At 41.4% G+C, this 72,089-nt stretch overlaps 1 protein-coding gene and 1 pseudogene across 1 annotated transcript; both read right to left on the reverse strand.

Moving 5' to 3' along the window:
• Positions 1 to 1,738: 1,738 nt before the first annotated feature.
• On the reverse strand, positions 1,739 to 4,237 carry LOC128933482 (ragulator complex protein LAMTOR1-like; annotated as a pseudogene).
• A 1,610-nt stretch (positions 4,238 to 5,847) lies between these two features.
• Positions 5,848 to 25,396, reverse strand: CUNH21orf91 (chromosome unknown C21orf91 homolog). Its single transcript, XM_054270354.1, has 5 exons — positions 25,336 to 25,396; positions 24,805 to 24,934; positions 11,980 to 12,495; positions 8,675 to 8,737; positions 5,848 to 6,869 (listed from the first exon to the last, which is right to left on the reverse strand). The coding sequence occupies exons 2-5, from the start codon at positions 24,926 to 24,928 to the stop codon at positions 6,709 to 6,711; spliced, it is 864 nt and encodes a 287-aa protein (XP_054126329.1). The 5' UTR covers positions 24,929 to 24,934; positions 25,336 to 25,396; the 3' UTR covers positions 5,848 to 6,708.
• Positions 25,397 to 72,089: the final 46,693 nt, after the last annotated feature.

The raw sequence follows: 72,089 nt of genomic DNA on the forward strand, positions 1-72,089 counted from the left end.
GTGACAGGGTGCCGGTGGGGCCGGCACAGACCCGCTCTCGGCCCCAGCGCAGCTCTGGGAAGCCGGGGCTCGGCAGAGAATGGCCCCCGATGCTCCATCTCCTTCTAAACCTGAGTGGAGTCGCATGCAGCTGATCCCTAAAAATCTACCCCCGATACGCACACACTCCGCGGCCACAGATTGAACGGGAACCGGACCCTACGGCTCACCGGCTAGAGCAGGGAGGAGTCGGGCGAGGAAGGGACGCTCACCCCTCGCTGATGTTCCGGAGACCCTCGGAAGGCATCTCCGCAGCGCCCGGGCTGCCTGAGGAGGCTCAGGGCCGCAGGACGGGCTAGCCCGAGCACGGCACAGGAAGGGCACAAGGAGAAGGTTCTTTCGAACCTGCGCTGGGGATAGCAAAGGAACCCGGGAGGAACGCGGCCGCCGAGTGCCTCTGGCGAAGCCTCCCGAGAAAAGAAGAACCACATGCCCGCCCTTAGGGAAGGGGACCCGCCGAGGGAACCACCGCGCGTCAGCTTTACCCGTACCGTGGCAGGGGAATCGTGTCCGTCTTCATCTCCTGCATCGCTGCCGAGGCTCCAGCTCTAGCCGGGTCCCGATCCCGAGCCGCTGATATTCGAAGGATCGCGCCGGCCCGGCTCCCCTGCGGCCCATTGGGCACCGCCGGACCGGGGGCGGGTCAGGGGCGGGTCGGGGCGGGTCGGGGGCGGTCCGGGGGCGGGTCGGGGGCGGACCGGGCCGGGCCCGGCACACACGGCGGACTGCAGGGGGCGCGCTCTGCCCGACGCCGGGACACGCTGAGCATCCCGTTCCCACAGCACCGAGAGATAAACTGTGTATCTCAAACACAGATAATCCTGGCTGTTTAGTCTAGCCAGGGCTGCTGGTAATAAACAATTGTAGGGAGGCAATTGTAGGGAGGAAAAACATCCTTGTTGTAGTTCCTGCACTGTAGGATGTGAGCATAGAATGAGATTAAGACCAAGTGTGTAATTTACTAATAAAACTTTCCGATTATTTGCAAAGCCTCTGAGTTTTGACATTCCTTTCGACTATGAGCATTTATGAATCTTAGCTGCTTCCTTCCCCTCAGCTGGCTCATCATACCTTCTCTGTCCCCTTGTCCTCATGGGACATGATCGAAGAGGTGACAAGGGACAGACAGATGTGTGTACCCCACACCAGGGCATGGCTCCCCCATCACGTCCATGCTGTGTCTGACAGAGAGGAGTGGAGACACGCTCTGGATGAACGTGGCATTATCTACTGTGGCAAAAAAATAATAGTAATTTAAAAAAACAAACAAACAAAAACAAACAACCAAAATAAAGGTCTAAATGTGTAAAAAGGAGAAGGGACGGTGTTGGAGCCACCAGGCCCCATGCAGAGCATCACATCTGCCTGGCTCCAGCCCACCCATCCTGGTGACCTGGCATATGGTGCTGACCCACACCAGGGCCTCCTTGCACCGGCTGTTCCCTTTGTGCTTGTCCCTGTGCAAGGCAGCATCCAGCTGACACAGCCTGCTCCCCACCACACACATCCAACCATGAGGAGGAGAAAGCCTTAAGCAATGCAGGTGGGCTCAACGTGCCAATGATGGGCGCCTTGGCATTTAGTAGGAAACAGGGTATCTGTCCAAGTTCTGTGGCAGCAGCATGGGGAGGGAAGGGATATAAAGAGAAAAAAAAAAGAGGAAAAAAGCAAAAGCAACCCAAAGCACTGAAGCAGCAGTTCAGGGGATGCCAAACTGTACAACCAGTTCTTCTTTGGCATCGACACGGATCTGTGAGAGTGCACTGAAGGCATAGGCAGCTATCCGGGACACCTGCAGACACAAAGACATGGCTGTGTCACTGGTGGCTACTGAAACCCCCAGTTATCCCAAAGAAAAACCTCCAGTTATCCCAAAGACACTGCTGCAGGTTAGCCTCCAGCCCAAATGAGTCCCTAAGCCTGTCCTGGGCTTTGCCCCCACCTGTAACAAGGCCTTAAACCTGACCTAGGCTTTGCCCTCAGCTCTAACAAGTCATGTGTGGTATTCACATGCCCTCTGAACAGAGAGAAGCAGCGAGAGAAGCAGAGAAAAGAATGATCAAAACAATTCTTATCTCTTTTGCTGCTCCTGTGTTTTTGAACATGTGGAAGGTGCTGGAAGATTATTTACCTGAAGGGATTTCTTGATTGGATTCTGGTGATGGTTTTTTGATTAATTGACCAATTGGATCCACGTGTGGGTGTTGGGACTGCCAGCAGACAGGCATGAATTTTCAGTAGTTAGTGAGAAGTATGATGTAGTATAGTATGTATCTCTTTAATATAGTTACAGTATGATATGGTATAATAAAGTAATTAATTAGCCTTCTGATATCATGGAGTTCTGTGCATCATTCTTCCCTCTTTCCTGTGTTGGGGGATCCTCATAAATCCAAGTCATGCTAGGGCTCTGGGCAAGCCAGGAGGGCATTACTGCTCTCCCAGGATGAGGATGAGTCCCTGGGGAGCATCCCAAGGGCTCAGGTGAGCCCAGCCCTGCTCACCTGTTGCAGGTCTGCAAAGGGGACAGGGTGGCTGGCGAGCACTTGGTGCGGCTGGTTAGTCAGGGATGGCAGCAGTGGGAGCTTCTCCAGTGCCTCAGGTTGGTGCTGAGCATGGCCAGGCGTGTGCTGTGAGGGGAGAGCAGCCAACATGAGTGCCATGCCAGGACATGGGTACATCCAGAAGATGGGTGCTGCACCCCAGGGGCAGAAAGGGAGAGCAGTGGTGCTGCACTCCCAGCACCCAGCCCTCTTCACTCCCTGCAGCAGGAGGGTGAGGGAGCTTCCAGCTCTCTCACACCGACACCTGCCAAGCAGAAGCAGTCACATCCAGCCCCCCACCATCTGCCCCAAGGGCTGGGTGAACACAGGAGCCCTTTGTCATGGGCTCTGCTGCCTGCACTGCCATCAGCCTTCCTCTCGGGGCCCTTCTGGGTCGCTGTGACCCCGAGATTGTTAAAAGTCTCTTTTCCCAGCCCGGGCGCTTGAAGAATGGATCGGAGTTCTTCAGTTCTCAGTCTCAAGGTTGTTTATTGCATCTTATCTATAAAAAATTTTCCCCTACCCTGCTGAGGTCTGTCCAGCAGGACAGTTCCAGGCACTCTGCCTGTCCCTGGGTGGTGTTATCTTTTTATACTAAAAACTACATGTACAATGTTTACAATTACTTTCCAATGCCTATCACCTATGTTAGACAGTGACCTTCTACTCTAAACCAATCTAAAAGTGCCAACATCACAGCAGAAGATGGAGGCCAAGAAGAAGAAGGAGAAAGGCTGGACACACCCTGTTCCCTCCATCTTGCCTCCTGAACCTGCATACCAAAACCCCTAAAATCTACTTTTCCACCCCGTGATAACTTCACTATTATTCTACCTAAACTGTTGTGGCTTCCTGATCTTCATATAAGGTTGGTAACTTGCTCCACGGGTCATAATCAAAACCACAGGTGCTTTGGGCTCTGTGGCAGGACTTCTGAGCCCCCTAGCAGGGGTCTTGGCCATCCTGGACAGCCAGAGGGATATTCTGGGTTCCCACACCTTCCCTGAGCAGGCTACACCCTGCTCTCTGAGATGAGGCAGCCCTTCTCCGTGCTGAATTCACTGCCCCAGGCCAAAACCCCTGGGACCTGCCCAGGGACACACACAGCAGTGAAGGACTGCAGGCACCCCAGGGGAGAAATGCAGCTCTCACCTGTACTGCCTGGCTCTGTCCAGGTACTCATGCTGCTCCATGCCCTGGGAATCCACTGCTGAGATGTAGGGGGATGGAATATAAGAAAATAAAGATAGCGTAGAAAGTAACCTTACCCCTAAGGAATTGCAGCTGGGCCAATTAGCAAAGATGAGGAACAGGCCTGACTTTAACAGGCCACAGCTGTAAGCAATGAGAAGCAGAGTGCTATAAAAGAGTGGGGTGGCTGAGTGAGCAGGGAACTGGAGTCAGTGGCTGCTTTGTGGAGAGGAAAGAGTTAGTGCTCTGAGGAAATGCCCATGAGAAACACTAAGAAGGTATGGAACTTTTGTGATAAGGAGACAACAGTATGGAACCCCTGCAATAAGATGACAACACCAACACATTGATGATGTTGCTGCAGAGACCCAAGACAGTGGCTCCCACTGGAGCCTCATTGCTCCCCCTGAGTTCCCTCCCTCCTCTGACCAGGCAGACAAAGTCCAGCACCCCAAAACAAACATCTCAATGCCCAACTCGCCCAGTGAATGCTGCCAGCTGGCCACAAGTGTGCCAGGCTGGGCTGGCTGTTTGCTATGAAGGAATTGCCAGGGACTGGGGCGGGGGGAGGCAGGCAGAGGCTGCAGGAAGCTGGGGGCTGGTCTGGGCTCTGGGGAGCTTGGCATGCAGCCACCTGGAGAAAAAAGGAACCACTGGGAGCACAATGTCCTTGGCAGATATCCTGAGAGCCCCTGTACCAGGCCCTGGGCTCACAGAGGAGCTGGGCACTTGCCCAGGGCCCTGCTGAGCCCCATTGTGTGCACCCCAGAGCAGAGCAGTGCTCAGAGCTGCTGTGGCCCTGCATGCTGGACACACACAGTGGCCACTAGCTCTGCAGTGCCAGGCAGGGGAGCAGAGGGGCCTAGGAGTATCCCAAAGCCCTCCCAGCCAGGCTGGACACAGCCCTCTCCCCACAGTGCCCCTGTGCATTTGAGGAAAAGCCTCCTCAGAAGGGGATGCAGTGCTGCTGCCCCTCCAGCCACCCTGTCCACATCCCCATGGACTCAACTTTCCTACCCAAACCCTGCCCTCAGGTTGTGCCAGGAAGGTTTAAGATGGCTCCAGCTCCCTCAGCCTTTCCTCATAAGAGAGAAGCTCCATCCCTTCCTCATCTCTGTAACCTCCACTGGAGCTGCTCCAGGAGCTCCCTGTCTCTCTTGTCCTAAGGAGCCCAGGACTGGACACAGCACTCCAGATGTGCCTCACCACGGCTGAGCAGAGGGGCAGGATCACTCCCTGAACTGCTGGCAGTGCTCTTCCTAATCATCCCAGGATCCCCACTGGCCTCCTTGGCCACAAGGAAGCTCAGGGATAGATTGTTCTCCACCAGGACTCTCAGGTTCTTCTCAGAGAGGCTTCTCTTACCTGACCCTTACCTTGGTACCAAATCAACAAGGTTTACCAACACACTTGTACCTGGAGATGAATCCATCTTCTGACTAGAATCAGGGATTTTCTACTGCCCACTTACACAAGCAATGATGCTGCTGCTTTTTCCCCTCCTGAACCACAAAATACTCAGATAAGCTCAAGTCCCTTCTCATGCATTTGTAGAGGAGCTTTGGAACAGCTGGAGGATATGGAACAATAATAAATAATAAAAACACAAATAAACCCAACCTGTCCTATGACACCCAGTTATCACTACAAATAGGCCAATCAATAAACATGCTCTGAACTTTGGCTTATTTCTCAGCTTGAGTTTAAAATCAAACCTAAACCTTTCTTCATGCTGGTCATGCCTTCAGCTCAGCTATAGAAGTTACTCCATTGTCACTTCAAAGCTAAAACCACATAAAGACTTTTAACTTTTTTGTGTGTGTGTCTGTATCTTCCACTCATCCCATCCTCCCTCAGATTTTTTCAGTGCAATTCAGCAACTTTCAGCTACTCAAATGCAGCCCTGCAGTATTTTTGGCAGAGACTAAGATTTCTTGTCATGGTAGACTGACATAAGTTTAAAAAATACAAAAGGCTGTTCTGATTTATTATGTATCATTACTATTTGCATTTCAGAATTAAAACACTTTATCAGTCTGATCCAACTTCATAAATAAATCATAACAAGGCAGTGTAGTATTACAAATTTATTGAGTTTTGTCAAAGTAATTTTTCAGCATTGAAAATTTCACACATATAAAACAACTTCTATGCATTAAAACCAAAGTATGGATTCTTTTTTTAATTTAAAGCAAATGCTGTGCTTTTTTAAACATCTCATGAACCAAATTCTTCAGTTATAAAGCTGATAAAAATAATTGATACACCACTAGAGTTTTTTCTTCAACATGTGAAATTCATCTCTTTGGGAAACAATACTTTTTAAAATTGTATCATGAAAGATACAGACCTGAAAAAGGATAAACAATCATACACAAGGCATAAACGTTACACAGAGTAACTCAGACATTTTATAAAGAGATCTGGAAAAGTACCTAAAATAGTGATATTTATTTAGTATAAAATTTCAATAATAAAATATTGCTCATAATAAATAAGAAAACATGAGTTTCATTAATACTGTTCTCCCCTTAAAGCTCTCTTGGATGTAACAGGATCAGACCTGATCAAATTAAAATTTTCATCTTGTCCTCTGTATGAAGGAGGCAGGTTTACAGGCTTCAGGTCATTCTTTGCTAGAAACAATTTTATTATAAATAAAACACAGAATTCATTTCAAGGCTCATGCGTAGTTATGGGAAAAAATAATAATCCCCAAATGTGAATAAACCTTATTACAGCAGATTTTAATACCCAAAATATTTGCCCTTTTTGTTAAACCCAAAGTGGAATAAGACTTCCCACGGATTATGAATACAAAGAGAAAGCTGCCCAAGTTTTCTCAAAAGCTTCTAAATATGGGTGCAGCTGTACTTAAAGGTTATCAATGCTGTTAGGGACAGTTTGCTCTAGGGGGGATGGAAGTTGTTTCCCTTTATATGGGGACGTTGGATTTGGTCCCTGCTCTCCCCATCTGCAGGCAGGGCAGCTTGGAGCAGTTCTTGAGCAGCTGCTCGATGGCGATGTGGCGCACGTTGAGCTCCGAGGCCAGCGAGTCCTTCTCCTGCACCTGCTGGGCCAGCTCCTCAAACACATCTGCAACAACAGCACGGGGTCAGTGCACTGGGCCCTGCACTCACACAGCCTCAGGAGGCAGTGACAAACACCACTGGGGAAATGTGACCGTGTTCACAGGGGTTTTCAGACTGGGGAAGAGACAAGGATCTCACTCCATGTTTCAGAAGGCTTGATTTATTATTTTATGATATATATTACATTAAAACTATACTAAAAGAATAGAAGAAAAGGTTTCATCAGAAGGCTAGCTAAGAATAGAATAGCAAAGAATGATAACAAAAGCTTCTGTCTTGGACAGAGAGTCCGAGCCAGCTGACTGTGATTGGCCATTAATTAGAAACAACTCCATGAGACCAATCACAGATGCACCTGTTGCATTGCACAGCAGCAGATAATCAATGTTTACATTTTGTTGCTGAGGCCTCTCAGCTTCTCAGGAGGAAAAATCCTAAGGAAAGGATTTTCCATAAAAGATGTCTGTGACAGGGAAGAGGCACAGACATTTATTTAAGTGGGATCATGCACAGGAGCTCTGCTTTTCCTGGTTCCAGCACAGCTTTGAATACATTGCAAACTGAACAGCATCACTTTGTCTCTAGTTATGGACAACCGGAGCCAAGGTGGATTGTCACAGACATCTTTTATGAAAAATCCTTTCCTTAGGATTTTTCCTCCTGAGAAGCTGAGAGGCCTCAGCAACAAAATGTAAACATTGATTATCTGCTGCTGTGGAATGCAACAGGTGCATCTGTGATTGGCCCATGTTGGATGTTTGTAATTAATGGCCAATCACAGTCAGTTGGCTCGGATGGAGAGCCGAGCCACAAACCTTTGTTATCATTCCTTCTTATTTTATTCTTAGCTAGCCTTCTAAAGAAGTCCTTTCTTCTATCCTTTTAGTATAGTTTTAATGTAATATATATCATAAAATAATAAATCAAGCCTTCTGAAACATGGAGTCAGATCCTCGTCTCTTCCCTCAACCTGAGACCCCTGTGAACACCGTCACAGTGGATCAGTATAGAATTGAAAACAAAGCTGACTCTGGCCTGGATCAGCAGTGGTGTGGCAGCAGGACCAGGGCAGGGATCATCCCCCTGTGCTGGGCACTGCTGAGGCCACACCTCAGTCCTGTGTTCAGTTTTGGGCTCCTCACAGGAAGGACACTGAGGTGCTGGAGTGTGTCCAACAGAGCTGGGGAAGGGTCTGGAGCACAAGCGTGATGAGAAGCAGCTGAGGGGGCTCAGCCTGGGGAAAAGGAGGCTCAGAGGGGACATCATCATTCTCTACAACTGCCTGACAGGAGGGTGAAGCCAGGTGGGATCAGGCTCTTATCCCAGGTAACAAGTGACAGGATGAGAGGAAATGGCCTTAATTTGCACCAGGCAAAGTTAGATTGGATATCAGGAAACATTTCTTCATGCACTGAAACAGGCTGCCCAGGAAGTGGTGGAGTCACCATCCCTGGAGGGATTTAACAGACATGGAGATGTGGAATTTAGGAACCACTTGGTTCTGGGGAAGACTTAGGTGTGCTGGGTTAATGGTTGCACTTGATGATCTTAAGGGTCATTTTCAACCTTAACAATTCTATGGTTCTAGTCAAATTCTTAAAGAGAATACCGTGCCAATTTGCAGCACCAAAGCAGATTACATAATGAAATCTCTCTTTATCACACGTTTCCATGCAAAACAAGAGACATCCATTAAAATTGTAACTGACAAAAAGGCAATCAAAAATTTTTTTTAAAACCAGACCTTTTTTTATGACAAAGCACCACAAGCAGCACAACCCAAACCAAAGAGTATTGAAAAATTCTCACCCTGGATTTGCTTGAGCAGTTTTTCATTAAGTTGCTTTAACTCTCCTAGAGTCATTGTAGTCACTGCAACAATAAAATCTGTTATTACTACTACCAAAGTCACACAAGCATCCCTAAGCAGACTCCTATTTTCTCAAGATTTCTCCTAGTTGCATCCTAATAATCAACAGATGCATGGCAGTAAATCAGGCACAACAGTACTTATCAGTGGTTTGGGGAAAATTTGAAAAATCTCTCTTTTAATGTTGACACAGACAAGGATTTACTTACTCCATTAGAAAACCCTCTCTTCAATGTTAAAAAGGTGGAAAATCAAGCCCTGAAAAGAGTAGCATCCAGAGTCAGAACTGCTTGGCACATTTAAATATTATACTTGGCACATTTAAATACTACACTCTCCTCTGACTGCAAAACACGATTTCCCCAGTGCAACCCATGAAAGCACATCTGTTAAATTGTGGACAATGAAAAGGGGACAATTCTGAGCCAAGTCCTGCTATGTTTCCCAGCCTGCAAGAAGCAGCTTCCTGACAGAATTTTCAGCATGTGGCTCCCTGTTTTGGTCATCAAGGTTTGTGCTTTATGCACACAGGAATAACTTGCAAAGTTTCCCCTGAGTATCTCCGTGACAAATGATGAAGGACAATCCTGGCTTGATATGATGACCAGCATATAAAAATAGGTTTTCTTCTGTGCTCCTGGTGAGAACTATAAGATCCTCTGCATCATTCAAAAGCCCTTTTGTATCTCAGGTTGTGTGCACTGATCACCCTCACAGAAAACACACATTAAGCCTCAGAGGAGGGAACTGTGGAAGTGTTCTTCAGTGCCCTTGATCAGCAGCAGGGAAGCACTGGTCTGCTTCCTAGGGTTCTCTGAACCCTGCAGTGGGCACACATGGTGCCATGGCTGCTGCTGAGGTGCCCTTGTCACCGCGGTGAAAAGTGACAATCTGAGCACCACAGGGGGTTACTGGCCACTGGCACAAGCTTTAAGACCTTGCAATTCTAAAATACTGCTTTTAAACTTCAGCAAAGCTCTTTCTGCTGCAGCTTAGCAAAGCTCTCATTGCATACTTGAGAGAAAAAATGATGCTGCAGCTTTTTTTCCAGAGGTTTCTCTGTGCAAAAGGTTTCTGCATGGCAAATTTAAAGTCCTGAATTCTGAAAAAGATGGGTTTTAGCTGCCCACTGGATTATTTGATTATCCTAAGCCTTCCCTTTCAAACTTTCTCAGAGCTGGCAGTTGTGGGATGTTAAACTGCTGACAGTACTGCCAAGCCAAAGAAGCTGGCAATAGCTAAGACTTGGTACTGGAGACATAATCCCAGCTAAGAATAAAACAGATTCACCTTTCTCCTCCATCAGGCAGGTAAAATGGTGCTCCTGCCTACCTTCAGCTACCAATAAACCTGAAAAGTCCCTTCTCACACTTTACCACTCTTCAAGCACCATAAAAACCATAAATTTAATATAGTAATTAAGAGCTAAAAATGTCAAGATTTCCCCCCTTTTATACCCAGTGGTAGGATGCTAATTCTCCATTCCTCAGTATTTTCATTAACATTTTGTCATCTGGCAGAGAGACTGGTTCACGTTTCATGTGAGTGTTTTGGGACAGGACTGTTTCATGGCACATTATTCTGATACAGAAGGGAAAGGGAGAAGGAACAGAGCACTGAATTTAAATGGTAAAATATTATTCTATCCATAGCTGAGGCAAACTCTGAAAAAATACTGGCCAAGCTATTTACATTTCCATTAATACTGTTTTTCAGTAGACAGCTATGTTGTTAAGACTGAAAGTATTGCAGTAAGAAAGTACCTAATTCTGGCAGTCCAAGTTTACACCTAACATACAAAATTAATCACAGAGCCTGCAAATGAATGTCTTTCAAAGGTAAATACTGCAAAATACAAGCAAAAATGCCTCAAAGCTGCATTTTGTAGTCAGAAGAAAAAACCTGTTATTGTGCTCAATGCAGATTTAGATTCCCATCCTGAAATCAAAGACTGGAGATAAATTCCAAGTCACTAACTTCATTTAGGCAACCCCATAAACCAGGTCAAGCTTCCATAATTCCCCTGTTATATGCTGTCCTGATTTATGTAATCCCAATTTATGACTCCAGTGGACAGGTGGTCAAACAGCCCGGTATATCTGTTTTGATTTATGGCTTTAAGGCTACTAATTCACTACAAATGCAACATGACACATCATGCAGCAGTTAAGTAAAATCCTTTCATAAAGAATGAGAAATGACTCAGCTTTGCAAGGACAGAGTCGTTAGTTTGTCAAAAAGAAAAGGGAGGCTAAATAAGCCGATTCCAACTTTTAACAGTACCTCTTTCTCTGACTCTTCTGACATTCTGATTCCATTATCAGCTTATTTTTCATCACCTGTTTTTCCCTGGCATATTTTATCAGTGCTTTTGTTTTCTTTCTCAGGTCTTTTGAAATTCAGAAACCCTCTCCAATCACTTTCCTCATCTACAAATCTAAGAGTGGACATTCACCAGTTCAGGACCAAGTACTGCCTAAAAAGCAGGATGGTAACAGCACATACCTCTAGGAATCTATTCCCAACACATTTCATGCAGCCTGATTCCAGAGACACTAAAATATCCTAGCTTTTTCTAAAGACTTCTTCTAGGAAAGAATTAGGGAAAGTAATTTTCTGTTATTTTCACCATCACCACAGTCATCAAAATATAGTTCAGGTCTTCTGCTACAGCCTTTAAGAGGACATGGTGGCAGGAGGGCTTTCCCTGTTTCTTATGTTCAACAAACACAAGGGAAAAAAATCCAGTAAAATGCACTGGAAAGTCTGCTGTTATTTCACAAGTTTGTTCTGCTACATGACCTCTAATTTCCCCTGCTGTTTAGGGCAGGTCTCTGTGAAATGGAATTCAGGGCAGTGTGCAAGTTCAATAAGAGAGAGATTTGCAGGAGCTGAGGAACCTCCACCTCCACAGGCAGGGCAGTGCAACTCCCAGGAATGACGTACGGAATTGAAATCTAATAAATTAGACATGTCCTGTATCACACTGGGTTACAGCTAAGAGTAAAAAAAAAAAAAAAAGATAACATAAAATAAGTAAATAAATAATTAAAATAAAATAAAACCAAAAACCACCAGCCAAACGACCCTATATGCTCAGCCAGGTAGCTCTTTTTTCCCCCACAGATTTTACATGCTGGACTTCAGGCTGAGAACTAATGCCCTGTAGAGACATGAAGTGGTCAATAGGTATTGAAAGAAAGCCCTTGCTTGCTAGGCTGTGTGTAAATGGATGCATACTCACGTTCCTCCCTGCTGTGCTGAGGATGTCTCCTATGAACACTGGCAAGTGAATCCCCTTCAGCTTTTTCAGCTTTCTGGACCTGGCTGCGGTTGGGCCACAAAACACTGCTGCAGCAGAAGGTAGCACCGAGTCTGAAATCCGTGGATTCTCTTGATTCCAGCAGAGTCTGTGAGCAGCTTGAGATGCCTCCACATTTCCCATCTATCCATTTTGCAGAGTATCTAGGTACTGGGGAGTCAAACTGTGGGAGTAACTTTCTATCAGTCTGATGTCTGAAGCTAAAAAGCTGGTGTTGGGATGGTTTTGAGCTTTCAGAATCAGAGTCTAAATCCTTGTTTTGTGCATATTGTATGATCCAGTTAATTTTTTTGCTCAAGATATTTTTTACTTCTGCATAGGGACTTTTAGAGAGCTTTGATCGTGGACAGTCCTGATTTGCTATTAAGTGGAATTTTTCAAAGCAGTCTCTGTGCCCCCTTAAAGATCTTGTATGTAGAAGGTCTGACTTTGGTACTCCTGTAAAGACACAACAGAAAGAAGTTCACTTACTGCTGATTTTTTAATATCTTTACTCACAAGCAACCAAGAAAACAAAAACTTTAGTGATCAGTCTTATCACTGAAGCAAACAAGGGTACATCACAGTCCAAAATTTGTGAAGTTTCCCTCAGGCTTGAGTCCTTGTCACACAAAGTGTTTTGCACACCACAATCTCTGGAGCAGGACTTCAGCGTGTGCCTCTTGCACAGTGACAGAGATGAAGCAAACTGACAACTCCACCCATGCTGCATCCCCCCTACACACAAATGTATAAGCTGCAGAGGTAAAATAAACCCAACTGTGTTCCAGCAAGTTCTATAGAATGATCCTGAAGAGCAGTCTGACAGCACTCATACAAAGCTCCCATCTTTATGCATAATGTTATGAGCCATCTGCTCAAATACTGCAGGGTGCAGGCTTGTCTCATTCAAGTGGTCAAACATAAGTCAGATTTCAGTAATAGTTTATTATTTTGCACTGGTATAAGCCTGGAGTCCAGCTAGGGAAGCAAGCTCTAATACTGTCAATGCTTGCCAACATTAAACTGCCCTGAAATTCACTGGAGGTGTGCTGGTTTTGGCTGGGATAGAGTTAATTTTTACCTCAGTGTAATATGGGGCTGTGTTTTGGGTTTGCACTGCAGTGTTTTCATTATCACTGAGCAGGGCTTACACAGTCAAGGCCCTTTCTGCCTCTCTCACCATCCTGACAGAGAGTGGGCTGGGGGCATGCAAGGAGCTGGGGAAGGACACAGGTGGAACAGCTGATCCCAGCTGCCCCAAGGGATATCCCACACCAGATGGCATCATGCTCAGTGTATAAAGCTGGGGGAACAAGATGGAAGGGAGGAATGTTTGGAGTGATGGCGTTTGTCATCCCAAGTCACCGTTGTGCATGACAGAGCCCGGCTCTCCTGGGGATGGCTGAACACCTGCACAACCATGGGAAGCAGTGAATGAATTCCTTATTTTGCTTTGCTTGTACAGGCAGCTTTTGCTCTCCCTTTGAAGCTGTCTTTGTCTCAGCCCACAAGCTGAAATTCTCTCCCCATCCCACTGGGGTTAAACCATGACATCACACAAGATGGATGTTTATTCTCCTCTCTGCTCATCCTCCCTCAAAGACTGTTCAAATAGCTACAGCAGGTAACTCAAACCTCTAAGTAACAGCTAGTGATTGACAGGTTAAAAAGGAACACAATCTGTGAGGATCTGCACTTGGTGAGTCAACACAGATGGTATGAGAAATGACTATTCCAGAAAGTTAATAGTGCCCCACTACAAAATTACTTTCTGCTACTTCAGTGGATATTTATTTTTCTTCACATACACAGCAGATTCAGAATCCAAGTCCAGAATAATAAACAGTTTGTAATTTATCTCAGTACCCCATATATTACTTGGGAGGGTCTCAATACCATGAAAACTAATTCTGTCAAACAAGTTTGACACTGCAAATAACAATAACATAACTGTGAACCAGAGGTTGAAAGTGCTTAATTTCAAAGTAGTATTTTGAAGTACTTAACAAACAATGTAACTGATCTCTGAATCTAGGCAACATGAACCAACCTGCAGCAATCCTATCCTTTAGCCATTAAAAGTGACTAAAATATAAGAAAACCCATGAAATACAACAGGTAACAAAATCTGGTAACAGAGACATTTACAGACAGTTAGAACAAAGCTACATGTTACTACAAATCTCAGTTCTAGGTGATTTACCCTCTTAAATTCTTGTGGTAAAGTGTAATCTCCACACCCCATACAATTAAAAAATGATACAATGTTTTTGTTAAGTTTCTGAATCTCACAAAATTGCACCCTACTCTCAAAATTAATATGAAAAGGTAAAATTTTTAACATGAAACTGAAAACAAACCCAAGCACTTCATTTTGATTATCTCACTTGCTGGTATCTGCTGTTTGAAGTTGGAGAGTTCAAACATCTAGAGTAGCCATCACAAATTGTTGATTTTCCACTCTTTGGGCAGCACTGAAATTTAAGTGCATTATTTTCTGGCTGAGTTCCTGAGAGTGCACCCAATTTATGGCACAAAAATATCTAAAAAAACTGGAAAATAAAAGAAAATAGCAGTGGAATTAATTTTGTTCTTAGGAGCAGAGGAAAAGGTAAAATCATGAAAACAGATGTTCCTTCTGTTCATGAGGTAACTATTAGAAGAAACAAAACTCAGATACACTCTTTACTCCAGAGGTAAGAGTAAGGGGGCACTTTATTCCTCCTTTCAGTGGGCAGTCAAGATTCTCCACATCTTAAAATACTTTTCAACCTCTTTCAGCAAACAAATAACAACTTTTCTTAAACTCTGCATAATCTGCTGCCTACTTGCAATGCTATTTTACTTCTCTATCTTTACAGAGACTTAAAAAACCCCAACAAACATTTCTATTAAAAACAAGAAAGACAAGTCATTTGTTTCCATGGCTTATCAGCACCATTTAAATAGAGCAAGCCTGCTTAACTCAAGTAGCATGATGGAAACCTTAAGTCCTTAAGCCATCAAGGGAAAGCAAACACTGTCAAGTGAAATTATAAGGCAAATATATTCACAGCACGACAAACCCTAGAAAACTAGAGTGATTTGTTGAATGTTACTTGCTTTACCCAAGTGATTCTTCAATATTCTACTTTGGTGCTGCTCATAGTGCTCTCTTTCACTTACAGAAAATAATCAATGGGCTGAAAAACATGCTTTGCTCAATTTTCCATACAATAATGCTCAGGAACCCACCTAACAAACACACCTGCACAACAAATGACAGAGTACTGATGTTATCACTTAAAAAAAGAAATTCCTTTGAGGCTGCTTCATTATTTCAATGACAATTAATGTTACTTGTCCAGTAGGAGAGGAGCACAAGACCACACAAAATAGCCAGCACACAAATTGTTACACAAAGAAAGAACAAGTGCAGCATGACCTCATGAAGCCCCAAATGAATTATATCCAAGTCTTAAGCTCAAGGTTATTCAAGTGTTTCCTTCTGATGAATTTATCTTCTAAGAGTTCTGAACATTGCTAACTTCCCCATTCTAAAGGCATGCTGCTCAAAGAGATCTGTTTTATCTGAATTCAGTAATAGAGTGCCTGAAATGAGCAATTATTACAGAATAAAAAAAAAAGCTACTTCAAGAGTTTAAGCTTTGCTATTTATATGCCATAATGTCCCTCTTTCTGAGCATAGGGCAGGTTATTGCAAAACACTTCCAGTATACAGAATTTACATCCTACCCCTTCTCTTATTCCACCACAAAACCCTCAAAGGGGTCCGATCTAAGGAATCTTGAATAAAGTAATGAAAATGTGCAAATCCAAACCAGTTTTGCAGAGAACTGCTAACAGACCTGTTTCAGCTTTCACAGAACGGGTTTGGATTTTTACTGTACCAATCACACACAAGACTAGAACAACCATCCACCTCTCTTTTGTCCTAAGCTGACAATTATTCCTTTCCCATGCAGAGAACATCAGCCATAACCTTCTGGAAGAGCTGAGCAGGGACAGCAGCTGCTGTGCCAGCACAAACTAACAACCACACACCAGAATCACAGCAAGTTAGGGGATGGTTCTCTGGAACAAATCCTTCTGTTGTGGGCAATACCATCAGCCTCAAGAGGCAGAAAAGATGTCCATTTCTTTTTGGGAAGATTTCATGCTCCACTCAGGCTACTTCATATTTTTCCCTTCATCGTAACTGCAGAAAAAGCTACAATCTGGTGAGCTGGCATGGACAGAGTGATATATATAAAAATCATTCAGTTTTATTGCTTTATTCAAAACAGATGAATAAAGCATGACAAGACTTCTGTACAAAACAAGAAGCAACACTGTAATTTCGGTAAACAGCTATTGTGAGTTTCGGGGACTTTCACAGGGTTTCAGTTCTGTCTCCACATTTCTGTTTGCTAACACCAACCTCAATCTTTGTTACTTTTTGTCTGGTTCTTCAAATCTGCAATCATGAAACCATCAACTTCCCCTCCCCACTCCCCCATTTGCAGGTATGTATATTTGCTCCTTGTCTTACTTTCCAAGAACAGGACTGCAGACTATGTCCAAGTACACCCTAAGTTTCACGTTTACTTTTTCAGAGAGGGAAAAACCCCTCAAAAGCCACCAAAAAATCCCACCCAACAACCACACAGAGAAGAAAAGTTTAATCTGCAGGGGAAACAAATCCCACAGAATTCACTAATATCTAGAAGACCGTATCTAACAAACTTAAGAAAGCACGGATGCTATTAGGAAACAAGCTCATGCCAGAGATCATTCCTCAAGTGCACATGATTCACAGGCTGATGCCAAACCTCCAGACAAATCATAAAACAACATAACTGCTTACAATCCATTGTTTGTTTCTGATTCTAGTAATTCATGTGTCCTAGATGAAACATGAACATATCACTTCACTTAACAATACCTTTGCATATTGACTTGAAGAACAGGACTTCCTCCATAAGCGCCTAATGCTTAGGGAAAAAAAAAAACCTCAACCCAAACCCTGAGTTTTAATTTATAAGCCATGCAAGGCAGCCAGTCAACATGACTCCTAATCCACTCCAACTAAGTAATTTTGTAATGACTAGCAATGCAGGCAGTTTAATACACATTTTTGTGACTTCTATTTATTCATAACTGTAAAGTAGCTGAGAGCAGGGAGAATATTTACAAGATAACCAGGTGAGCAATCACATCTCAACAAATTTTAAGGCATTTGTACTTGAAAGTAAATGAGTTTTCATCATATTAAAGTTTTTTGCTTTCTGGCTCTTTTGAGGGTAAGAAACCTACAAAGACTATTTCTGCCTTTGCAACTCATTCACTGAGAACTGTGTATAACTCTTCTTCATTATAAAGACACAGAACTAAAAGTGAAATGTTTGCTTATATGAGCAAGTGAAATGTTTGTTTATATAAAGCTGGCTAGAAGAGTTGTCCTATTTGGAGATTATAATAGTAATCAACAAGTCCAATTCAAAAGGAATGTTCTTGAATACCAAGATTATTCCACATCCCTTCACAAATGTTCCCATAGAGAAAAATAAATCAGTGATCATTAGCCTGCTTATCTTCAACAGTGGGTTTTTTTCATTTATTTGCTATTTTCTTTAAAAAAAGACAAAAAACAACCAAACTTCTTATCTGGTCTTTCAGATCCATCAGTTGGAAATAAGCTTACATTCCCTTCTTAGCATTTTCTAATGTACTGCTGTAAACTAGTTTATTTTTTTGCAATGGTGAATAGCAGCTGAAGTAGAACATCCTCCCTGAATCTAAGATGAACTAAAATTAACAGGAATATTTGTAGACACATGAATAGTCAAGGATAAGTTTGTACTACACCATTAGTTAGTTAAAGCCTCCTTAAAGAATTTACAAATACTTATGGGTAAGATTTATACCTGAGCATCTCTTCTGCCTCCAGTTTGAGTTGGCTGTGGAGTCCTAACAGGTAACAGGTCATTCCTTCACAGGCAGTGAAGAAATGCTTCTCAGGCAAAATTCACCTCACCTGAAACACAGAACTCCAGAGGGATTTGTGACAGACACCTCTGCTCCTCTCCTTTAACCTCAGACTAAGCAAGAACCCTCGCCTGTGGCTGCTCACTTTCAGAGCCCTGGTCCTCACAGTGTGCTCCCAGATGTTCCAGCTGCTGCTCCCCTCAGCAGCACTCTGCAAACAGGGATGTTCAGCCAGCTCATGGAACAGCTCCTGGACATCTGTGAGTGTCCACTGGGAGCACAAGGGTCAGATGAGCCCCAGTGTGCTTTACCTTGTGTGCAGACACAAAGGCTTCACAAGACACTCAATGTTCATGCCTGTTTATTTTAAGCCACTGCTGCTTACCAAGAGTGCTGAAAGAGGGGGGCTCCCAGAAAAGCAGATCCCAAGACCCGTTCAAAATGCATGAGACAAAAGCAGCCCATGATAACCTAAGACAACAAGTTATCCACATGTCTAAATGACAAAAACCTGATATTCTTCAGCTGCACAATTCTGCCAACACTGAAAAGCAGGATCATTAGAGATGTGTATCTCCAGTACATCTGCTTGACAAGATGTAAAGCCAACTGCTATTTTTAAGGGTTTACATGCAATCTCATTTGAGAGTTAAATCTTATGATTTATTAGACTGGCTAGAAGGAAGATGCCAGTGCCATTCATTAACTTCTAAAACCAGACACTTTGCAAATACTAGATATTATCTTGTTCATAAATTTAAGTTCTCTCCTCGCTTTCATATGATAATGCCAGTACTTTCCATACATCAAGTGTGCACACAAATCACCTCCCACTTCATTCCTATCAGCTCATTTGTATTTTAGCACAGAGCAAAGACATCAGACAGAACAGAAATCCAGCTGGCCCCTCAAATATATTTTCAAGAATCACGTTCCTTATAAACTACTTTACTAAGAAGAATTTGCTCCTGTATTAAACAAAGCAATGACTGATGAAAACTTCACTACTGAAAATATTATATCACATAGTTTGCAAGAATAATCAGTTAAATAGACCTAGAAGAGAGTGGAAGTCATAAGCTGGTATTTCTGCAGTCTGGATGATGCCAGGTAACATAAATACTCAATTATCCTGTTTGCATGGACAAACCTCCCAAATCTGCACATGAAGAATGCAAAAATGTTTTTACTGAACCAGCTCCACATCTTGGCATTACTCAGTGGTATTTGTACAGCATTCAGAGTAAGAACAGCATCTCCAATCATGCTCAGACTTGAATGTGTAGTTAAGAGCTTTAGTGGAAACTGCAGCTAATTTCACATGTCCATTCAACTTTGCAGAAATGAGTCATACCCCTGGCCTGCAAATGCTACCTTGAAATGAGTTCTCATCTGTCTAGTTTAAAGGGCAACGATGGAAAAAATTATCTTTTATTGCCAGAATAATCTATTTTACTGTTTATCATTTCATTAACACTGTAAAAATAAGGATGTGTAATATTCTGGAACAGAATTAAATTAGTGATTTCCACTTTTTTCAACTATACCTTACAACACATTTTATTTCAGTGAGATATTCTTCTGTAGGGTGTAAAAAGGAAAAAAAACCCTGAAATTTCAATGCTTACACATTTGCAACAACTAAACCCACCCCCTCTTTTTTTTTTTTTTAATGAACACAGAATGAGAATATTATACAAGATTTTATAGACCTTAACAGGAAAAAAGCTATGTGGCAAGACAGATTTATTTATAACATCCTTGTCTCAAACTGGAGACTCAGATGCACTAACCTGATGCTGAAATTGCCTCAAAACTGAGTCTATAAGCACTTTAAAGGAGCATGGAAACCTAACTACCTCAACATAAATCAGGGGAATGGATGCCCAGTACTTTCAATGTCTCTTATATTACAGGATCTAGGATGGGAGCTGTCATTTGCTATTCAGCTGCTCAGCTCTAAACAGAAATGGAAGTGAGCCAGTTTGCTTGTCAGCCAGCATTCTCCAAGATGTTATTGTAGTTAGCAGCACTGGACAAACAAAAGAGTAAAAAATCATCTCAAACAATCACATTTTCCATTTCTATTACCATTTGTCTCCATCACAACTCTTGAATGTGAGGAAATGCAGGCTTTTAAATAATTCTTCATTAAGAAATACCAGCATAAACCAATTTAAAGCCAGATACACTATGTAAAGTAAAGTCATAATTGTGATAGACTTCTAAGTTTGATGTTCAATATCTTGAAGCTGGGATTTCCACAGGTGTCCAGAGGGTCCCAGGACACAGCTGCCTTGTGTAATGACCTCCCATGGGAAGACACCTGAGCACCTCTAAGCAGCAGAACAGGCAGGAGCCTCTGGCTGCTGCTGTGTGAGAGGTGAGACACAGGGTACAGGGTCACACAGAGCCACACACTGGCTTGGGCTGCAAGGAACCCCAAAGATCATCTCATTGCAACACCTTCCACTAGAGCAGGGTGCTCAGAGCTCCATCCCACCTGTCCTAAAAACACTTCTAAGGATGGAGCATCCACGACTTGGAAATGGTACAACCAGAGTTTCAAAACACCATATTCAGGCAGAGGATTTTGTTTTGTTGATGTATACATTTACAGACAGTTTTTATACATACATAAGTATGTATTTTTCAGTTTTCATGCATTTCTCCCCACCCCTGGTATCACTGCAGATTTGTTAGTACTGTATCTCTGCTAGCAGAGTTCAGTATTTTCTCATATGCTAATGAAATTAAAAAGAAGAACTTTGTTTACACGAACACACAACACGTGATTTCCTGGCTTATGCAAACCAGTCACAGATGAATTTAAAACATTTCCTGTTTCAATCCACTGATTACTACTGTGACACCCACTCAGAAAAGCAAACAATGCACCCTCTCTGATGCTCCCTTCATCTGCACAAGGCAAACAAAGCCCAACATTAAATCCCAGCTGATCCTGCCCACCAGGATATTCTAAACCCCATGTACAACTTAAAAAACACTGCCCACAATCAGCTTCATTTTTCAAAATGTTTAGTATTTCACATGTAAGTGCTTTGCATATTTTAAACTTTAAGAAGCACATTAATATTCTGTTGTATCATCTGACTGTGAACCTTCAGACCCAAAAGCCAGTTTGGCAACAGAAGTATTTAGGTGCAGCTTAGTACACTCAGTTTCCCTCAGTGTGAATCCTCAAACTGAGTGAGCTGGATGAGCCAGTACAACTGGAAAAAAACACTGCCCTTTGCAGAGACAACACTGCTCTCACCCCTTCTAGGATGAACACCAGAACCACTAAACTCTGCTGAGCACGTTGCTCTTTCCTTGCTCAAGAAAGACAGATGATATTTAACAGGGTTAAGTTTAAACCTGCATGTTGGCTTTGGTTATTCCAATGCCCATGTTTGGAATATGTGAGCATCTCTTTTCTTCTCCCCTTGCTATCACTCTGTCAGTCAGCTTCAGAGAAATAGATCCTATAATCCATATGTATCCCTCGTGAATAAATTCTGGGACAGACACCACAGCTGATCTCCCGTTACACTCAAACCAGCAGTTTCTGTGAATTAACAGAACTTAGTAAGAAGCATAATCACAGTTTATTTCACTAAAATACTAAAAATCTATTATTATAAAAATAAGGATGGAGACCTGATATCTGATAAAAATGATAGGTTTTATGGCACAGTAACTGACTTCCTTAAACAGAAATTCAACAGTTATTTAATCAAGACAGATTAAGCTTTCTGTATAGCAGTATGCTCTATAAAGGAATATAAAAGAAACACAATTTTCCCCCCAGTTATGAAACACTACCAAGATACTGTCCAAACATAACAAAGGTTACAAATAAACACTCCAATGTCAGGAAAGTAAGGGCTGAGCCATGTCACAACACTAATCCAGACATGAGTCATTATTAGAGATGGGGATGGTCTCCAATCCCCCATTTCTAATTCCTCCTCTTACTGACCCAAGACAATCAACAACAATCAGCCAATCCCAACCATCAAGACACAGGCAAACCTGTCCAGCTGCTGAACTCACAGATGCCAGGAGATGCAGAGATTTACCACCACTAGATTACAGCGTAATTAAGTGCAGCTAAGCAAATTATAGTTCTGTAGTATTTTGTTCACAGACACTTGAGAAAGTCTGTTTTGAGGGTACAGCTGCATCAGCTCCCAGCACATGGATCTGCCATGCCCAGGTTTAAGCAGTCACATGCTGCTGGCATGAGGGGAAACAGAACTGTCTTCAGCAGTTTTGTTAATATGATGCCCTGCTAAAAAAAGAAAAAAAGCCTACTTCCAGAATTTCATACCTAGACTCAGATATTTAGGTCAGAAAAGACCTTCAAGATCACCGAGTCCAACTGCAAACCCAGGATTGCCAAGCCCACTGCCAGCCCTTGCACATCCATCTGTAATTCTCCTTTCTATCCCGACCCAGCTGCTGGTGCAGACTGCATGGTCAGGGAAGATGGAAGAGGTGCCACACATTCCAATTAAGTCAGACAGCACTTACCACATGGAAGCCAACAGGGTGCTGCAAACTGTGGGAGTACTCAAGCATCCTGCAAGATGCTGAGCTGTGACTAATAGCCTGCCTGCTCTCCACCAGCAGCTATTTCCTGCTTCTCTGAGGGAGCAGCTCCACACCAAAAATGAGCAAGCCTGTCTTAGCTGTTGCATGAGTATCTTTTTTAGAATTGCCTACTTCACTTCCTGGAATACTTAATTTATGTATGAGTTTTAATTGCTGGCAGTTTTAAATATGATGCTGCATAAAAAGACAAACCACCAGCGAGATCGACACTCGTTTGGAAGTGTGGGATAACACATCCACAGGAGTTGGTGCAACTTGCAGCTGATTCTGTTCAACAAGTTTTAATGCATCTGAACTCCACTGAAACATAACCAGGAGGTCAGTATGAAAACATCCAGCATAACATTGTGCTTTAGTGAATTACAGTTCGTGCTGTACCCAGGGCTGCCAAAAGACTTAGAAAAATCAGACTTTGTCACAAAAAAATACAGGAATGTAGAGATATGTCAAAAGTAGGAAAAGTGTGACCAGAGGTATGGTAAAGAGCTGACTCATGCAGTAGTTCAGCTAAAAAGCCTTATAATGACTCTATATAAAAAGTCACTGACACAGCCTCTGCCACTTTCAAGCCTCTCCTCCCTATGAGCAGTAACAGAACATCTTTTCAAAGTGGCACACAAAAGAGAGACTATCAGAAATTGAGGCATTTTGATGTTAACATGATCAAAGATATGTATACTTTTATTATGCAAAATAAAAGAATGGCCTATAACTTCAGGGAAGCTTTTATCACTATTCTATTCCACGCAGCCTCGTTTTAAAATTAACTGGAAATTTAGAAGATTATGTAAAGGTTTCCACAGATTAAGTCTTTCCTAGCACCAAGGCTATTTAGAGCAAAAAATCCCAAACCTATTCCACTTAAAACACATGATCACTTTGTAAAGTCACAGCCATAACAAGCAGTTTTGACAAATCCACAGCTTATCTCAAACAACAGAGCACAGAAACCATCCAGCAATTTTTTAATGTGTTCTATCACTTTCAACACTTTCAAAACAAAACTAGATTAGTAGTGTAATGGAAGCACTTAATTCTCAGTGTTGTGGTATGTTTTCAAAGCCTAGAGAGAGAAACATCCTTGCTCCATATTGAGAAGTCTAAACCTAACATTCCAAAGCAGTAAGAAAACTCAAAGAAACTGACTTAGGTTAGACAGCTGCTCTTGAGTTTCAACAAAAACTACAAGTACACAGGCATGTCTCTTCTAAACAAAAGCAAAAACATGTCAATTACTTCTGAAGTATCAGAGTAGTGTTCACACTGAAATACACTGCCTCTACTAGCAACAAAAGTCTACTACCTGTTATCAAGAAATGAGAACAGAAATGATGGGACTAATCACATAACACTGTTGAGATCCTCATATTCAATTGCCTCACAGCAACATAAATTACTCTGGGTAGTCATATCTACATATAATTGGCAAAGATCACTCTATGTAAGGGGAAGAAGTTACTTTGCTGCTCCAAAGACAAGCAATTTGACTTAAAAATTTGACAAAGATAATCTACTGCTCATTCATGCATGAAGAAAAGCAACAAGATGGGGAAATTCTTTACCAAAACAGGTTCAAAATTTTAAAAATACTATTCTGGAGGCCAAAATGGCTCTACAAGATCAGTCTTTTAAAAGATGGCACAAATTCCTACTTTACATTCTGCTGGCTTTAGGAAGCTTTGATAATGAACCCTGTTTTATCACACTACACATACCAACATTTTATGAAAACAAATTTCGAAATTTATTTCATAATTTCAAAAAGAAAATATGAAACTAATTCCATTCCCCTGAGCAGATCTAGTGAAAGCAAAGTGATCTGCTTCCAAAAACCCTGAATATCATGCTATAAAATTTGCAACTTAAGCTTGCTTTATACACAGATCCCCTCTAGTTATTGAGCAAATAAAGGCAGAACGTGATTCAGACCCCAAGTCCAACATCAGCGGTCTAATACCAGGAGATGGAATAAACACCAGGGCATTCCAGAGGCTCTGGAAAGAGGGGCCTTCACATCTGGAGGAGCAGCACCCACCTTTAGAGCTAGAAAACAAACTGATGTAAAACTTTATCTACAGACAGGCATTTCCAAACCCGATGGGAGCTTTGGAGGAGCCGCCTGTGCGCTCAGCCCCGGCCGGGCCGGCCCAGCAAGGCTCCAGCTCCCACGGAATCTCTCACCTTCGATGTTCAGCTCGAAACAGACGTGGCAGAAGGACAGCGTTTCCTTCTCGGTGCCCAGCTTGCAGACGCTGCAGATGTTGTCATCGTCCAAGTCGATGCTCACGAACTGCTCCTCGTTCATAGTGCCCTGCGGAGGGGGACACGGCACGGCGGGGTCACTGCGGAGCCACCCGGGCCGCGCCGCCAAGGGGAGGGCCCGCAGCGGGGCGGGAGCGTCCCGGCAAAGTTTCCCTTCAGAGAAACAGAGGCCAGGCCGCACGGACCGAGACTTCCCTCTTCCCTCGCCCGAAGGCTGCCCCGTCCCGTCCTGATCCCCAGCAACTCCATCGCCAGCTCCATCAGCGCTGCCCCTTCCCTCCCTCCATTCCTCCCTCCGCGCACCAGCGGCGCGGGCGCCCCCCCACCGCCCGTACCGCGATACCCGGGGCTCTGCCCTATCCCCTACCGCTAATCCTACCCTGATCCCGAATCCCAGCCCGGATCCCCAGTGCCAGCCCCGTCCCCAATGCCAGCCCCGTCCCCTCTCACCGCCGCCCGCCCCGGCCGCGCTCCGCTTTGTCCGCCCTCCCGCGCCGCCGCCGCCGCTCTCGGCGCCGGGCACCGCCCGCAGCTTCGGGCCGGCACCACCGCCCGGCGGCACGGGGGGACACCGGGGAGCTCGGACCGTGCCCCGCCGCACCCGGGCGGCTGGAGTGGCCTCGGAGCTGGGCAGCGAAGCGCGATGAGCCAGGAGCTCCCGTTCTCCCCGAGTCTCCGGGCGGGCAGAGCGGCGGAGAGAGGCCGCGCTCCCCCCGCAGCAGTTGGTCTGCGCCGCGCGGGCGGTGGGCGGGCGGGGCTCCTGTCGCGACTGGGGCTGCCCGGCGTGACTCACCCGGAGCGCGCCCCCACCGTGACACTGATGCTGAGCGCGCTCCTGTCGCGACTGGGGCTGCCCGGCGTGACTCACCCGGAGCGCGCCCCCACCGTGACACTGATGCTGAGCGCGCTCCTGTCGCGACTGGGGCTGCCCGGCGTGACTCACCCGGAGCGCGGCTGCACCACTGGCATTGATGCTGAGCGCTCTCCTGTCGTGACGGACTCACCCGGAGTGTGCCTGCACCGGTGGCACTGATGCTGAGCGCGCTCCTGTCGCGACTGGGGCTGCCTGGCGTGACTCACCCGGAGCGCGCCTGCACCGGTGGCACTTGTGAAAAATGCCAATCACTTGTTTTTAAAATTTTAAAAGTTTAATAGTAATAAAGTGGTTATAAAAATAGTAATACAATTAGAGTAATAATAGTTTGGACAATTTGAATTAGGACAATATGAGACAATAGAGACAAAGAGTTGTGGACGGTCCGGGTACCTCTTTCTGGGCAGCATGAGCCCGGAAAAGGACGCACGTTAATAGAGGATTAACCCTTAAAAACAATAGCCTGTTGCATATTCATACAGCTCATACATGATGCATAAATTCCATTCAAACACAGGATTCTGTCTGGTCATTGTCAACTTCTTTGTCCAAATCCTAACAGCACCTTCGAGGTGGGAAGAAGTTTGTTTCTTCTGATAAGAAGGCAATAAATTCTTTTTCTCTGAAAGATTTAGGCGTCCTGTGACTGCGGTCTTGCTGTGAGTCTTTTCTTTAAAAAAAAGTATCTTACATAGCATAGTTTCTTATTTTAACATTTTGTTATAACCTAAAACTATATTTAACACACTACTTAAGAGAATTAATACAACATTACTTTCTAATACAACACACATAATATTAATTTTAATATTTGCGAAAAGCCAATCATAAAATACGCATTTTTCACACACTGATGCTGGGCGCGCCTGGCAGCCGGGGCGAGTAGGTTTTGTTAGAGGTGGGGGCTAAAAACAGGAAAGGTGCAGTGGTGGAATGTAGATTCCAATCAGGAAACGATATTAAAACCCAGCCAGGGCTCTGCTGGCTCTCCAAAGAAAGCCACAACTGAATCAGAACTGGTCACAGAATCACAGATTCTGAGTATGGTTGGAAGGAACCACAGAGGGTCATTGGTCCCAGCTCCCTGCCCAAGCAGGGTCATCCAGAGCACATGGTACAGCATTGCATCCAGACGCTTCTGGAATATCTCCAGTGAGGGAGGCTCCACACCCTCTCTGGGCTACCTGTTGTGGCATGTGTTCACTTGTGCAGTAAAGTTGTTCCTCAAGTTCAGGTGGAACTTCCTGTGCACCAGTTTGTGCCTGTTCCCTCTTTTTCTGTTGGTTGGCAACACTGGGAAGAGGTCGATCCCTTCGTCTGGGGAATTTCCACAATTGACGGAAATTACGTACAGCACATTCCTACACGTCAAAGTGGGATTATTTATGGGAGAGCTAAGTGATCTTCCAGAGGCTCCTGTGTTGAAACACATCCCTGCAGTTTTGATTGTTTCTTTTATTGTGTTTTTTTGGGGTGTTTTCTTTGATTTTATAAAAAAAAGACAAATGCACAGCATGCCATCCAGAGGGACCTGGACAAGCTCAAGAAGCAGCCCTTGGGAATCTCATGAGGTTTGACAGACCAAGTCCAAGGTGCTGCACCTGGGTCAGGGCAGCCCCAGCACCAATCCAGGCTGGGGCTGAGCAGACCCAGAGCAGCCCTGGGAGAGGGCCCTGGGGGTGCTGTGGGTGAGAGGCTGCCATGGCCTGGCCATTGGGAGCCCAGAGCCCCCCGTGTGCTGGGCTCACCCAGAGCCCCGTGGGCAGCAGGGCAGGGAGGGGATTCTGCCCCTCTGCCCCCTCTGCTGAGAGCCCACCTGCAGGGCTGCATCCAGCTCTGGGCTCCCAGCACAGCAAGGACAGGGACCTGCTGGAGCCAGCCCAGAGCAGGCACCAAGGGCATCAGAGGGATGGAGCAGCTCTGCTGGGAGCAAAGGCTGGGAGAATTGGGATTGTTCTGACTGGCAAAGAGAGGGCTTTGGGATGACCTAACTGCAGTTTTCCCAAAGGGAACCTACAAGAAAGATGGAGAGACACTCTTTACAAGAATCTGTAGTGACAGGATAAGGGGCAATGGCTTCAAACTGACCGAGAGTAGGTTTAGATTAGATATTAGGAAAAATTGTTTATTGTGAGACTGGTGCAACACTGGAACAGATTTCCTGGAGAAGCTGTGGATGCCCCTGGAATGTTTAAGGCCAGTTTGGATTGGTGTTTGAGCAACCTGGTCTAATGTGGCATGTCCCTGCATGGCTGGAACTAGAATATCATTAAGGTCCCTTCCAAGCCAGGCCATTCTATGCTTCTATGATTTCCTGAAGGAAAAGAAATCCTGCATTCTGCTGGGGTTCCATCCTTTACTGCTCTTAGGCAGCAAGTTGACTTTAGATTTGCTTCTGCTGGAGGATGATGGAGCTCACAGATTCCATCACAGACCTCACTGGAATCTTCCTCAAATTGTTTCTGCCACAAACTGAGAACTGGATCTGGGAGAGGGGGTGCATTTCCTTCTCTCCTTGTCATCTGCTTTTTTGATGAAGGGTAGCAAAGCAGCAGCACCTTGGCTTCATTGCAGAAGAAAAAATAAGACAGAAAAAGGCACATCAGCTTGGGTTGGAAGATTATGAAACAGAAAGGAAGACTGGACAAGTGATGGTGGAGCTTTATACAATCTATAATTATTGAAGTATTTTCCCCTCTAGATTTTGATGTCTATTGAGTCTCAACAGCTCACTGCCACAGTGCAGCAGCAGCTGCTGTGAAATCCAAGGGCAAAAAAGTCATGAATCTTGTTAATAAATGACATGTGGGAGACCGTATGGCTCTCAGTAACTGAGCTGCTTTTCTTGTCAAATATTGCTCTAAAATATAGAGGTCATTGCAGTAAAAATAGTGAAAGAGAACTAATGTTTCAGGCTCAAATTTCTGAAAAAAGCTAGCAAACACCAAGATGAAGATTGTGAAATCGTAGCTGTTGCCCGTGGTGTGGTTTATATTTATTCATACGCATTTGTATTTCCTCTCTTGGTTTATCAGTGAATGTGATTCTAGCTAACAGTTTACTTACACTGGAAAATTATTTTAGTGGGAAACAAATCTGTTCTGTCTTTCTATGTTTCTTTTTCCCTACTGAGTTTGCATTTTCTTAACACGGAGGCTTTGGCAGTGATGGTGTTCCAGTAATTCCCACTGCTTCACCTTCCCCCAGCTGCTTGGTCGTGTTCCCACACTGTTTTCTCTTGGTGTTTCTGTGTTTGTGAGGTGACACAAGGGACTGGATTGCTGGTTTAAAGGAAGAGGGTTAATTCTGCCTCAAGTTGATTCACTCTGGTTCACAGTGCAGCCCTACAAGCACTGGCTAAAGGCAGATGAAGGGACAGTGCATAGATGACAATGAGTACTCTGGACACTGAGTCATAAAATCATGGCTTGAGCTACATCAGGGTCTTCCCTCCAAATACCAAAATTTTGGAAAGGAAAGCCTGTGGCAGTGTTTTATAAAACATACTAAGTTCCAGTTTTGTGAGAGAAGATTTAGGATTCTAAATCTAAATGGCATTTTTACTGAAAAATAAAGAGTTAAACAGGAATCCAGGGGGAGGTGGGGCAAAATACTGCAGTGGAGATTCCCAGTGGAGACCACAAATAATATTGACACTGCCTAGATGAAAGTATCTGTGTGGGTTTGCATATTAAAAGAAAAAAGTTTGTCAAAAATCTGAATGTTAAACTCAGACTAGGTGACGTAGGTCTGCCTCCCTGAAAATTAAGAAGTAACATTGAAATCAGCCTGACTTCTTTGTCTGCCCTCTCTGCTTTCTCCCTTCTGCTCTCCCCTGGGCTTGGGGATATTTTTCCCCTCGGTAGGTCAGGGGACTGTGGCTTTTCCAGGGACTCTGGCAGATCTCCATGTTCCTCAGACATTTCTGTCTGCAGTTAATAAACATGCATTTTCTCCAACTCATCTGTTTTGCTTTTTTTTTTTTTCTTCTTTTTGCGTTCTGATGGATTTTTTTTCTTAGTTTCTTTTACTTGTTGCTGTCCATTTTTTTTACAGATCTTTTGTTCTTGTGTTCTCTGACCTTTCCTAGTTTACTTTATCTTTCACCCCTGGAAGACAAGTATAGATAGGAATGATTTGCTGTACCCCCCACTCGTCTATTTTGTGACCTGTTGTATCTCCTTATTCTCCCAGTCCTCTTTCAACTTTATTCAGTGTGCAACCTTTACCATAATGTCCTATTTAAAATCTTTATTGACTGGTCTTTGCCCCCTTAGTGTGAGGCATAAAACCTAATTGAAAAGGGGTAGCTCCACATTCCCTATCCCTTTTTCTTCCTTTGTGTTGAATCTGGCGATCCCATGGCTGCTGCAAGGTGAAATGAGTCACTGAGGAGGTACAAAAGAGAAGAAAACAAAATTAAAGAGAAAAATCAGAGCCTTTTTTCACCAGCTCATTGAAATGTCTCTACGTTCAGCTGTGTCAGTGCTGGATGTGGTGTAAGGGTTTTTGGGGTGGGAAGGCAACTGACCTTTCAGCAGCTTGAAATTTCATCAGACTTGATGTAACCACCCGTTTGATCTCTTGCTCCTAGTCCTTCTGTTCCTTCATCCGCCCCCTTTGCTTCATCTTCCCTCCAGGCCCTGATCTCATGATCCTCTTTTTTGGCAGCAGTGCTGGCTGAAGTATTTATTCACTGCTTCTACCCATTTTCCACCCTGGATTTTTTGGGGTTTTTCAGGGATATGTGCTGAAAAGTAACCAGCATCTGTCAGATTCCTGTCCAGTTTCCTGCATGACTGCCCAGACCCTCAAGAGAGTGATAGTAGAGTCAATTTGAGACCAGAGTCTTTCTTCTCCTGCCTTTTTCTGGTTTTCTCTTCTTCCCCTTGTGACTGTTTTTCTCCTGTCCCTTTCTTCCACATCCCTCTGGTTCTGCCATATGAAACCACACAATTTCTCCATTCATCTTTCTGTAAAACACCCTGTCTGTGCTTTAGCACACCACCAGACTTTATCTCTTATCTCTTCTTTTTCTTCCTGAGCTCACTGAACCTTCATTAAGGTCTCCTCCTGTGCAGGTTTAGTTCTGTTCATTAATCAGTGGCAGAAGATACAAGGCTGTTCAGAATGTTAACTAAACTCAGCAAAGTGAAATTTCAAAAGCTTACCATCATACCACTGTTCTGATTCACAGATGTCATCTCAGCAAAGCAGTGAGGAAAGGATGGGTTATTACTCATTGGTTTTTGTCTTCATGGCTGGCCTCTGAAATTAAACACCAAGCTAGTGTGGAATACTTTTTGGAAAGTCATGTCCTGTATTTTTTGAGGTTAGAAAAACAAATCTGCCACTCATCTAATAGGCCACAGAATGAAGGAAGCTGAGCCAACCTAAAATTACATGAAAGTCACAGCAAACAAGGGTGGAGCAACAATTTGTGTCTTATAAACAAAGGCTTGGAGCAGGTTGCTGGCTGCAGTGGATCAGAAACGTGATAGATGAGTGTGTGTGTATTCAAACAATTCATGAATGAGAGACAGAGGAGGGGAGTGACTGCTATGCCTTCACACTCTGGTAAAAGGCTTTCTAGTAATTAGTTTATCCTGATTTTCTAGTCAGATGAACACACACAAGGTCTCCTAATCCTAGCAAGATCTCATTGTAATGATGAAACAGTGCTTAATTTCTAAGTGATGTTTATTCCTTATTCATCCATAGATTTAGATATCCTTTACAATGCCTCTTTCTCCTTTAATGATCAACTGTGCTCTTTAAAGCTCTTTTGACTTTTTTTCTCCAAAGTTAATGGGATGTATTGTCCACTGCCACAGCCTTGTTTCTGACACAGCCTCATTTTCCTTTTTGATCATCACAACAATCCATAAAGTTCTCTGCAAGTCACAGAAAATGCTGTCCCAAGCTGAGCATGCCCTCCTCCTGCCCAGATCTCACCCCTCCAATTTCTCCTGAATCTCCCTTGCCCTCTTCAAATCATTCCATCACTTCCAAAATCAAGATTTCATATTGGCTTTTGTGTTTTGTCCACTGTGCCTTCTGATTCTTGGCTATTTCTCTTAAAGCAGCTGGTTCTTGTTAATCAGCTTGTAATCAGGATCTGTAACACATCCCCTGAAGTCCTCATGGCTGTGAGCCTGTCTCTAGGTCTCTTATCCATGAATTTGGCATTGGTTCATATCTTACTGTGGTGTTTCACAGCTCTTCCCCTCTGTTGTTGGCCTGTCTTTTCATGCCCAGTTAAATCAGTACCTTTGTGCCACCTCCTTGAGGGCAGCTGCCACAGCTTATACTGGGCACAGTACATTCAGGTCCTGGTTTTTTGCTGCCACAAACCTTTCTTTTTCCATCTTTGTACTGTAAATGCCTCACTGCCCTTCCAGCCATTTAGGCCTTCAAATTGAATAGAATGATGCCTTAAGTTTTAGCTTTCATATTTTCCAGATTCTGTACTGCATTAGTACATTACTCTGACCTTCATATGAAGTGTTAGCAAGTTCTCTCCACAGTCTAGTTAGGCAAAACAATCCTTTTCCAGCCTGAGAACCAAGGCCACTGCTGCAGCTTCAGGCCCCAAAGGTATAAAAACCAGCAAATTCAGGAGAGCAATCTGGGAGGATGGGACTGTCATAGACATCTTTTATGAAAAATCCTTTCCTTAGGAGTTTTCCTCCTGAGAATCTGAGAGGCCTCAGGGACAAAATGTAAACATTGATTATCTGCTGCTGTGAAGTGCAATAGGTGCACCTGTGATTGGCCCATGTTGGATGTTTGTAATTAATGGCCAATCACAGCCCAGCTGGCTCGGACAGAGAGTCCGAACCCCAAACCTTTGTCATCATTCTTTCTTTTTCTATTCTTAGCTGGCCTTCTGATGAAATCCTTTCTTCTGTTCTTTTAGTATGGTTTTAATATAATACATATCATAAAATAATGAATCCAGCCTTCTGAAACATGGAGTCAGATCCTCGTCTCTTCCCTCAACCTGAGACCCCTGTGAACACGGTGACATGGGACTTCTTCATCTGAAGCTGCAATTGGACAATTAATCCCAATGTGTAAATGGACCAAAATTTACAAAAGTGTGAAAACATGTGACCTGTCATCCATCTTGGCTATGGCTTTGGCCAGGCTCTTGTACTGCCCCAGGTGTATCCTTTGAAGGCTTTTAATAAATACCTCCTTTATTCCTTTAACTCTGTCAAGCCTCTGCTCTAGGCAGCCTCTCAAGGTATCAGATCTTGCAGTCTCTGTGGAGCTATACCTGAACAATGTGCCTATAGCATTTCATTTCTTTCTGAAATGTCAGTTAAGAGATTCAGCCCTGTTGACTGTCCCAGTGTCCCTGTCACCTCACACCTCTGCTGTTCCCAGCTCCTCTGTACGTCTCCTGTGACTTCCACTGTGTTCTCCGAAAGCTCATTCAGAATTGCCCTGTGAGGATTACCTTCCTTGCTGACATCATGTCTGTGGCTCCCTTCTGGCTTTCTGGTTCATCAGCATGAAAGGCAAGCTCATTGTCCTCTTCAGAGTTTCTGAACAATTGGCTCTGCAATGGCTCAGCATTATTGTCACAGTGAGCACAGCTTCTGTCAGTAACACTTGTCCTCACTGTCTCGTTAGCTGTTTCTCACACAGCCACCTCTGGCCTTTTCACAAAGTGCCTCCTCCTTTGCTGGAAGTTCCTCACAAACTTCAAAGGAATTAGTTCGTGCTGTTGTCTCACCCTAGACTTATTTCTGCATCGTTGCCCAGAGCTGAATGTGTAAAATGCAGTCATTGTACTCTGTACCCCCATTCTCTTCACCAGTTTTACTCCTATTTTTACAACCTACAAATTCTAGTCTTCTTTTTATTACAAACACTAGTGCAGTTCCTAACAAGCCTTGCAGCAACATAACTGTGGTCTTCTGAAAATCATCTAAGGTAGTCTGCTAGTCTCATTTTGTTTGAGTAAAACTTTTGTGAAAGTTTTGGCTAATTGGTAAATATTATTATGTGAGAAATTTTGGGAAGAGTCAAAGTGACTCCTTAAATGTGAGGGCCACTGAGTAGCACAGAAAGTCCTGATTTTTGATAAGGAGAATCTTTGTAGTAATGTGTTGTAACAACATCAATACAGCATTATGAAACCTCCATACACACCTACAGCATGATGAAAGTTCTGTGGTCTTTAATGGCTTTCCACATGTTGAAATGTCAACATTGAAAGGACACAAAAAGGTAGTTATCTGTCTGAGAGAGCAGAGAGAAGTGTATCACTATCTAATATACAGATTGAGGAGTGGCTTCTGAAGCCTGCTTGTGTTTCAGTATCTTGGCAAATGCTCTATACTTTCCTAGAGATCTGGCAGCATCACCTATGCTATTGGAATACTGAGTGTGCTGTCCTCACAGTAGTCTTCTGTAGCAGCAAATGCAAGGAAAACAGCATCCTAATATGACTATCCACACAATTTCTTTCTAATCCTAAACTGTTCTTTAACAGGATATCAGAAGGGGCTGATCTATTACAAGGTTCCTTCCCCTTTTCATTCCCGAGAGTAAAATTTCAGTAGATTAAAAAAAAAAAAAAAAAAGGAAAAATCAGATGCCAATGTAAAATTGTACAAACTATGACAAACCTTTAGTGAAGGTTGTAAAAAATGAGTACCACCTTCTCTTTCAATTATGTTATTTGAATTATTTCTTCTCTATCCTCTGTATTTTGGGGTTAGTGATCCTCCAAGTGGTAGGATTCCTCTGTGATGGTAAGGCTTGCCTCAAGAAACACATATCTGCTTGAAGTGTGTGACTTTTTCACTACAAAGCCAACTCCAGTTACTGCTGCAACACAATCATCCTCTTTGGAAACTGATTTAACCAGTGACACTGCTGCTACTTATGTCTCATGCTCCTATGATACCACTATGAGCAGCCTGGCTCCCTCCTCTTCAATCCCTCCATCAGGTCTTTTTTACACACTGAAGAGATCCCTCTGAGCCTTCTCTGCTCCATGCTGGGCACTCTGAGCTCTCTGTGTCTCCCTGTGGGACAAATGCCTTCTGTGGTGGTGTTCACATGGGTCTTAGGGCGAGGGAAGAGATGAGGATCTGACTCCATATTTCAGAAGGCTTGACTTATTATTTTATGATATATATTATATTAAAACTATACTAAAAGAATAGAAGAAAGGATTTCATCAGAAGGCTAGCTAAGAATAGAAAAAGAATGAAAAACAAAAGCTTGTGTCTTGGACAGAGAGTCCGAGCCAGCTGACTGGGATTGGCCATTAATTAAAAACCACCACATGAGCCAATCCCAGATGCACCTGTTGCATTTCACAGCAGCAGATAATCATTGTTTACATTTTGTTGCTGAGGCCTCTCAGCTTCTCAGGAGGAAAAATCCTAAGGAAAGGATTTTTCATAAAATGTGTCTGTGACAGCTTCAGTCCCTGAGGACTCCCAGGCTGCCTGCAGTGACACTGCACCTCTCCCAGTGTCTGAGCCAGCCCTGCAGGGTGTGGATATTCTCACCAGGGCTCAGGAAAGGGAAAGGATTACCTTCCTTGACCTGCTGGCAGCACTCTGCTTAATCCAGCTCAGGAGGCTGTTGGCCTTCTGTACAGCAAGGGCACTTTTCTGGATTATGTCCCACCTGCCCACCAGAGACCTCAGCTCCTTTTCTGCCAAGCTGTTTTCCAGCCAGATGGTTCCAGCTTGTCCTGGTGCATGGGGTTATTCCTCCTGGAGTTCAGAACTTGGCACTTCCGTGTCAAACTTTGAACTCCAGCTCATTTCTCCAGCCTGTCAGGGACCATCTAAAGGGCAGCTCACCCCTCCCAGTTTCATGCCAACAGCACTGGCTGAAGACACACATCCAGACTGGTGAGGATGTTAAACAGTCTTGGCTCTGCATCAGCCCCTGGGCTGCACCTTTAGGGACTGGTTTCCAGCTGAACTAACAGCTGCTGATCACAACTTTTTGAGCCCAGTTGCATCAGTTTTCAGTCCACCTTATGTACTTTTATCTAGTCCATATACCACCAGTTTCTCTGCAAGGATGTTATCAGGGACAGTGTTGAAAGCCTTGTTAAAGTCAAGATAAAGTACACCACTGCTTGTACCTCATCCTTTCAACTACTCATTTTATGGAAGAAGGCTTTCAGGCCATGAGACATGATTCTCCATTCATAAATCCTTGCTGCTCCTAGTCACTTTCTAGTCACTCATGTGTTTGGAAATGATTCCCAGGATTATAGGTCTCGTCCTCTTCCCAGATATCAAGGCAAGGCTGACCAGCCTGTAGCTCTCCTTCATGCACCTTATGGCCCTTCTTGAGGATAGGGGTGACATTTGCTTTGTTCCAGTCCTCAGAAACCCCTCCTGGCTGCCATGGCCTTTCAACGATGATGGAGAGTGGCCTCATCATGACGTGGTCCAGCTCCATCAGCAGTCCTGGGTGGGTCCCATCAGGTACCAGGGCTTTGGGTATGTCCAAGTTGTTTATGTACTCCCTAATTGATTCTCCCCCAGTGAGGGTTAAGCCCTCTGTGACCGTGTTCACAGTGGTTTTTGGATGAGGGAAGAGACGAGGATCTGTCTCCATGTTTCAGAAGGATGATTTATTATTTTATGATATATATTACATTAAAACTATACTAAAAGAATAGAAGGAAAGGTTTCATCAGAAGGCTAGCTAAGAATAGAAAAAGAAAGAATGATGACAAAGGTTTGTGGCTCGGACACAGAGTCTGAGCCAGCTGAATGTGATTGGCCATTAATTACAAACATCCAACATGGGCCAATCCCAGATGCACCTGTTGCATTCCACAGCAGCAGATAATCATTGTTTGCATTTTGTTCCTGAGGCCTTTCAGCTTCTCAGGAGGAAAACTCCTAAGGAAAGGATTTTTCATAAAAGATATCTGTGACAGCCCTCATTGCTCCAGACTTTCCCATTAGGTCCCAGGTCTCATGGGCCTGTGATTTCTGCAGGCTGGTTTTTACTGGCAGTCACAGGCATTCCATACCATGGCCTTTTCCATGCCCTGTGTCACCAGATGCCTTGTTCTGTTAAGTAGTGAGCTCACATTTTTTCATGAAGAATCTCTTGTTGCCCTCCACATCCCTCACTAGACTCAACAACCTGTTGGGTTTCATGTCCCCATCCCTGGACATACCAGATTCTTGACCATCTTGGTTCCATTTATCAGCCTCTGGAAAATGCAGGTGGTGCTCCATGCAGCTGCCCAACACACATGTTGTCCCCAATAAACTTAATGAGAAGCAAAGGCTGTGTTTAGCTCTGTCTTTTTACTCAATTAACGTTAAAATGACGTGTCACTCTGTGTGCTGGCCGAGCCTTCATCTCCAGAGAGTGCCAGTTACTATTAGGCTCACTATTGACAGTGGCCTAGTTTCCATTGATGGAGTCATTAAAAGTTTTAGTCTGCAAAGTCAGGAAAAAGTGGTGGCTGATAGTCCTGATCTAAGGGAGGAAGAAAAAAAGCTCAAACCCAACCTGTTTTGTTAATCCACCCATGTACATGAAAACAGCACAGCAGGATTGGGGAGCTAATCCCATTTCAAATCAGATGCCTGCTGGTTCTATTTAATGACCATTATGTCTGTTTCTTTTTTAACCCTAAAATATCTTAATTCATATAACAGCATTCTGCTTAAAAAAAAATACTATATTTTTATCAGTTCTGTTAAGGTATTTGCTTCTATAGCTGGACCAAAGATGGATTGTTAACTACCATCTTTAGTGCCAAACCACACCACATGCTGAACTTCACTCATATGGAAATACCCAGAAAATGGAATTGGCACAGGGGCCTGTGAGCATTAGTACTGATGATATTTCCTACAGATGTGTACATTTTGAGTAAACTCTGGTGTGTGGGAAGAGGAAAAGTTCTGGGAGATTGTCTTTGAGCTGAGATATTAAAAACAACTTTCTCTTCACATAGCTTTAGTACTCAATAAATATTTTATTCCCCCACACTCTACTCTTTCTCTGTATAGTGCTCTGTCAAGGTCTCCTCACCCGACATGCCCACTTTCATTAAATTTGCAAAAATATATTGTGACTTTTGTCTGACTACCAAATAAGCCTAAAATTGGAGAAAGATCTAAAACCTATTAACAGAGGTTAAGGAGGGGCATTTTTCATTCCCCTCTACCAAAGGCCATATCAGCAGAATGAGTGAGTGTGTCATGTACCATTTAAATTCAGCAATGTTTATATCCCTTGATAGCAATGCTTGCCCAGAGTCCACGATAATGAAGAAATAATGACCCAATTCTATTGATTGTCAATATTAGCTTGGTATTATTCTAATAGCTATATTGTGATATTAGGGGAAATAAAAGTACATTTATGTAAATTTTATTATTCAATGTAGACATCAGCTATTATCCTAGTACTGTTTAGTCTCTCAACATCTACTATATTTATTTTTTGTCTGCTTCATAATTCCTTGGGAAAAAAAATTCCTCATTCCCCAAAATATCTTTATCTTGGATGATATTTAGAAATTTGTTAAAATAATATAGAACATCTTAAAATGGGTAGAGACAATTAAAAACTACATGTACATATACATTTACATATACAGGTGTCTATGTAAGGGAATGCCTGCAGTAATAATTTGTTCAGTTCTCTTCAGCCTAGAGACATTCATCATCCTCTCTTGGTTTATTTGTTTAGTTTTCAAGCCAGGGCAGCCTATTCATGTATGCAAGCAGCCTAAAGAGTTCCCTCAATAGCAAAATACTTGCAGTAGCACAGTTGCAAAATACCTGATGTCATGAATAGGAGGCTTGTGACATTAAAAATCAGGTAAATAAGGCCAGTGCTTTCAGTCACTTCAGCATACAATTGTCAGCTGACCAATTTTTATATTTTTCATGCATTTCAGACTTTGCATCTTGGGATCAGTGACTTGCATGCAGGTATTTATCATCATCCCAAATCTTTGCCAATTTTCTATGTTGTTTGAATGATTCTTTTGTGCAGCAGCTTAAAGGAAAAAATGTATTTTTGGATGGAAGAAACAAAAGCTTAGCAATTCTTCCTTTTTGCTATGATACTTGTCATAACATTGAGAACAGAACACAAGTTTTCAAATGATGGGCTGTCATGGTTATCAGAAGCCTCAGAAGTGGCTGGAACTAGAGGAGATTTCCACCTGTAAATGTATGTGAAAAACTCCAATCACTTGTTTTTAAAATTTTAAAAGTCTAGTAGTAATAAAATGGTTATAAAAATAGCAGTATAATTAGAGTAATAATAATTTGGACCATTTGAATTAGGACAATATGAGACAATAGAAACAAAGAGTTACAGACATCTGGGTACCTCTTTCTGGGCAGCATAAGCCTGAAAAAAGACATGTTAACAGAGGATTAACCCTTAAAAACAGTTTCATATTCATACACTTCATAGATGATGCATAAATTCCATTCAAATAGAGGATTCTGTCTGGTCAGTGTCAGCTTCTTCTTCTTAATCCTAATGGTGTCTTCATGACTGAGTGAGGCAGGAAGAAGTTCTTTTCTTCTGATAAGAAGGCAATAAATTCTTTTTCTCTGAAAGATTTAGGGGTCTTGTGGCTGCTATCTCGCTATGAGTCCTTTCCTTAAAAAAAGTATCTAACACAGCATAGTTTCTATTTTTACATTTTGTTATAACCTAAAACTGTATTTAACACAGTACTTGAGATAATTAAAACAGCATAACTTTCTAACATAACGCATATAATATTCATTTTAATATTTGCAAAAAGCCAATCATAAAATACTCATTTTTCACATGCATAAAGTCCTGTTTCAGTACAGAGGAGCTGCACTCCATGGAGCAGAGCAGAGAGAGGGCAGACACACTGCAGAGGCAGTGCTGACCTACTTGAGCAGGCTGTGCAGCAACCAGCATGCAGCTCTGGCTCTGTTTCAGCAAAACAGTGTGTGACCTCCCAAACTGGAATGTAATTTGAAACATTAAATGACTAGACATATCTTTTGGTCATGCACTTATTAACTTTTGACTTTATCTCCAGCCCACAAGGCCTCCTTTTACATCACAGTGATGCAATGCCTACTAATTGAAAGTCAATTTTCTGCCAGCCGAGGACACAGCCAAGGCTACAAAAAGTAGACACAAATGTGTGCAGAGGCAAGATATTATCATTATTTCTTCCTCTGACTCCCTCACTCTACCTACCATCTCTCTTTGCCAATCTTTCTCTTTCCCATCTGCCCACACATAAAAAAAAACCTTAAAGCACAGCTTCTATGGGAAAGAAAAAAAAATGGAATGAAGTATTGTGGCCATAAGGAATGGTCTCACTATGAGAAACTGTTAGAAATTCATTCCTTAGGACATTTCCTGGCAAAGTGAACTAGTGAACAGGTGTGTTAAATAACACTGCTACTTGTTTTTTGAAGGAAAAGGTAACAATTGTCTTGATGAAATCTTGAGCAAAGTCTGAATGAAACTTCTTTTCAGTGCAGGTTTGCTTAGATTCTGTTTATATTCAGAAGACATACAGGATTTAGAACTAACATTTCACAAGTCTGCCAAATACTCTGTCAGCTTTTAATACTTTTGTTAGTGTTTTTAAAAAAACTGGTTCACTCATTCACTATCCTTCCTGATATATTTATCAAAGGCACATTTTTGTACCAGCTATAAAAATCCTAGCAGAGAAAGTTTGTTGACCTAGAGGTTTTCTGGACCATAAGCATTTAGAAATCTCTTTCAAAAGTAGAATTAAATTGTTTCTGAGTGTAGGAGATGCCAAGGTAGCATGTTTCTTTTTTGAATTGCAGCAGGGTTTGTACATAGCATGATCCTGAATGCAGCTGCCTCTGACTGCTCACATTGGGAAAAGCATCCAAGAGAAATTGATTAATCCAAAATCTGGAGGGAGCTGCCTGGCTGAATAGAGGCAGAAGCAACCAAAACGATTGGAACATGGTTGGAAGGACTAGTGAGGTACAGCTGGAAGAAAGTGCAAATCACAGTCTGCTATTGGGAAGTGACTTCTCTCGTGAGTATCCCAGATTTTGGCGCTACCATGTAGTTATGCAGCTCACTCACATAAAACTTCATTAATTCAATGAATTAATTTCAGTGGGTTTTGGCTCAAAGGGTAGTTGACCATTCAGTTGTTGTCTTTCTCAATTTTCAATAAGGTCTCTCACTTGGATGTATGGAAACTTCCCGTTTCTTGCTGCAAATCAGTTGATACCCAACCAATGTGCTAATGTAGAAAACTTGGCCAAATCCAGAAAGCTGAAAATTGTACAAGATACAATGAATAGTGATATCCAAAGCTGCTTTATGGCTTTAGCAGCCATATAGATATATTTTCTAAGTTAGGCCGAGCTCTATCCAGAGCCTCTTCCACCCCCAGTAGTGCCATTCTGGCATATCTTTACAGTTAAGATATGTAAGATGTGTTACATATACTAAATGTATGTAACATTTAACATGAGTGAGGCTTAAGGGTATTTTGTGTTTCATCACTTTCTCATCTCACAACTATGTTTTACTCTTTGCTGTCTTTGGGCTTGTTACAGAACACCTGATGCTGAATTTCGGTAAGTGAAGTGTTAACTAATCCAAAGGAGCCTGCCTGACTTGCATGCTGATGTGAATGGAGCTGTGAATTGTGTCATATTAGTCTCATTTGCTTCCCATATGCTTACTCTCATTTTCCCCTCAGAAGCTGCAACTTCACTTTTTGTCTTCATTTGTATGCCCAAAATGCAGCAAGCTTAATTACCAATTATAACCTTGCTCATTTAAAGGCTAAATCAACTGGAAACAATGCTAGAGAGTGTTTCCCTTGAGGAGAACTGAAGGCTTTGTGTTAATTTACTTCCCGTATTTCGATTGGTATAAAGCACTGTGTAACTTACAAGTTAATCTCCCCAAATGATGATAATTTTAAATTGAAACGACACGTGCCCACTCATGGGATGACAGCCTCAGGAACCTGCCTTGTCTTCCTCCTTCAGTTCTGACCTGCCCTGCAGAATTATCTCTCCCTGGGAAGCTCTCAGTGGAGCACCAGAGCACCCAGGTCTGCCAGCACCATTTTATTTATGGCCACCTTTTCCTGCTTTATTTTTTAACTGCCTGACTGGTGCCATTTTCTGGACTTTTGGAAGTCCCTTGAGAGTTTCTTCTAAATGAAATTTCTTCCATTGTAGGAAATGAGGACTCCATAAGCTTCCAGGTAGGTTTCATGGGACCCATGGAAGGGGGAATAGCTGTTTGGGTTGATGTACTAGTGATTGCCACACAGCATCCCCCCAGTCAATGCTGCAAAACTCTCAGACACTCTTTAGCTCCTGAGTGAATTTACAGCTCCTAGTGACAATCTCCATTACTGCAATAAAGACCAGTGGAACTGGAAGAAAAGAAAACTAGATTTGGAAAGCTGCCATAATTATTTATGGAATGATTGCATGCTGTAATTCATCAGCTACTTGGAGTGTGCCACCCTCTGTTTATGGCAGATGTAAGATGTTTTTTTAGCTGTTCTTTTTGTTTTGCAAAGCAAAAACTATAAGGCATTGAAAATTGTATGCTTTTAAAATAAAAATAACAGAAAATAAAGCAAGTATTTTGAACTGGTCATGGGCTCAGTGCATTTACATTGCCTGTTGCTCAAGCTTCAGCAGAACCTAAGACTGTAATTGTTGTGTATCCCACACTTGTCAGCAATCCATGTTTTCCATACAGAACCACCTGTACCCATCCCTTTTCTTCTTTTGAAATTAAAAAAGTTGCAACCCTGCTTCCATCCTGGGAAAAAAGGACACAAAGCATTCACAGCCCCCTCAATTTTTGTGGTTCATGCAGTTTTTTAGCTTCTGACTTAGTGGAAATCTCCTCTTTCAAACACCTGGAAATAACTAAACACAACCTCATAATAGGACTAAGATGTTACACTATGTTTGACATTCACTCTGAGGTTTGTCCCTCTTTGACTATGTGACCTAGAAGTGATTTATGCACTGCTGCTCTGACTGTGATGGATAAATAAAAAAGAGTTTTGTCATTTTTCTAGGCAGAATTGTGATTTTTCCCTATGCATCTCTTTTCCTATTAATTATATTGTCCTTTCTCTAAAAATATGAAGGTAAGCTTTTGTTCTGTTCAGCTTGTAGCAGGAAGGCCTGAAGGGATATGATTGCTCTGTTTTAGTACTCTGAGCAAATGAATGGGATGAAAAAAGCTCTGAAGAATGGTGGGGATATAGAAACAAATGTGTATAAGCTGGCACAGTTCATCTTGAAACCTACCAAAATGATCTAGTAATCAGGAGAAAATAAGGTTCTTGGAGCAGTGTGATGAGAAATCTAGACAGCTTTCATATGGGAGTTTCTAAAGTTTAAAAGTTTAATTAATATCTGTGAGAGCACCATGTTGGACTAAGGGACTGAAATTTTCCATTCTTGTCTTAATTTCAGGTCCTTTGTCCTTAATATCATCATGGAAGGACAGAGACTTGTTGGAGCCAGTCCAGAGGAGGCACCAGCTTGATCAGAGAAATAAAGTAGATATTTATTAAAAGCCTTCAAAGGACACACCTTGGGCAGCACAAGAGCCTGGCCAGGGCTCTGCCCAAGATAGATCCAAGCTGGATGACTGGTCACGAGTGAGTTTTCACACTTTTGTAAGTTTTACATAATGGGGCTAATTGTCTTATTACAGCTTCAGGTTATGAATTCCCATCCTCCCAGTTTGCTCTCCTCAGTTTCCTGTTGTTTACACTTTTTGTGCCTGAAGCTGCAGCAGTGTCCTTGGCTCTCTCTCTTTGAAAAGGATGGTTGTTTTGTTTAACTAAACTGTGAAGAGAACTTGCTAAAACTTTATATGAAGTTCAGAGTCACACACTAAGCCAGTACAGAATCAGGAAAATATGAACGCTAAAATTAAGGCATCAGTAACAATAGTAGTAGTAGTAGTAGTAGTAGTAGTAGTAGTAGTAGTAGTAGTAATAATAATAATAATAATAATAATAATAATAATAATAATAACAACACAAAGAGCTACTGGAGCAGCTCTGTTATGAGGAAAGGCTGAGAGAATTGGGATTGTTCATCCTGGAACAGAGATGGCTTTGGGGTGAGCTAATTGTGGCCTTCCAGTGCCTGAAGGGAGCCCACAGGAAAGATGGAGAGAGACATTTACAAGGGTCTGGAGTGACAGGACAAGGGGAAATGGCTTCAAAAATGACAGAAGGTAGGTTTAGACTAGAGATTAGGAGGAAATTCTTCCCTCTGAGGGTGGTGAGGCCCTGGCACAGGTTTCCCCCAGAAGCTGTGGCTGCCCCATCCCTGGGAGTGTTCAAGGCCAGGTTGGATTGGGCTCTCAGCAACCTGGGATAGGGGAAGGTGTCCCTGCCCTTGGCAGGGGGTTGGAATGAGATGATCTTTAACGTCCCTTCCAGCCCAGGCCATTTGATGATTCTATGATCATGGTGTACACATATAAAACACACAAATGCACATGAAGCTACAGTGCAGGCAATTGATGTTTCCCTTTCACCAGTTTTTCACATTTCAGCTTCCCTTTTTTCACACCACCTGACATTTTAATCAAATTCCCCATTCCTGGGATGTACATGACATTGTTTTTTTCTTTTAGCTACAGGGCAGGCTTACAAATCTCTGTTAAGAGCAAGAGTGCACTACACTGAAAAACTGGCAGGCAAGAAAAAAAGATTTGGAACTGCTGAAGAGACCTAGATGGGGATTTTCCTGCAAAGATCCAGATAGTGGCTTTAGATGTTGGTTTTGAGGGAAGTTCCTCCTTGGCAGTTACCAAGGGAAGTTACTCTTGGGAAGAGCTGGTGCTTTTGGAAGCACTGTGGCAGAAATTCACATTTATGCTTCTCTTACATTACACTGGAGATGATGGTGTGACTTAGTAATCATCTTCTGGCCTTATATTTTTTAGCATATATCCATGCCATGAAAGTTCTGCACACAGTGTTTCAATAAGCTTCCAAATAACAAATTACAGGGGTTTTGCAACAACACTGGCATTTCTGTCACCCATGCCCCACTCTGTAGTGGATGGATCAGCTTAATACCTGGTGATTCCTATAAGCTTTTTTTCTTCATGGTACTCAGCACCTTGTGTAAGGATTAAATTCTGAGAGCACAGCAGGTGTGTGTCTAAGTTTAGCTGCTCTATTTATAGTGTTTTCCTGTAAGCACAACACTGCAATTGTCACTCACACTGTCTTCCTCCAGTTCTGCATGGCACCAGGTTAGGGAGGTAATAAACATCCTTTTATGAATATGGCCTTCTTGGAGAAATGAAAATTAATTGCCTAAGTGCCATCACTTAGAGAAGCTGTAATTAAACAAAGAAAGCTTATTATGAAGGGGATTTAAAGTCAATGGTCATCAGGAAATTCTGAGCTGAATTTTAATACAGCAATTCATTTTATTTGGTAATTTCTACTTTACAGTGATAAAATTACATGAAATTACCTGAGAAAATGATACATTGTAAATTTGTATATATAAAAATTCATATAGACATATTTTATGCGCAACAGAGTGAGCAAAAATAAGAGCATAGGAGAAGGGATTATTGCATTTCAAAATCAGTCATTAACTTCCCCTTAACTTAATTTGTAGCATAAGTTACAACAGTACACAGACCAGTGCAAATATTTATTTTGTTCTAAAAATATTCTGAAGTGCAGACTGTAGTAAATAATTTTGGGGCAAAGAACTACAACAAGAGACAAGAACATTTAAATCTTATTTCAATTAATGTTTTATGCAAGGGAAATGTTAACAGTGGTGTGGTTAGTGGTAGCAATTTGCTAAAGAAATTCTTGTGACCCCTGGAAGCAGCTGTGTTGTTGTGCTTTAGTTCTGCAGCAGACACAGGTGATGGAGGCAAAGTCAGCAGAAAACAGCAGAGGTCAAAACAGGAAATCATCTGTGCACAGACCATGTCCTTGCTCTTTGAGGAACCTTTACAACACCTCAGCAGTGTGGAAAAACATCAGTAAAATCAGAAATAGGCTTTGGTTTTTCAAATCATTTGCTGCTTAAGGAGAGTGATAGTCCATGGGGTTAAAGTAAGGTGACATTTTGCAGACCTTCTTCACAGCAAAGGTGCAGAAATGTAATCTGCTGGTTTAGATAAAAACACAGATTTTGGGACACCACTTTATAAGAGGGAATTAAGATTGCAGCTAATTTTACTGCAGCTAAATTAAAGAAAATGCAAGGCTCTGTCTTTTAAAACAGAAGCTCACTCCATTTTTCCCCCTGGTGGTGACATAACATTTACATTTCCACAGATAATGAACTGGATCTTTCAGTGAACCAGCCCCACAGGAGACTCATTCCCAAATCCAAAGTGTTATTTTTCTTTCCTTCTGTTCCATGAAGAGCTTGAAGTAATGTCTTATGAGGAACTTCTTAATGCCTTACGAGGATCACTGTTTCTTGAAAGCAAATTCACTTTTCATTGTCTTCTTTAAAGAGAAAAGATCTTATTACTACCTGTCATGACTTCTTTGCTGCAGTTGCCATTACTGCTTTTAATTGGTAATTCACCAGTTTCAGAGATGAGGTTTTTGAGTCCATAAAACTGCAGGGAGCTCGCTCTTAGTTTAAATGGATCTTCTGGGGATGCAGGAAGACTCAACAGTGTTACTCACATCTCACAAAAGGGCATGGAAAGCCATGTCTATTATTTTAAACATTTTCACAGTCAACTGCTCCTTCCCATAGCTATGTTTATTTCTTATTAGTCCTTAAATACATTCCAGGTGGGAAATTAAATAAGTGCCAAGGAAACACACAGCTTTTTTCTGCCAGGGATCTCTCACAGAGCAGCTCCCTTGCCCTCATCTCCCTAAAGTGTTTGTGCTACTGCCTCAGTCTTTGCAAAGGATTAGCATAAAAATCCATATTAAGGGCCAACACATCTGTCTCCCTGTTGTGGAAATGGGATCAGTAGGATGCAGTTGCAATTCTCTCCCAGTTCAAAGGTCTCTTCAAGGGCTGATCTGTGACAGTGTTCACAGGGGTTCTAGGATGAGGGAAGAGATGAGAATATGGACTCCATGTTTCAGAAGGCTTGATTTATTATTTTATGATATATATTACATTAAAACTATACTTAAAGAATAGAAGAAAAAGTTTCATCAGAAGGCTGGCTAAGCTAAGAATAGAAAAGAAAGAATGATAACAAAGGCAGCTGTTTTGGACTCCCTGTCCGAGCCAACTGGGCTGTGATTGGCCATTAATTACAAACATCCAACATGAGACCAATCACAGATGCACCTGTTGCACTTCACAGCAGCAGATAACCATTGTTTACATTTTGTTCCTGAGGCCTTTCAGCTTCTCAGGAGGAAAAATCCTAAGGAAAGGATTTTTCATAAAAGGTGTCTGTGACACTGATCCCCTGGGGAAAGTTCTGTCCTTGGCTTTTGCATGGTGGTGCCTCCCTTTGGGATACCCACCCGGCAGTACCAAGGTGCTGGACCATGACATTGAGAGGGATTATGTACAAGGGCCTAGAGTGACAGGATGAGGGGGAATGGCTTCAAACTATTGAAAGAGAGTAGGTTTAGATTGGATATTAGGAAAAAATTCTTTCCTGTGAGTGGTGAGGACCAGGCACAGGTTTTCCAGAGAAGCTGTGGCTGCACCATCCCTGGGAATGTTCAAGGCCATGCTGGACAGGGTTTGCAGCAACCTGGTTTACTGTAAGGTGTCCCTGCCCATGGCAGAGGGGTTGTAACTAGCTCATCTTTGAGGTCTCTTCAAAACCAGGCCATTTGATGATTCTGTCCATCAAAGGCAAGATTCCACAGCCTGATGTGGAGCAGAAAGCAGCCAGTGGGTGCTGTGGGTCAGCCACAGAATGGCTAAACACAGCTCAGGCATTGGCATCCTGAGCTGGGTGTAAAAAAAAAGCCGGGATCACTGGCTGTGGAAGTTATGGGGATTGGCACAGTGGAAGAGGAAGGTCAGCTGCTGTTTCTGCTCCTTCCACAGTGATCATTCACATGCTCTCACATGTGCTGCAATGTTTTGCTGTGCTTCCAAACACCTCCAGGCACCCCTGAGCCCTCACAGCTTTTTCTGGGCTGCAGCAGCCTGCCTGCATTCCTAAAGCACTCCAGGGACAGCTCATGGCTTTTCCTGCTGTCTCTTCCCTGGTCCTCCTGCATCCCTCTGCAATGAGGGCTGTCTTTCAGGCTGGGACATGACCCATTTGGTGCAGATTATAAAGGAACATGTGAAAAACGGGATCATAGAATCACAGAATATCCTCAGTTGGAAGAGACCCATAAAAATCACCAAAGTTCAACTCCTGGCCCTGCACAGGACAACCCAAGAGTCCCACCATGTTCTGAGAGCATTTTCCAAAAGCTTCTTGAATTCTGTCAGCTTTGATGCTGTGACCATTCCTCTGGGAGCCTGTTCCAGTGCCCAACCAACAAAAAACCTTTTCCTAATATCCAATCTAAACCTCCCCTGACACAGCTTCAGGCCATTCCCTCGTGTCCTGTCACTGATCACCAGAGAGAAGAGATCAGTGTCTGCCCATCCTCTTCCCATTGTGAGGAAGCTGCAAACCCCAGTGAGGTGTCCCCTCAATCTTCTCCTCTCCAGGCTGTACAAACCAAGAGAACCTCAGCTGCTCCTTGTATCAGTCTGGGAATTTTGGCTGAGTGGGGGGCCCAGTGAGCTCTGCACATCCCATGGGAACTCTGTGATGTTCTGTGGCACCTCTGTGAAACCAGAGAGCAGCACCTGCAGGTGAAACAAAGGAACACTGCAGAATGGGAACCTGAAAACACTAAATATAAGGAAAAATGAGGAGAAGGGCTGCAGTGACTTCTGGCTTGTTTATGTCTCATTTCTGTGCCTCTGAGACCTCTGTTAGACATTGTTTTCTCTTTTGTAATCAGGCTGGCTTCCTACCTGCACCAATATTTTAAATGTTGGGGTATATTTTTTTTTTTTTATTTTTTTTTCCCACGGAAAGACACTTACAAATAAAAGATATATAGAACAAATGAAAGTACAGAACTATGGTAAAGAAAACAGACAACTCACAAAATAAATAAACTGCGTTGTTGTGATGTTTGATAAAGGAGGATGTAGGACATGTTTTGTGGTGTAAAAAGAAAGGATTGGTTTTGGTTTATTTCACATATTTTCTTCTCTAGGGTTTTTTTTAAGAACATCTCTTGTTTATCCATCAGTAACTAGTTGTTACTCTGTGTGATTGGCCACTCAAACCCTTGGTGCGTACGTGCTGGGAAAAGTTGTTTGTGAGAGATTTTTATTTCTTTATCTAACAGTGTAACGCAGTTTATGTAGGTGGTTAGTGTTTATCACAGTTTTAGAATTCTTTCTCAGGGAAAGTAGGTTGTTTTCTGCAGTCTTAGAACTCTTTCCCAGGAAAAACAAGTTGCTTTTTGCTGCTGCAGAACTGTTCCCACAAAGAGCCGTCAGCTTTCTCACGGTTTCTGTCGGCTCCAGTCAGGATTGTTTGTAGCCTTTTGGCCTTGCTGCTTCACTGCTGCAGACTGCTGCCTTTTCTCCACCTTACCTTGCTCTCTAAAGACAAAAGTTTTTGGTTTTTACTGCCCAAAGTTTTTACTGCAGCGTAGTAGCTTGGTAAAAACTGCAAGTAACTGGCCACAGGATTTGTCCTGATTTGTGCTGATTTTGCAAGACCTCAGGATGAAGACTTGCCAGACTTGCTTAGTTTAAACTTGTCTTGGCCTACCTGGAGCTTAGTTTACATGTATTTTAGATGCAACAGTAACCTTTCTAATGACCAGGTGGCTTTGCCCACGCTTTTTGTCCTTGTTTGTCTTTCTATGGTATGACTGCAATTTTATCTAGATAGTAGAACCATAGAATACCCTGAGTTGGAAGGAACCCATCAGGACCACAAGCCCAACTCCTGGCCTACTCCTCCTTGGGCAGGACAGCCCAAGAATTCCACCATGTGCCTGAGACCATTGTCCAAAGTTCAAACATATTTTAATTTACAATATCAACTATATGGATTTAATTTTATATAATTCCTTGTTGTTTTTTTCCCTTAAGATCAAGTACTTCTCAATATAACAAAGTCATACAAGTAATTGACTTGTATCTTTTGATTTCACTGACTTCATACTTATTCCAAAATATTTGTTTAGGATTAATTTCTAAAGAAGACTAATGATGGGGGGAGGACATTTCTTTAGTAAATCTGAAAGTACTTTTCAGCAAGGATGCTTAAGAAAAGAATATCTTTGAAGTGGTGATGAATGCCCCAATTACTATAATTTTGGTAATTACTTTTTTCCTCTTTTGAAATTGAGGTATATTAATTGCAACTCCTCCTCACCAAAACAGTGGGAAGAGAAAAATTTCGTACTGAGGACCCTCCTCACACAGCCACAGCACGACCCCATAGCCCAAAAGTCTGAGGTCAGGATTTTTCTCTGGTATTGGAAATACCACTAGAAGTGTTTGCAACCTTATTCCTGTGCAGGAATGGAAGTTACTTAGGGGGACAGTTGGGTTTTAGTGCTGGTTAGAAGCCTTCTGCAGGGCTGTAGGAGTGGTCCTTAATCCCCTACAAGGATAATGAGCCCTATCTATCTGATGAGTTCACAGCAGCAGGCTTAGCCCCAGAGTCCCCTGGCAGAGGGAGATACTAAATTGATTTCTGTACTTATGGCAAATAGCCTTGTTTGATTCCAATGGGGATAATTTTTCATTCAAGCAAAGATCTTGGCTTGAATGCCAATATTCCTTCAGAGGAACCTGATGAGTAAAACCATGATGGTCATGTACAGCTTAGTTTGTTTAGTGCTGATCACTTCACAGAAGATTTGTGAATCTGGCCTGACTTGTGCTCATGCAAGGATGTCACCATTGCAAAAATGACACAAATGGAAGCAGAGCTTGATCCAAACTATACACAGAATTATTTTGTACTGTTCAGTACTTTTGGAGCATGCCACTCTTGGGGCTGAGCATTGCTCACTTGCTGTAGACATAACTCAATTACATCCTGGCCATTCAGGTACGTTATTTCTGCTCTGTGAGTTACCTTGCAGCACATTTCAGTTAATTGTAATCTGCAGAGAAATGCAAGACCTCTGCAGAAAGGATTAACTATTGTGTACCTGACAGCCAAAGCAAAGTGCCTTTTCTCCAGTATCAGATCTCTTAAGAGAGGATATGTTACAGCATACAGGAATGTGATAAAACTACATTCTAGGGGAGGGCCTGTCTGTGCCCAGCTTAAAAAAGAATGAAAAATGTCTTTTTTTTAGATCCATTTTGAATCTCCTGGTAAAAAATGCACTATTGTTAATAATAGATTCATCAATATTTATAAGGAGCAGGAATATATTTGACTGGGAGAACCTAAGGATCTGGATTTTTGGCCTTCTCTTCCCTAGCCATATAAGTTTATCTAATAAAACCTGTCTTCTTTGTGTCATTGTTATTATTATTATTATTATTATTATAGCTTTCATATTTTCCAGATTTTTTCCATATTTTCCTGATTCTGTACTGCCTTAGTGTGTGACTCTGAACTTCATGTAAAGTGTTAGCAAGTTCTCTTCACAGTTTAGTGAAACAAAACAATCCTTTCCCAAGAGATGAGAGCCAAGGACACTGCTGCAGCTTCAGGCACAAAAAGTGTAAACAACAGCAAATTGAGGAGAGCAAACTGGGAGGATGGAACTTCATAAACTGAAGCTGTAATAAGATAATTAAAACTTGTTTGTAAAACTTACAAAAGTGTGAAAACTCACTCATGACCAGTCATCCAGTTTGGGTCCATCCTGGGCAGAGCCCTGGCCAGGCTCTTGGTGTATCCTTTGAAGGCCTTTTAATAAATATCTACTTTATTCCTTTAACTCTGTCCAGCCTCTGTTCCAGGTCAGCCTCTCCAGGCATCAGCTCCATTGTGATTTCAAGGAAGTTAAAAGCTAGAAACATAAAGGTTCATCTGACTGCGCTGTATGTGGTTGTGCTACATATAACCATGAGGGCACCTGGTCTCCCCCAGAAAAATCACAGTCCAGAGCTGGAATTTTAGGATTCCTAGGGTACATGGGAAGAATTAGACACCCAGGGTGGTACCAATGCATGCAGAGCAGGAAAGAGACACAGAAAACACTGAAAAATGAGCAGGTCTGCACTTCTCTTGGCCTTAAACAATTTATTCTGTGTTTCATGGGTCTGATTCTTCCTGTTGCAGCTCTCTCCAAGGTCTCTCCTTTATGAAGAAGAGACTATTATATAAAGTGCCTTTAAGGAGGCAGTTAAAATTAAGTTTACTTTGTCTAGTAGCCCAACAGCACATCACTAGCTCACTTTTAGCCTGGGATGCTTATTTCCACAATATTGCCAAACCTTTGGCAGTGTTATCATTTAACCAGATGATCTTAAGGGTGTTATCCATCCTCCAGGACTCTACAATATTAGGATTTTTTCATTTAAAGGATGCTGCTCTGTTAACAGGTGCGAAAACAAAAAGCATAGCTTTTTCCTATCAATGACACAGGAGATCTTGAACTTTTCTGAGACAGGAACACAGTTAAAGCACATATTTTGTTTGGCTGGGGGCTTGGGAGGCTGTTTTGTTTTTAATTTATTTTTCATAACTCACTGTGACTGTGTTCACAGGGGTCTCAGGTTGAGGGAAGAGACGAGGATCTGACTCCATGTTTCAGAAAGTTTGATTTATTATTTTATGATATATATTACATTAAAACTATACTTAAAGAATAGAAGAAAGGATTTCATCAGTAGGCTAGCTAAGAATAGCCAAAGAAAGAATGAAAAACAAAAGCTTGTGTCTCGGACAAAGAGTCTGAGCCAGCTGACTGTGATTGGCCATTAATTAGGAACAACTCTATGAGACCCATCACAGATGCACCTGTTGCATTCCACAGCAGCAGATAACCATTGTTTACATTTTGTTCCTGAGGCCTCTCAGCTTCTCAGGAGGAAAAATCCTAAGGAAAGGATTTTTTATAAAAGGTGTCTGTGACAACTCACTTATTGTATACAGATTATATAATGCACAGGAGAGCAGAGAATACTTCCCACCATCCGATGTGTCCTGTGTGTCTATTTTCCCTGTGAAAATGTGCCTTCCCGGATGTTTTTCCCGGGGTTTGTCCCGGCGGCAGTGGAGGCTCAGCCCGCAGGAGGGCAGCAGGACACCGCGCTCGGCAGGAGGAGCCTCCGCTCCCGAGCATCCCAAAATCTCCGCATTTCCCGCACCCTTTTACACATCCTGAGGGGGGCATAGAGCTTTTGTATCCGGATCTTTCCTGGGAGGTGGTAGGCTGGGTGGATGTGGGTTGATTTAGGCTGTGAAAAAACGCCAATCACTTGTTTTTAACATTTTAGAAGTTTAATAGTAATAAAATGGTTATAAACATAGTAATACAATTAGAGTAATAATAATTTGGAGAATTTGAATTAGGACAATATGAGACAATGAAAACAAAGAGTGATGGGCAGTCCAGGTACCTTTTTCTGGGCAACATAAACCGAAAAAACGACACACGTTAATAGAGGATTAACCCTTAAAAACAACAGCCTGTTGCATATTCAGACAGCTCATACATAATGCATAAATTCCATTCAAACACAGGATTCTGTCTGGTCAGTGTCAGCTTCTTCCTTCTAATCCTAATGGCATCTTCGATCCTGAGCAAGGTGGGAAGAAGTTCATTTCTTCTGATAATGGAACAATTAATTATTTTTCTCTGAAAGATTTAGGTGTCCTGTGGCTGCTATCTTGCTGTGAGTACCTCATTCCTTTCTTTAAAAACACATCCCACATCCATAGTTCCTATTTTAACTACAAAAGTTACATTTTAACTGCAAAACTGCATTTACCATACTATTAAAATGTTAATACAGCACTACTAATCCATACAACAACATTTGCGTAGTAAATACCTGCATAGAGCCATATAATATGCACTTTTCACATAGGCCAATTTTGGCATGTTTGGATATGGTCTTTTTTGTGAAAAGTGCATTTTATATGGCTCTACGCAGGTATTTACTATGTGTATTATACTGTATGCATTAGTATTAACATTTTAATAGCATGGTAAATGCAGTTTTGTAGTTAAAATGTAACTTTTGTAGTTACAAAGAGAAACTATGTATGTGGGATGTTTTTTTAAAGAAAGGAATGAGGTACTCAAACCAGATAGCAGCCACAGGACACCTAAATCTAAAAGAAATAGAATTTATTGCTCCATTATCAGACGAAACCAACTTCTTCCCACCTCGCTCAGCCCTGAAGACACCATCAGGATTCAGAGGAAGAAGCTGACAGTGACCAGACAGAATCCTTTGTTTGAATGGAATTTATGCATCATGTATGAGGTGTATGAATATGCAACAGGCTATTGTTTTTAAGGGTTAATCCTCTGTTAACGCGTGTCCTTTTTCGGGCTTTTTTTGCCCAGAAAGAGGTCCCTGGACTATCTGTAACTCTTTGTTTCTATTGTCACATCTTGTCCTAAATTCTAATTGTCCAAATTTTTATTACTCTAATTATATTACTATTTTTATAACCATTCTATTACTAATCAACTTTTAAAATTTTAAAAACAAGTGATTGACGCTTTCCACATTTTTATACATAAAGCAAACACATTTCTGCAAAATCTGCTGGTTGGGTGGCTTTAGAAGGACTTTGTGGGAAAACTCTTCCAGTGTATCTCTAATATTGTTGCAATTAAAAAAATTAACAAATTCAAAAGGATGTTCAACCTTGTGCTTCAGCAAGCAAACTGATACTGAATCAGCAGAAATTGTGATGATAGACATAGGAGGCAATGATATAAAGTTGTGAGAACTGAGTGAGAAATGACCTACAGGTGATCCTTCCTCTTCTCCAGAATGCCTGATACTGATGACTGTCAGACCAGATAGATGTCAGACCTGATTTACTGGGGCAAATTCAGCATTCCTGTTCCCAGACCCATTTTATAATCTGATTTAAGATGTTGCTGTAGTTTACAGAAGTGAAACAGTCCATAGGAACCAGGCTGAGTCACCCTAAGGTTTCTAGACAGGGTTGCACCTGTGCCAGTTAAAGGAAGGAGTTCCCCAAAATATGGGGTGCATTCCAGGGTGCTGAGGTTGTTTCTGCCTGGACAGGAGTGACCACACAGAGGGTGGCTCTGGGCTTCTCTTTCCTCTGTTCGCATTAATTTCCTCTATTTTGAGCTACCAGGTCATCCTTGCTGGAGCTGTGGTTTATTTTCCAGCAGTAGAATGCTGTGCTTTGAGACAAAATAATTTTTCCCTCCTCCTCTTTTTGTATTTCTATTTTTTTAATGCACATACACTGGACAATATTTTGTGTTATTACCACATTTAATATGTTTACCAGGAAAAGAAATCCTGAGCTTTTCCAGCAAGTACATTGAACACAGTGTTCCTGGCTGCTCTCCACCCCCTCAGTGTCTGATGCTGAAAATCAGCTACAGACCCTGACTGTAGCCCTTCAGGTGAACATTTCAGCAGTATTAACACATCAAACTAAAAAACCAACAAAAAAAAGCTTGACTTGCACAATATTTCCAAATAGGAATTAAGTCCCTAAATGCCTTTCAGGATGTAGCTCTTAAGGTGTATCTGTGCCGAGTTTAAGAGCTGTGCACAGATCATCAAACTGGTAATGATCAAGCTAATTTTGAAACAGGAAACAATCTAACCGAGTTCATTAGACTAAATTCTTGCCCTAATGGATGCAATTAAAGAGCTTACAAGCCAGGCTAATACGTCTGCCTGGCATTGTGTGGGGCACAGCCTGTGGAAATGCTTTTGCAGGTAGGGGCCATCTCAGAGTCTGACAGATTTTGTGTCTGTTCTCCATTGCATCATGTAGATGGACCCTTGATGACCCAAGCTGGAGAATCCTGATTTTAGCATTGTGGCTTTACAGATCAACTCCCATGTGTGATAAAAACCTCAGCTATTACAGCACTGTTGTCTTACCTTCATTACAAAACAGCCTTTCTGGGTGGGTAACTGGAAATCACCTAAAAACTGAACTTTTAAAATGAGTATTTTTTTGTGCTTTGGTGAGCAGACAACATGAGCAAGAATGAAAATAGAAGGAAACGTGAAAAAAGGAAACAATATGTAAGGAAGAGACATTTCATAGATGGCACTGGGGCAAAGTTAACATTATAGTGAGTTGTGATTAGGAGTCTTGTTATATGCAATAGTATTTGAGAGAGACAATCACAGAAAATAAATGTTGCTGAGCTGCCATGTAGTCTTCAGTTTTTTTCACTTATTGTCTGCTTTATTTTAAATACCAAAACACAATTGATGCCAAATTTTTATTCTCTTATGATCAGAAAAGCAAGGTCTTAAAATTCAATTAATGTATGAGATAATGCAAGTCTGAGAAACTACATGTAGAGCTCTCTAGACCTGTTTGTGCTATTGAATAAAAGGACAGCACTCCTGAAGTGAATAGTAGGTAGGTCCTTGAAATTCAGGGGCTGCTGATTAGCACTGTAAATGATTCTGGGGAAGGAAATGCCAAAAAATATTCCAGCAGGCCTGTGTGTGTCAGGTTTGTGTCAGGTTCTGAGGGGTAGCTCAGCAGCAAGAAGAAAGGAGCTGCAAATGAAGCCTGAAGCCCTCGGTGCCCAGCCAGCTGCCAGGGCTGGGGCTGTGCTGAGGTGCTAATTGAGTGTGAGCCTCCTGCCTGACATCCTGGCACCAGAAAGGGGCAGAAATACTGCACACATGTATTTTGGGTTTCATTCAACCATCCTATTATTTTATGAGTTACGAGGGAGCGTCGACATTTTTAATCTAAGGGAAAAATCCTCTCACATCTGCTAGGCATTTGTCATAGGAACGAGAAAAGACAAATCTTTTCTTAGCAGTAGCATGAAATCGCTTCTCCAGATTCCCTCCAGCTTTAAAAATAGCTTTGTGCTACAAACACCGTCACATCAGACTTGGCATCAGCAAAATTCTATAAGAAAGGAAGGAAGATTTGGTCAAAAAAGGGTCACTTTTACCCCAAAGCACAGTTTCCTCCGTGTTCTTTCTACTTTTAGTTAGCAGAAAATAGGGAGAGGATAATCTTTTTCTATGAGATAAAGTTAAATAAAGAGACTTCAGCCTACTCAGAACTGTAAAAAAAACAACAGGATATTTAAAAAATGAAAATCCTTTTAATAGTCAATATTCATTGAGTGAACACATGTGATACCTTTAAATATGTTCATTTTTCTCATGCTAGATTATAGAAACAGTTATCCTTCAGAAAAGTGCACAGATATTTCAAAAGATTCAGTTGTTAGCTATTTAAATGATTTTCCAAAAACATACACCCCATGAATAAACATTACTATTGTGAGATGCAATGAGTAACCTTCTACATGGTAGTTTTTGTTCAGGACCAGTGTACCTATAAATAATAATATAAATACCTATAAATAAGTACTTATAAATAAATAAACTATTCACATTTTTACCTCAAATTGAATAAATATAATTTTTGGCAAATATTTGTGAGTACTGTGCTCTTACTGCAGCAGGATTGTTTTTATCATTGCTTTGCAGCATGGTTTTCACAATGTAATTCAGGATTCAGATATATGCTCTATCTGATAACATTTTGGGATTTTGGGTTAGACTTAATTTGGAGTTAGGCTTCCAAAAAACAGAATCACAGAATTATAGAACTGCCCAGATTGGAAGGAGCCCTGAAATTTCCTCTGGTCCAAGCTTTCATGGGAAGGGGATCTTTAATGGGAGTATCCAGCACCCTGTCCAGTCACATCTTGGAAACCTGCAGGAATGGGGACTCTGCCATGTCTTTGGGGAGGTTGTTCCAGTGTTCTCACTGAATTAAAAATTCTGATATCATCTTCACTCCTTTGAACCCTCTCAGTCTGTCCCTGTCTTTATCAAATTGTGGGGATGGGAAGCAGACACAGGTGTGGCCTGACAAGTGTCGCAGACATCTTTTCACTAAAAATCCTTTTTAGGATTTTTTCCTTTCTGAGAAGCTGAGAGGCCTCAGAAACAAAGTGTAAACAATGGTTATCTGCTGCTGAGGAATGCATCAGGTGTGTCTGTGATTGGGCCATCTTGGATGTTTACAATTAATGGCCAACCACAGACCAGATAGCTTGGACTCTCTGTCTGAGCCACAGATTTTTGTTATTCATTCTTTTATATTCTTAGCTAGCCTTAAGAGGAAACCTTTCCTTCTATTCTTTTCAGTATAGTTATAATGTAATATATATATCATAAAATAATAAATCAAGACTTCTGAACATGGAGTCAACATTCTCATCTCTTCCCTCACCTGAAGACCCCTGTGAATACTGTCACAGACAAGTGCTGGGTGGGATGGGATGATCCCACCTCTGTCTCTGCTGGCCCTGTCCCTGCAGATGCAGCCTGGGATGTGTTCCACCTCTGCTGCTGCAGGGCTGAATTGTCTGCAGCTTGTTGTCCAGCAGCACCCAGGTCCCCTTCAGCAAGGCTGCTCCCCAGGCACAGATCCTAATGTGGAATCCACTCACACCAGTGGGCCACGCTCATTCTCCCAGACAGACCATTAGGCCCACAAAAACTCATTTTTCTGTCACTTCCATTTTTAGAGGCACATTGATAAACAGCAATCATTTAGCCAGCCCTTGCCAATTCATGTTAATTACATTTAAGATTAAGTATCATGAACTATTCCTTTATTTTAATTATAACTTCAATGGAAAAGTTGTACTGGTGATTTTATTTTCTTTATTATTTACTTCAAGTCACTCACTTTGATATACATTGCAGCTGTCTGTTTCATTTATTAATTTCCTCATGCTCCTTTATTTTATGCTTTTATTTTCTTGCAGTTTTGGTTATCAACTTTAATTGCTCACTGTTATAATGAAAATCAGTAAGTACCACAAAAAGATTTTGGGGTGTGATGTTTGCAGTTACAACATCTGACTGTCCTGATGTCCTCAGAAAATTCATGGCTGTGAGACAAAATTTGATTGACCTTTAAAAGGCCTGTTGAGGATTAACCTGTCCTGGATGGGAATGCTCAGATAAGAGAACTTTCTCTTCCCCTCAACCTAGCTCTCTAAGTCTGGATGAGCAGACATGGCTCCTGCTGCAATTTTCTTCCTTTGGAATGTGCTCTTAAATTTTTAATCATTTGATGTCAACCTTCCTTTGGAAGGAATAAAATTTTGGAGGTAGATCATATTTACTTCAAAATTCTGAGCTCTTCTTTAGATCTGACTTTGTTTTGCTTTGGTCATTTCTTTAACTAAAGAGTAGAAAAGACATAATATGGATAATTAATCCAAATTTTTGTCAATATATATATTAATTTTAAATTGCAAGTGAATTGACTTAAGCAGGTTTATAAGCCATAAATTATCTGATGCTCAAGAGTACAAAAACGTAAGTCTGAACTGTAGAGAAGTACAATCCATAATGCTCTAAGTAATCTGCAAGGAAAATGCTGTTATTTTATTTACAATTACAATATCAAAGGCATTTTTTCAGCCTATTTCTTTTTGCAACAATTTTGTATATATATATATACACTTCAGTCTAAAAACACTTATCTTGGAGTGGATATCAGAAAAGGAGGCAGTTTCTTGCTGAAAAATAAGAATCATCTAACAGTTTCATTTCATCACATGTGCCTGGAGATAAACACATTATTTTCATGTTCTTTTAATGGTATTGAATAGATAAAAATTATAACCAGGTGGGAATTATTGTCTTGCTTCCATCTGGAAAGCATGAGATATGATTTAATTTAAGAAACTTACTGATGCTACTTTTATTCTTTCCTTCCTTCCTACCATTATGGATATATTGACTTTTACAATGCAACATTGTATTAAGCTTGGATTTGCATTTATAGCCATAGTGTACAAATTTCCTACAATGAAAATGAAGATAACGTTTAGGAATCCATTAAAAGTGTGCCATTTGTATGGCCCAAAATGAGAAACAGTGTTCTTGGCATTCAGGTTTTCCATCAATAGTTTTATGTAAGAACATTGAGAGGCAATGTGCTGTCTTCTGGTTTTATGTGCTGAATAAAGCCATTTAGTTGCCTTCATAGCTTTGCCTGACCAGTGCAACAAAGGGGACGCAAAAAGATATTTATTTGCATGTTTTACAAACACTGTGGTGGGCTGAAACAGTGAGTCTACTGAGCAGCAGGGAGAACACCACTAGGACCCCGTTCCAGAGGTGGCAGAGAGCCACAGTTTTCCCTCCTGGAAAAATGACATTTAAAGTATCAGAGACTGCTGGATCCTTTTCTGTAGAGGACTCTTTCATTGCTAGTATAAATATTAAGTGAGCACTACAGTAATTTTATGGATCTCACACTCTTCAATTAGGTTAACAATAAGAGAGCAAATAATAGTATAAATATTGGAGATGGGAATGTCAGCTTGGTATTGACATAAATTTAAAACGAAATTAGGACTGTTCAACTCAGATGTACTACATTGAAGTAATTGTATAACTGCAAATTAATGGGCTTGAGAAGGTAAGAATTATGCTAACAGAGGCCCCTTAACCACAGTATAATGATGTTTTCTCATCCTGAAGTGTCTGGAATAACGTAGAGCTGTGGTTTTGCATGTGCTAATAAAATTTGTCTGCCACGGGATGAAACAAAAGGGCAAATAAAAGGTGCAAAGCCTAATGGGTTAATGTTGGGAGGTTGTGGCAGACAGAGAGACCCAAATCAGGCATACCTGGTGCTTTGTGTTGGAAATAAGCCCTTGGGGTGTGTATTTCCCAAATATCCCTCCCTCTCTCTGGGAGAGTGCCAGCTGGCAAAGGCTGAGCAGGGAGCACAGACAGGGAGCAGTCTGGATAATCTGGACAATCACAGGCCAGAACTTCAACCTGGGACTGTACTAGTACAGACACAGCCTAAGGGCCTGATTAGCTCAAAATAAATCTCTCTGGTGTGTTGAATTTGCTAGGTGAAGTAGGCCAGATGCCTTTAAGAAATGCTGTGATATCACAGAAATGCAAGTGATGTCTCGGGTGTCTTCAGATCTCCTTCTGTGTATTCAGCTGTTCATTAATTTTTCTGCTTTTTATTAGTAAGTTTTGGTTTGCATCCTCAGGGATGCAGCAAAATATGCATGCTGTAGATGCTCTTGTGTCTTAACTGTGTGTTGTGCTGTGGTGGAAAAGGGAATTGGTAATGCAAATGGATTTTCCAGTCTTGAGCCTCTAGAATCTTACATTGTCTGATCCAGAGCAGGCCCTTGAACCCCCACCCTAATTTACTTTTCTTGCCATTTGGCTGTTGTCTTTGAGCATGACTGAACTTCTCTTCTGTATTCAGTCAGATCTGTGACAATTTCTTAGAAATCTGGGAACTCTGATGCTGCTTCTTTTCTTGGGAGATGGTGTGAAGGAGCAAGTTGAGAAAGCGTCATGAAAGGGGCATATTTGAAACTAGCTAATTCTGGGTAAAAGAAAGGATTAGAGAAAATGATCTCAATGATTTTCAGGCTGATGATTACATGAAACTACCCTGTTCTGTCTCAGCCATTCTTGCTTCAATTTTTATGGGAATGGAGGCAACAAAGGAAAGAGTGCAAATTGCAAAAACCAATTTTTCTGAATACTTTAGGAGCAAAGAGAAATGTCTGCAGTAATGTGTATTGCACAGAGGAAGGGAAGAGAAAACTAAAAAGCATGCCTATAAAAGTGTGGAAGAATGGTCCACATTTAGTGGTGAATGTATTGAATTGGTATCACAGTCTAATTTTCACTCCCTTGAAAGTAATTAACCTGTAAACTCATTGTGGTTATAGAAAAAAGAAGAGCTAAGACTTAAACACATCCCATTCTTAGAGCCTTTTATTTAATTTTCATTCCCACCTTTTGATTTTATCTACACAGCACTTAAAAGCTCATCTGCAAAGCATTTAAGAGCCTCTGTTATGGAAGCTTAAGTAGACTTTCACTGGCTCTGTGCTGAGAGTGAATTAATTTGCTATTGGTACCAGGCCCAGAGATTTGCAGAAGTTCTTGAAGCTGAGGAAACCTATTGCTTGCAAGAAAATTCAAATGGAAAACCCATCCATGCCCAGCTTCCATGGTAAGAGAAGCCCTTGGCTGTGCGAAAACCCATCCTCTTGCTATCTAAACATCACTAATCATTTTTAGTGGGTCTGCCTCTGTGATAACTTGAGTCACATTTTTTCATCTGTGTGTCCTTTAGTACAACTCGTGACATCCAGAAGTGTTGGAATTGCAGGTAATGGATCTGGAAGGCACTGACTGGTGTGCCCAGGCCTCTGCAAGCAGTGAGTGGATGGAAGGATCATGAATATCCCTGCTTTTGCTCAGACAGTAATGCTGAAAAGGACAAATCCTATTTGCTCTGACTGAGCATTGGAGTCAGTGTCTCTGACTCTATTAATTTTATTCAAAAAGTAAAAATTGATTTAGTAGGACTATCATATTGATTATGGACAAGAAGGTTTTATTCTTCATCATTTCATGAAAAAGAAATCTCTCCAAGCAGCTATCCCAACTCCTTCATTGCTAGGATTCAATTTTATGTCCTAACAGAATTTTCCTGTCCTAATGAAGGTATATTGCTTCTTTGTCTTGCTCTAAGAGACAGAGAGCTGCAGTTTTCAAACAAATCCAGCTGGGTCTGGGTTTTGGGAACTTTTTGACTTTGCAAGAATTTAGTGACTGAACCTCACTGAGCATGAGACCACTAAATCTAAATGTATGAAATGAAATTCAGACACCCTATAGGCACACAATAATCTGACACCTTCCAATAATGTGACTTTTTCTACTTGATTAAGTCAGAATATTGCCATGAATCCTCTATAATGTTTTTTGGGATATGTTGGTATTATGGTATATGTTTTTTACATTTCTTTTGTGTTACATATAAATGAAAAAAAGTCTTTATGTTTTATAAATTAAATATGAAGCCATCAGTCTCATGGTCCTTTTTCATGTCCATCCCTCAACAGATCCTTTCAATGAAGCTCTTGTTATTTTACGTTCTTCAAGTGCTCATTTGCTCTTTTGTTTTCCCTCCACCCATATTAAGAGCAAGAAAAAAGGGAATTACTGCTAAGCAGCATAATTAAAGTTTGATTGTCTGTAGATTTTGCTCCTTGTCTTTTGGGTACAGTGGAATATTATGTATATTTTTGATGATGCTTGCTGTGACTGAACACATGAAACAAAAAGCAAAAATAGTACATTTATGCACAAGAAAATTCTTTGTTCTGACATTACAAGGCACTGGTACTGACATCAAAGCCATGAAACATGGCAAGAGAGAACAAACCAGTTTTAAGCTAATTTGACTATCATAATAAACTTCAGCTACATTTTTAAGATCGTATGATGTGCAGCATTCAGCTGAATGGGATAAATGTCAGAGGCAGCTTAGGGCCTTGTCCCAGACCCCTTCCTGTGCAAAGGTACAATATATATGTTTCCTGGGCCCCTGTGTCATCCTCCTTGTACCAGCACCATTAATATAAATGGGTAAATATATAACTTGCACATCAAATGGAGTCACCAGGGACCACAGCCAGATGGGGTCTTAGCTGAATAAACTCTCCTTCTCCTATGACTCAAAATAAGCAAAATAAACAGCAAAGGCTACTCAGGGCTCTCAGATGGGATTCATCAACCCTACTTTAGCTTGTCCAGAAGTTAAACACCTGGTTGTAGATAGTTTTTCAGCCTGTTCAGGGCTGAAATGAATCACTGTCAGGAGGTACATGCACCTCCGGCAGGTGATTCATCCCTTGCCAAGGTAAGGATGTGATACAGATGTGATGAAGTGCTGCTGAGAGGTTCCTGACTTTCCACAGGCTCTCAAGGGAGCCCAGAGAACTCATGTTCTCTCATTTTCAGTTCACCTTTAGATGTCTGAAGTCAGTGAGATGAATCTCTGCCAAAGTGGCTTAAGAAAAGCACAGTGATGATATTGAATTGCACAGGGTAACTCTTTTCCTGTGAAACCCAGAGGTAACAAGAAAATGTGATGTTCACCAAGGTTTGTCTTTTGCAATGACACTGGGCTCTGCAGGGAGCTGTTAAGCACCTCCAGGCTCAGGGTTTCCAGGATCATCAAACCCAAATGAGCCAGAAATAAGCACAGCCTCAGAATCAAAATGGTTCATCTGTGCAATGCTCACAGTGGACAGCAGGGTTAACTTAAGAAAATCTCTATGATTATTGAAATGAGGAGAGAAATCTCTGTCTATTCCAGCCCCATTTATTAATAATTCACAATCCTTTAAAGCACTTTTATTCTACTTTTGTCTACTATTCCATGCTTAAGCAGAATGTGAAAGCATCTTCTTATAAAGAAAATTTGCTGAAATTAGACTAAGGGTATGATTTCCTATAGTTCATCAGAGTAGGAAATGTGGAGTTAAGGTTGAAATGACATAGTTGATGCACTGTGTTCTGCTCAGGTACTGAGGCTCTCTTGGGGGTGGTTTCCTGATTGGCCACAATGGCTGTAAAGAGAGAGAAATAGTGAAAATGAACAATCAGTTACATATATGCAGTCCTCATTTGACTTTCAGATACCTGTTTTCTGTCCTCTTACTGTTATTATTGGAAACCTTGAGTATTGTTTTAACATACTGTAAATTTTGGTACATATTCTTGAAATAAAATAAAAGAGTCATCTACATTGTCAGAGAATTCCCAAGCTCAGTCTACATGGAAGTTCAGATCAATCTGAACAAATATTAATAATGCAACAAACCAAGATTTATGGAACCCATGAAGCTGAAATGACCTGCTGTGTTCTCCTGTGGTCTGTGGTGTCAAGCAGAGGTTAGATTTGTCCAGCGTTCTGCTGTCAAACATGCAGTCCAGCAGTATAATACAGAAGGGGATGGTTTTGTTGCTGGAGCAGAGCCAAAATCTCTGTTTCTTCACCAATACAGAGAGGACTTGGTGCTGTAGTCTAGCTGAGATGTTAGGGCATAGGTTGGACTCAGTCTTTGAGGTCTCTTCCAACCTCATTATTCTGTGATTCTGTGATTCTGTGGCTGATTGAATTCCTGTGAAAGACAATGGTTGATTTTTGTGACATTTCGATGAAAAAGCTGGTTGATATTTTAAAAAAATATTATTTTCATTTTGGAAAATGGTGTTTTATCTTGATTTGTTAATCATCTTTTAGAAACTGTGTCTTTTGAGGGGCACCCCATAACTGTTTGACTCAACATATTTTCTGCATTTTCATTTAGTTTTAAATTTTTTTAAAACGAGATTTAAAAAATGTTTTGTCATTAATTAAAATGGTCCTGTCATAACCGTTGGAATGGCTGCTATCATATATTTCCTCCTTTTTCTTCATTATGTGGTGAAGAAAAAGGAGGAAATATATGATAGCATGTATTTTTTCTTCTGTAGCTCCTGGATTTCATGGCATTCTAGCCCAGACATGTCGCTTTACATCTACACTTTTTGTGACAAAGCAACCCATCCTTGTGGTGAGTGAACCTTGAGCAGCTGACACCAGCTTACAACCTGTCTTGTGTTTCCAGCAAACATAATCTGAGCAAACTTGTTTGAAACTGCAGCATTTTATGGCCTTAATAATTTAATCACATCCTTTAAGCTTGAATGGATGTGGAGTTGATAAATCAGAAAGAACAAATTGCACCACTGTTTCTGAAAGGACAACAGGGCACAAGTATGAGACAAATCCAAGCAATTCAGTGGGTACATTCACTTTCTTATTGACAGACCAAAACACACTCAGGCTGTTTGCTGACACCTAGAGAGGGAGGTTTGTGTGCCCTTTGCATCCTGCTTCTCAGGCTGGGTGTTCTGCAGTGACCTGAGAGCATCCATCACATCCCTGAGAGCACCCATCACATCCCTGAGAGCTCAGCATCATTCCCCTCTACACCAATCTGCTGCACCCCTTGCTAACAGAACTACTTACAATTCAAACCATAAAATAATTCGAACCATGAGCATAAACTGTCTGAATGTTGGCTCTTTAAGTGCAAAATCCTCTTTCTTTATGTATTTAGACCAAAGATGGTGGGGAGAAATTCTCTTTACAACAATGTTTTTTATCTTGCATTTCCCTGTAGAGGATTTTTTACCAGTACAATCCATTTAAAATCTCCATGCTGGTGCTTGCCAGCTGGCAGGTGCTTGGAAACTTTGTGCTCTCATTTGAAATGAAAGGGACACACCCATGAGACATCCATGCCCAACTGGCTGCTGTGGGACGCAGGCTGACAGTGCTCCTTGTTTCCATTCCACCTCTCTGTAACCAACCTGAATTTCGCTGATCACACCACCCATGGGTGGCAGAAAATCCAGTTAGCCAGGTGCTTTGGGAGAACTGCAGCCTTCAGCTCCTCATCCTCCTCCTTCCCCCCTGGATGCACACATGGCCCTGGCCGTGGACACTGCAGCTGCACACTGTGGATCTGCCTCCGTGGGTTTTCTCCTAAACATATCAACCCCTCTAAAAACAACAAAAAAAGGCCAATGTTTGCCATCTCTTGGAAATCATTACTATTCTAACTATTGCTTCTCTAATTGTAAATAAAGTGAGGTGAATGAGTGACTTTTGGGGTATGTTATTCCTCACATACTTTCAGTGCATATTAATTTTCTCATTCTTTGTATGAAAAAGAGAAACCTTTTAGACAGCAAGAGTAGGATGTATGCTAAGGAGAAAAAACCACCCAGACAGACACAGATACTGTTTTGGTGTCTGTGGTAAAAAAATAATATTCTTTAGCTTTTTCATAGCTGTACAAAACACACCTTTGTTTCACTGGAGAGTTTTAGTTTCAGGAGACATATCCATTTATTCAAATATTCACTATCTAAGGGTGCCCTTTAATGGTTTTTTTTTTTGTATTTTATTTCCAATCTGATCTTAAGATCTGAGTCATAAAGATTATGTAAAAGGTAGGAATGACAAAATTGATTAATGTCAAAGTCCAATTATAAAAGGATGAACTTCCATGAGAGGAACAAGATACACATTATTTTGTGGATTTCTCCAGTTTATTTGATTTGGATATCTGATAGAAATAAATTCACTTTTGTTACTTTTTTTTTTTACCATACAAGCAGATGAGAAATGTTACAATAATCCTTCCTCTAGTATATCCAAGCTTCTGCTCACAAGCAACACTGAAAGCAGGATTTCAGAAGCTACAGGCATGGAAGATTAATTCTGTCACACCAGTACTGAAGGATTTTTCCTGAGTCTAATTGTAATTAATTAACTTCTTACAGAAGAGAGTCTGAAGTCATGTGACTAGATGTTTTCTATTTTTTTTTAATATAAGCTTCTAACCTTAATAATTATTATCAACAGCTTGACCAAAGTGAACCTCAAAATATAAGTAGTAATAACCAATCTTATGCCTTTGTGACCACACTTCTGATTTTTGGTTGCTAAAGATGAGCAAGAAGGGAAGGTAACTGAAGGCCAACTATAATATCATCTAATCAAAACTAATCTCACAGACCTTGCACAGTCTGGATTTGGGCCAGAACACAAAAAATAAAGAGCTTTACTGGCAGTGATAGATGACCTCAGCTGTCAGTGTGCAGAGGGCAGACATTTCCTCTCATCATTTTTGATTTCTTGAAGCATTTCTTTCTGAAGGCCATTAGATAATGCCATTTCACCTGGGAGGAGTGGCAGGGCCTCTGACCACAGCAGAAAATGGATGAAAACCTATTGAGAATGTAAAATTTAAGAAGTAGTGAAGGGCGACCAAGTCCATATTATTGGCTTTTTGTTATCACAGTCTCAGAAAGGGATCTCTTATTATTATTTGGATGAGATCTCTTCTCATTATTTGGATGAGAACTGTCCAGGCATGAATTGAAATCCATCACCATGACTGAGATAATTCTGACTGAGTCAAGAGAGAGATTCAGAAGAGTTTTTAAAAATTCTGGAATTAGGTTTTTTCTATATTCACAGTTGGTACTAAGGCCTCCATAGTGCTGTATATGAGTAATGCTTTCTCTCATCTTTAATTGTTTCAGAAATTCAACACCATTCTGAAATGATTTAGATGAAATTATTTATTGATTTCTTTAGTTAATTAATTTTGTGTGGTCTAGAGCTATGAAAAATCTATACATAAGAAATCCCCAGTACTGCATGAAGCTCTGACTAATGTGGAAGGTTTTAGTGTTTCTTCTCAATACCTGAAGTTGTGTTGCTTCCCACAAAGAGAACGTGCAGAACCTGTCAGAATTCAATGAGCTCTCTGTGATGTGACAGGCTCCTGTCACAAGAGCATGTCCTACAAAAAGAGTGAGAATTCACCTTTTCAGGATGCAAAAATCTGAACTACTTCTGGACTGAACTTCTTCAGGGCCATAAGCATCCTCATAATCTCCAGCAAAAATGCAACTTGCAACTTCCTTTCTTTGGAGGATATAAGAAACTGACATAGATGTGACCAGAAATAATTCCATCACTGAATATCACGCTGAAAATATAGACATAAAGAAGAATCTTGTGGTTTTCATCACCAGTTTTTAACTTCCCAATGGATATTTAACCAATGTTCTAGATAGACATTCGCACTCACAGTGCCTCATTCCTTCCTTTTAAACTAAGTGCTAGAAAGATGAGATGAGATTTTTATTTTTTTCAACCCAGAGTTAAAATAATTGCAGGGTATTTGAACTGAACTGCAAAATGTTGGCTGAGCTATAAAAGCAATTAATTTATTTGCCATGATGGCTGAACAAATCTTTGATGAAGCCTATGAAGTGACATCTAAGGTGAATTTGGACCATTTCCACTTTTTTTTTGGATGCAAAATAATGTGTGCTTTCAAATCTGACATGGAGTTAATAGCAGATACTTAAGGTCTTGGCAGTGGATTGGTATTGTTTTCTTACTAAGAGGTTTTGTGCAGGGTTGATCTCATTCAGGAAGGCTTTTCCCACCTCTTAGAAACAACAGAAATCCATGGACCTATAAAGAATAAAATTTATCATTGTTGTATTAAGGATGTGATAAAGCGCAGGGCCAATTAAATATTTTTGAACAGAGGCAACTGCAGCTTGAAAGAGCAGTTTGATATTTTGGACTCCAGGTGATGGAAATTTGTACATTTAAATTGAGATGAGTTTAATATTTAAGTGTATAATTGTAGCCTCAAGGTTTTGCCTTTTAGGATAAAAAAATGTAAAGAAGAGTTTTTTTCTTGTGCTGTAACTATTTAAATAAGCCCGGAGAAGAAAAGACTCTGGGGAGATCTTGCAGCAGCCTTCCACTTCCTGAAGGGAGCCCACAAGAAAGATGGAGAGAGGTTATTTCCAAGGGCCTGGAGTGACAGGATGAGGGGGAATGGCTTCAAATTGACAAAGAAGAGGTTTAGACTGTATAGTAGGAAAAATTCTTTCCTGTGAGGATGGTGAGGCACAGAAACAGGCTGCCCAGGGAAGCTGTGGATGCTCCATCCCTGGAAGTATTCAAGACCAGGTTGGAGGGAGCTCTGAGCAAGCTGGGATAGTGGGAGCTGTCCCTGCCCATGGCAGAGGGTTGTAAAAGATGATGTTTTAAGGTTCCTTCCAACCCATTCCACTCTAGGATTCCATGACTCACATTAAGAGAAGGCACATGATTCATGAAGTCAGAATGCCAGTTCAATAACTACTGAATCATAGCTGGAGCCATATATATATATATATATATGTATATATGTATATATATATATATATATATATATATATATATATATATATATATACACATACACACACACAGACACATATATATATATGGGATATATATGGTTTTATATATATATATATGGATTTTAATATATATATATGTATATATGTATATATATGTGTGTATATATATGTGTATATATATGTATATATCTATGATTTATATATATATATATAACCCAACTAAAAGAAAAAGCAAAAAAAAACAAAGAGAAAAAAAGAAAAATAGTCTGAAAATGTCTGCAAATATACATTTTTTTATTAGACCTCTTACAACTTTCAGGCTTTGTTGTCCAAGGATATTTACTTTGGATATGCCTTTATTGCAGGTTTAGTATGAAGTTTAGTATGAACTTCTGTATGCTGCTGGTTGACAACTGGAACTGAGAAGTTGTCTTCAAATAATTCTAAAAGTCACTGCAATATTTCAATTCAGGGAAAATTCCTATCTGGCTGAAAACAGGAATTGATGTTACTTACAATATTGAAATTACTTTCTTCCTAATTTCTTTTTTTTTCTTCCTATTTTTTCTTAGCTGTACTGCATCAATGCAACCCAGGATGTTCTATTAATTTTCTGAGATGTTTTGATGGCAATTCAAAGTTTATTTTAGGTTGGTATGGAAAAATATTAATAATTTCAGTAGAATATTCTGAACATAAGAAGAATATCTCATGTGGAAAGCTGTGCTTTAGTGAGATGACGATGTTCTTAATTAATTACAATTTTTAACTTTTAACTTTTTATAAATAATTAAAATTTTGGCCATACTTTTACTTTTTTGATCAGTGCTAGACATATTTTTAGTCTTCTCCTCATGTATTGAAAATAAGTATTACATGGAAAACATTACAATATAGCACATTTTTGAAAATGGAAATGATAAGCATTAAAATTTTATCAGAGCTGTAACAAATGGTAGTGGTGCCCCATAGCCAGTGGTTGGATGGGTAAGGCAAGAAGCATAATCAAAACTGAAGGGTATTTAATCTCTGCTGCTGATCACTGCACAGCTTTAGCCTGTTTTCATCAAACTAATTGATGGCAAATGGAGCAGATGCATGATGAGATTATATCCCCAATTTATGGCACAGTTATAAGAAAATATGACTCTTTTTTATTTTTCATTACAAGTATTGGAAATTTAGAAAATGCACTGGGTTGGAATTGAAGCAATCTCTCCTGCTTGTCTAATGTATTGCAGATTTTTCTTATTATTAGTCTAAGCACTTAATTCATCATGACCCATTTCAGAAAAAAGTTTAAAATACTTTTGTTTGATGTATTTTATAATTAAATCCTTGGCATTGACACTTCTTATGTTTGTTTCCAGGCTATGATTACACATTTAGCATATCTGAGTTACTATAACTGGAGCAGAAACAGCAGATCCAGAATATTGCTCACACTGCAATAGGAAAGGGAAATTATGCAAAGAAGAACTATACACAGATGTGATAATGTCCACTACATTCATTCATTCATTATAATATCATGAAATAGTGACAACACCTTAAACATTTTACATTTCTCATGAAAACAAGTTATTTTCAGGCAACGCCTCCAGAGCTTTTGAGCCTTTAAAGGGAAACGTATCTGCAGCATGTCCATGGCAACCAGCTCCAAACAAAACACTGAAAGGGACAAAATTTTACTTCTGTAACAGCAGGGGATGGATTTGTGAACAACTATAGCCTCAGGGGAGATGGGGAGTGTTAGAGCAGGAATACCTGAGATGAAAACTTGTGAGGGATCAGCAGCCTGCAGAGGGAAATACTTGAATGGGAACAGACAAAGCAATTCCAGAAGAAGGAGCTCCCATCAGGAATGATCCAGCCTAGGGAGGAAGGAGACATGGCCAAGCATAGGAAACTGGCCAGAGAGTAATTTTTGGGTGAGGAAGAGGGAGAAATGGGAGTAGGGGAATAGTGCTGCTGGGAACTTGGGTATGATGTGTTGCTGCACAGGGAGCTGAGATGAGCAAGAATGTGCTGTGACACAGTGGGGAAAGGAACACAGGCTGAACTGGCTGAGCTAAACCTGCCTGAAATTATGGTTTGGACCATGAACAGGGCAGGAAGACAGGCTACAGGAAAAAAAAAAATGATATTGAGGGCTAGAAAGGGAAGCCAAACAGCTTTTTGAAGCACAGAGTTAGGTGAGGGGCAGAATTTGGAGAGTGGTGATGTGAAAGGAAAAATACAGAAGTGATCAAGTCCAGGGAGGCAGAAATTGGTAAAGCAGGTCTGTTAACCACAAAAACAGATTTGTCAGAAAATTAAATATGTGCTCTTCTTTCATATGACATATATCCTTCACTTTTCTTTAAGCTAACTTTATTTTAGCACACTCCCCAGCTGACAACAGGCAGAGATACAGAAATACAAAATTCCCATATCTCAGCCACTTTCAGATCCCAGGGACTACCAGTGAAACCCACTGCTGAAGTAAATATTTACTCACAGGATGA

The sequence above is a fragment of the Melozone crissalis genome, unplaced genomic scaffold (genome assembly GCF_028551555.1).
Source record: "Melozone crissalis strain CALT ecotype California unplaced genomic scaffold, PUWL_Pcris_2 ptg000009l_1, whole genome shotgun sequence".
NCBI lineage: Eukaryota > Metazoa > Chordata > Aves > Passeriformes > Passerellidae > Melozone > Melozone crissalis.

Excerpts from the sequence above, each read along its gene's own strand:
- CUNH21orf91 (XM_054270354.1), bottom strand. The coding sequence starts at position 24,928 with ATGAACGAGGAGCAGTTCGTGAGCATCGACTTGGACGATGACAACATC. Across the intron at positions 12,496-24,804 it reads TTTCGAGCTGAACATCGAAG|GAGTACCAAAGTCAGACCTT; the intron begins GTGAGAGATTCC and ends GTGTCTTTACAG. Across the intron at positions 6,870-8,674 it reads ACTGCTCAAGCAAATCCAGG|ATGTGTTTGAGGAGCTGGCC; the intron begins GTGAGAATTTTT and ends CTGTTGTTGCAG.